General features: G+C 38.5%; 1 protein-coding gene and 1 long non-coding RNA gene across 4 annotated transcripts; one reads left to right on the top strand and one right to left on the bottom strand.

Annotated features, from left to right (window-relative positions):
• Nucleotides 1–60,876: 60,876 nt before the first annotated feature.
• Nucleotides 60,877–63,770, bottom strand: LOC127106458 (uncharacterized). 2 transcript variants are annotated; one of them, XR_007795396.1, is made up of 4 exons: nucleotides 63,168–63,770; nucleotides 62,791–63,045; nucleotides 61,734–62,214; nucleotides 60,877–61,511 (listed from the first exon to the last, which is right to left on the bottom strand). It is a non-coding gene; the product is annotated as an uncharacterized LOC127106458 (long non-coding RNA). The 2 variants fall into 2 exon arrangements; XR_007795395.1 differs by having other exon boundaries at nucleotides 62,860–63,045.
• Nucleotides 63,039–66,092, top strand: LOC127106457 (protein MAIN-LIKE 1). 2 transcript variants are annotated; one of them, XM_051043751.1, is made up of 4 exons: nucleotides 63,039–63,279; nucleotides 64,363–64,511; nucleotides 64,597–65,271; nucleotides 65,368–66,092. In XM_051043751.1, the coding sequence occupies exons 3-4, from the start codon at nucleotides 64,681–64,683 to the stop codon at nucleotides 66,028–66,030; spliced, it is 1,254 nt and encodes a 417-aa protein (XP_050899708.1). In that variant the 5' UTR covers nucleotides 63,039–63,279; nucleotides 64,363–64,511; nucleotides 64,597–64,680; the 3' UTR covers nucleotides 66,031–66,092. The 2 variants fall into 2 exon arrangements, with proteins under 2 accessions (XP_050899708.1, XP_050899707.1); XM_051043750.1 differs by having other exon boundaries at nucleotides 64,352–64,511.
• Nucleotides 66,093–72,089: the final 5,997 nt, after the last annotated feature.

The raw sequence follows: 72,089 nt of genomic DNA, 5'->3' as shown, positions 1-72,089 counted from the left end.
ATACTAATTATATATGTCATGTGTTCATTCAGTGAACATTTTCAATTGATCATCACGTTTCTTTGGACGAATATGGTAACTATATTGTGTTCCTTACACCATCTACTTGAACCTAAGATGAAACAAATTTTTAATAGGTAACTTTATGTTTATGAGACTTTTAGTAAAAAAAAATTACTTTGTAATTATTTTAGCGTGCAATATTTTTAAATAATTTTTAATACAGGATTGTGGAGCGACACTATTATATAAATAATTCTAGAAAAAAACTCCCATTTTGTGGATCCAAGGTAAGTGGATTACTTATATATATATATATATATATATATATATATATAATATATATATATATATATATATATATATATATATATATATATATATATATATATATATATATATATATATATATATATATATATAGTTATAGTTATAGTTATAGTTACATGCATGTGTGGTTATATATTCATGAAACGTGTAAATTTGTAGACGAAGAGACAAGCAGAAGGATACGAGTGTGGGTATTGCATGATGAAATACGTGTTAAACATTGTGCATATCGACATTGTTGATTATTGGGATCAGGTATATATTATGTCATGAAATATTTACACTAACATATTTTTAGCTTAAGTTCTCTATTATATTTCAAATAATGTGATATTAAGTTTTTTTCGCACTTTTTTTTGTTGACATTTAACGACTTAAAACCTTTCTCCCCGGATGACTTAAACGACATCCGTAAACTTTGAGCATTTATTTTCAATGCACTACTCGAAAAGAGTATTAATGTATGACTTTGACTTTAATGTTTGTAAATATATGATTTTGGCTTAATTTGATGTTTGTAATATATGACAATTATATATACATATTTGTTTGTAAATAATATTTAGGTAATATATATATATATATATATATATATATATATATATATATATATATATATATATATATATATATATATATATATATATATGAAACAATAAAATAAGATAAATAAATAAATAAAGTATTTCACCACGGTTATTTACAATAATCACTATAATATGTAGTGCATAAATTATATATATATATATAATAGTGATAATATGGTTTGATGAACAAAAAATCTTCAAGATGGAATGGTTGCCTTTATGTATGATTTCCAATTATGCTAATTTCTTAACTCGCGTGTAAATAGTGAGAAATGTTGAATTGTAATTCCTTGTGTCGAAGCAGGTTGCTCGATAGGAACAAGGAAATGTCGAACCACCTAATGTGTTTAGTTGTGTTAGTGTGTCGAAGTGCCGAAGCGTGTTGCTTCATGCAGGATTTTGACTTAGGCTTATTTTAGTAGTGTTAGCTATTTTGGGCTTTTATAGTTTTGAGTTTTGGCTTGAGGTCCAAGTTAACCTAAATCTATAAATAGAGGGAGTAACCCTTATTCTTGTAACATGAAGTGAATAAAGTGTTCATAACATTGTATTCACAGTATTTTGCAGTTGCAAAGTGAATAAGAAGATTTCCACAATTTGTGGTCAGAGAGAAACTCTGCAGGATTTTTAATTCTTCTTCTCCTTCATTGTTCTTTACTTTCTTTCTTTCTCCATTGTTATTCTCTTTTCATTGTTATCGTATGGGTGATAACAATCTTGTTCATCAAGATTGATTGAAATTCTCCATAGGTTATGGTGGATTTCCAATATCTGATATGAAGAGCTCCGGTTCAATCGATTCGTGGGAAGAAAATCACCATGGAAACGAATCATCCAAACAGGTATTTTCCAGTAAATCTTATGATTCTCAAGAACAATAATTATGAGAGTTGGTGCAAGCAGATAAAGGTTGTGTTCTGTTATCAAGATCTTTGGGATCTTGTGAAGGAAGGAGTAGCAACGCTTGCTGTAACACCCCGATAATAATATGGTAATTATTTAAATTAAGTTAATAATATATATTTATTAATTTAATTAGATAATTGGATTATTATTATTATTATTTTGGAATTATTGAATTATTATTATTATTGGGATAATAAAATAAAGTGGAAAATATATAAGTGTGAAATAAGGAAAAAGAGTCTCATTTGGAAAAAGAAAGTTTTCACGTGAAACAGAGAAGCGATTGAGAAAGTGGAGAAAGGGCAAAGAGGCAGAGCAAGAGGAAGAAGGTTGAAGAAGGATGAGCGGGAAGCTTAAAGATTCGCCGATTAACTCAGGTAAGGGGGGTTTATCGTCGTTTAATGGGTATTATGGGTTAGCATGTGATGGGTAGTGATAAACCGTTGAATTGACCCTAATTGGGATTGTTGAATGCTGAAAATTGTGATGGATATGTTGTGTAAAAAACTGGAATTGAACCTGTAATTGAGTGTGTTGTAATTTCCCTAACGTATAGCTTGTTACGAAATTGGAATCGGAGGTCCGGAAGTCCTTCAACGGCGGAAAATGCGGAGAATTCTGCATTCTGCTTTGTGTTAGCGCAGGAACTGCTGTTTTGTCTGCGTTAACCGGTTAACCCAGGGTGTTAACCGGTTAACACTGTTGCGAATTGTGAAATTAGTGTTGTTTTGCCTGCGTTAACCGGTTAACCCAGGGCGTTAACCGGTTAACACTGTTGCGTTTTGCCAGAAAGTGTGTTGTGCTGCGTTAACCGGTTAACCCAGGGCGTTAACCGGTTAACACTGTTGAAAAGTGGGAAAATTGACATTTTAATGTTGTGTACATAATTGATGTTTGGCCTATGGTAGCGTATGATGTGATAGGGATTAATTCCCGCTATTTTGAGCAGTATAGGTATTAGTAGAGGGTGCTAATACTGTAGTTAATTTTTTGACATAATATGATGTTTTGATACATGTGTTGATGATGTTTGATAGTATGCATAATGTTGTGAATGTACATGTTATGTATGCAATTGTGAATGGACTGTTGTATGGCTTAGAGTGTGAGCATATGTCCATCGTGGATTTTGTTGTTGATGTTGCACTGCTGGATGATTAGCATGTATATTGTGGCCTTTAGGGTGGTAGCTAATTCCCACGGTGAGGAATTAGTGAGTTAGTCATTTTGGACTGTTGTTGATGTTTGCATGCTAGGTGATTAGCTTGCATAGCATGGCCCAATTGGGGTGGTAGCTAATTCCCATGGTGAGGAATTAGTGAGTGAGTCACTAGGTCTCAAATGAGTGGGACTAGTGGGCTTGGTAGCCGTGCCTGGATTTGGACGGTGAGGTGAACTATATGTTCACAAAGAGTCGGTACCGCATGCATGGAGTCTCATTGCATAATTGATGTATGGTGTATAATATGAATGGATGTATTCCAGTATTATACGTGTGTTGTGTGTTGTGTGTTGTGTTGATGTTGAGTATGATTGAGTTGATATTGCTGTTACTGAACGTGTAATCTGATTTGGGTGATGAAATGTGTTAAATTACTTAGCATTACATGATATTTTATAATGCTTATTATATCGATTGAGGAACTCACCCTTACAACTATTTTTCAGGTAACGAGCAATGAGTTGAGTAGAAGTTAATGCTTGGAGTCTAGTGTAGTCTCCTTAGTGGGTCGTGCTCTGATAGATGTAACATCGGGATGGGATGTTTTAACTTGTTTTAAATGTTTTATTGTTGGTTGTGAACCATTTTACATGTAATGTCTTACATGATTGATGAGATTTATATCCGCTGCGTTTTATGCAAATGTTTATATTTTGAATTAATAAAGGAGCATGACCGTTATATTGTTGAATGATGTGGAATATTGTGTGACACCCTTAAATGGCATATTTACTCTGATTGATATATGTTGTTATTTTAATTAAATATTTGGGGTATTTTAGAAGGGTGTTACATTAGTGGTATCAGAGCATAGTCGGTCGAGTCGAGTCGTAATTATTTTGTTCCCCTGTACGGGATAGGTGTTGTGTAACCCTATCAGTACTTATCGTTTTAGCTTGTTGGGTTTTCATAATAGAGATGGCTGGAAGAGGTAGAGACGATGCTGCGATTGCTGAGGCTCTGGGTATGCTAGCTGGAGTACTTGGAGGAAATCCGAATGTTGTGGGAATGGGAGCTGCTCGTCAACTGAGTGAGTTCCAGAAGAACAATCCTCCAATGTTCAAGGGAGCATACGATCCAGATGGCGCTCAGAAGTGGTTGAAGGAGATAGAGAGGATCTTCCGAGTGACGGAGTGTGCCGATAACCAGAAGGTCAGGTTCGGTACGCATATGCTGTCAGAGGAAGCTGATGATTGGTGGGTTGCTACCCGCACTGAGTTGGAATCTGCTGGAAATGCTGAGATCACTTGGGCTGTGTTCAGAGAGAGATTCCTGAGGAAGTATTTTCCAGAGGATGTTAGAGGGAAGAAAGAGATAGAGTTCTTGGAATTGAAGCAGGGCAATCGGTCGGTTACTGAGTATGCTGCTAAGTTCACAGAGCTGTCGAAGTATTATACTCCCTATAATGAGGCTGCTGGAGAATTTTCAAAATGTGTGAAGTTTGAGAACGGGTTACGCCCCGAGATCAAGCAGGCTATTGGGTATCAGCGGATCAGAGTGTTTTCTGACTTGGTTGACTGTTGCAGGATTTTTGAACAGGATTCCAAAGCCAGAGCGGAGAGCTATCAGCAGAGGGTTGATAGAAGAGGCAAGAATCAGAATGATCGTGGGAAACCGTATGCAGCTGGCAGAGGATTCCAGAGTCAGAGTGGGATGAAGAGGCCTAGTGGGGGAGACTCTAGTGCTCCTGCTAAGTGTTACAGATGTGGTCAGGCTGGACATCGTGTCCATGAGTGTACCAGTGCTGAGAAGAAATGTTTCAAGTGTGGCAAAGGTGGTCATTTGGCTGCAGAGTGTCGGTCGAAGACTGTGACTTGTTTCAACTGTGGAGAGGTGGGTCATATCAGTCCACAGTGTCCTAAGCCGAAGAGAGAGAACCAGTCGGGAGGCAAGGTCTTTGCTTTATCGGGTTCTGAGACTTTTGCAGATGATCGTTTGATCCGAGGTACGTGTTATATTAATGGCTTTCCTCTTGTAGCTATTATTGACACCGGTGCTACTCATTCCTTTATATCTTTGGATTGTGCTGTGAAACTTAAGTTAGAGATATCTGAGATGCATGGTAGTATGGTGATTGATACTCCTGCAAAGGGTTCAGTGACTACTACTTCAGTTTGTTTGAATTGTCCTTTGAGTATTTTTGGTAGAGACTTTGGGATAGACCTTGTGTGTCTTCCACTAGTGCAGATTGATGTTATTCTGGGTATGAACTGGTTGGTGTCTAACCGAGTTTATATCAACTGTTTTGATAAGACTGTGAGTTTTCCTGAGATTGAGGAAGGAAAGAGTTTGTTTCTATCTGCAAGGCAGGTGAATGAGGCAGTAGTAGATGGGGCAGAGTTGTTTATGTTGTTAGCGACTTTGGAGGCTAAAGATAAACTGGTGATTTGCGATCTAGCTGTGGTGTGTGATTTTCCTGATGTGTTTCCTGAAGAAGTGAACGAATTACCGCCAGAGCGTGAAGTCGAGTTCTCGATTGATTTGGTACCTGGTACTAGACCGATATCGATGGCTCCGTACCGTATGTCTGCTGTTGAGTTAACTGAATTGAAGAGTCAGTTGGAAGATATGTTGGATAAGAAATTTATTCGTCCGAGTGTGTCACCGTGGGGTGCACCAGTGTTATTGGTTAAGAAGAAAGAAGGTACTATGAGGTTGTGTGTGGACTACAGGCAACTGAATAAAGTGACGATCAAGAATCGGTATCCTTTGCCGAGAATTGATGATTTGATGGACCAGTTGGTTGGTGCGAGTGTGTTCAGCAAGATAGATTTGAGATCTGGATATCATCAGATACGTGTGAAGACTGAGGATATTCAGAAGACTGCTTTCAGAACAAGGTATGGACATTATGAGTATTCTGTAATGCCTTTTGGTGTGACTAATGCGCCTGGAGTATTTATGGAGTATATGAATAGGATTTTCCATCCGTACCTAGATAAGTTTGTTGTGGTGTTTATTGATGACATTTTGGTGTATTCGAAATGTGAAGAAGAGCATGCTGAGCATTTGAGAGTGGTTTTAGAAGTTCTACGCGAAAAGAAGTTATTTGCTAAACTGTCTAAGTGTGAATTTTGGTTAGAGGAGGTTAGTTTTCTTGGTCATGTGATTTCAAGAGGTGGTGTTGCTGTTGATCCTTCTAAGATAGAAGCGGTGTCTAAGTGGGAAGCTCCGAAGTCTGTTGCTGAGATTCGAAGTTTCCTTGGTTTGGCTGGTTATTATAGGAAGTTCATTGAGGGATTTTCTAAGTTGGCGTTACCGTTGACGATGTTAACTAGAAAGGGGCAAGCGTTTGTTTGGGACTCAAAATGTGAAGAAGGTTTCCAAGAGTTAAAGAGAAGGTTGACTACTGCTCCTATTCTGATATTACCGAGTCCGTCGGAATCATTTGAAGTTTACTGTGATGCTTCGTTGTTGGGTTTGGGTGGTGTGTTGATGCAGAATAAGCAGGTTATAGCTTATGCTTCGAGACAACTGAGGGTTCATGAGAGGAACTATCCGACACACGATTTAGAGTTGGCAGCTGTGGTATTTGTTCTGAAGTTATGGAGGCATTACTTGTACGGGTCAAGATTTGAGGTTTTTAGTGACCATAAAAGTTTAAAGTATTTGTTTGATCAGAAAGAGCTGAATATGAGACAGAGGAGATGGTTAGAATTTCTGAAGGATTATGACTTTGGTTTGAATTACCATCCGGGTAAAGCAAACGTAGTGGCTGATGCATTGAGTAGGAAAGCATTACATATGTCTATGTTAATAGTTAAGGAATTGGATTTGATTGAGCAGTTTAGAGACTTGAGTTTGGTGTGTGAGAGTACTCACAATAGTGTTAAATTGGGAATGTTGAAGTTAACGAGTGGTATTCTGGATAAGATTAGAGAGGGTCAGAAATCCGATGTGTTTTTGGTTGATAAGTTGACTTTAGTGAATCAAGGTCAAGGTGGTGAATTCAGAGTTGATGAGAATGGTGTTTTGAAATTTGGTAATCGGGTGTGTATTCCGAATGTTATCGAACTTAAAAAGAGTATTCTTGAGGAAGGACATCGTAGTGGCTTGAGTATTCATCCTGGAGCTACGAAGATGTATCATGATTTGAAGAGATTATTTTGGTGGCCGGGAATGAAAAGAGAAATTGCAAGTTTTGTTTATTCCTGTTTGACTTGTCAGAAGTCAAAGATTGAGCATCAGAAGCCGTCTGGGCTAATGCAACCGTTGGCTATTCCAGAGTGGAAGTGGGATAGTATCAGTATGGATTTTGTTTCTGGTTTACCGAGGACAAGTAAGAATTTTGAAGCTATTTGGGTGATTGTGGATAGATTGACGAAGTCAGCTCATTTCATTCCGATCAGAATGGATTATCCGTTAGAGAGATTAGCTGAGTTGTATATTGAGAAGATTGTAAGTTTGCATGGTATTCCGTCTAGTATTGTTTCGGACAGAGATCCTAGATTTACATCGAAGTTCTGGGAAGGTTTGTAGAGGGCTTTGGGAACTAAGCTGAGATTGAGTTCTGCATATCATCCGCAGACTGATGGTCAGACTGAGAGGACGATTCAGTCATTGGAAGATCTTTTGAGAGCTTGTGTTTTGGAAAAGGGAGGTGCTTGGGATTGTTATTTACCTTTGATTGAGTTTACCTACAACAATAGTTTTCATTCGAGCATTGGTATGGCACCGTTTGAAGCTTTGTATGGTAGGAGATGTCGGACACCTTTATGTTGGTATGAGTCCGGTGAGAGTGCTGTGGTTGGACCGGAGATTGTTCAATAAACTACGGAAAAGATTAAGATGATTCAAGAGAAGATGAGAATTGCTCAGAGTCGTCAGAAGAGTTATCACGACAAGAGGAGAAAGTCACTTGAGTTTCAAGAGGGAGATCATGTGTTTCTTCATGTCACTCCGATAACTGGTGTTGGTCGAGCTTTGAAGTCGAAGAAGTTGACACCTCGATTTATTGGTCCTTATCAGATTTTGGAGAGGATAGGGGAGGTAGCCTATCGTATCGCTTTACCGCCGTCGCTTGCGAATTTGCATGAGGTTTTTCATGTGTCTCAGTTGAGGAGGTACATTCATGATCCGTCGCATGTAGTCCAAGTAGATGATGTACAGGTGAGAGATAACCTGACTGTTGAAATATCGCCTATGAGGATCGAGGATCGAGAGTTGAAGCAATTGCGGGGTAAAGAGATTGCCTTGGTGAAGGTAGCTTGGGGAGGACCAGCAGGTGGCAATGTGACTTGGGAACTGGAGAGTCAGATGAAGGAGTCTTATCCGGAGTTATTCGATTGAGGTATGTTTTCGAGGACGAAAACTCTTTTAGTGGGGGAGAGTTGTAACACCCCGATAATAATATGGTAATTATTTAAATTAAGTTAATAATATATATTTATTAATTTAATTAGATAATTGGATTATTATTATTATTATTTTAGAATTATTGAATTATTATTATTATTGGGATAATAAAATAAAGTGGAAAATATATAAGTGTGAAATAAGGAAAAAGAGTCTCATTTGGAAAAAGAAAGTTTTCACGTGAAACAGAGAAGCGATTGAGAAAGTGGAGAAAGGGCAAAGAGGCAGAGCAAGAGGAAGAAGGTTGAAGAAGGATGAGCGGGAAGCTTAAAGATTCGCCGATTAACTCAGGTAAGGGGGGTTTATCGTCGTTTAATGGGTATTATGGGTTAGCATGTGATGGGTAGTGATAAATCGTTGAATTGACCCTAATTGGGATTGTTGAATGCTGAAAATTGTGATGGATATGTTGTGTAAAAAACTGGAATTGAACCTGTAATTGAGTGTGTTGTAATTTCCCTAACGTATAGCTTGTTACGGAATTGGAATCGGAGGTCCGGAAGTCCTTCAACGGCGGAAAATGCGGAGAATTCTGCATTCTGCTTTGTGTTAGCGCAGGAACTGCTGTTTTGTCTGCGTTAACCGGTTAACCCAGGGTGTTAACCGGTTAACACTGTTGCGAATTGTGAAATTAGTGCTGTTTTGCCTGCGTTAACCGGTTAACCCAGGGTGTTAACCGGTTAACACTGTTGCGTTTTGCCAGAAAGTGTGTTGTGCTGCGTTAACCGGTTAACCCAGGGCGTTAACCGGTTAACACTGTTGAAAAGTGGGAAAATTGACATTTTAATGTTGTGTACATAATTGATGTTTGGCCTATGGTAGCGTATGATGTGATAGGGATTAATTCCCGCTATATTGAGCAGTATAGGTATTAGTAGAGGGTGCTAATACTGTAGTGAATTTTTTGACATAATATGATGTTTTGATACATGTGTTGATGATGTTTGATAGTATGCATAATGTTGTGAATGTACATGTTATGTATGCAATTGTGAATGGACTGTTGTATGGCTTAGAGTGTGAGCATATGTCCATCGTGGATTTTGTTGTTGATGTTGCACTGCTGGATGATTAGCATGTATATTGTGGCCTTTAGGGTGGTAGCTAATTCCCACGGTGAGGAATTAGTGAGTTAGTCATTTTGGACTGTTGTTGATGTTTGCATGCTAGGTGATTAGCTTGCATAGCATGGCCCAATTGGGGTGGTAGCTAATTCCCATGGTGAGGAATTAGTGAGTGAGTCACTAGGTCTCAAATGAGTGGGACTAGTGGGCTTGGTAGCTGTCGCATCGCGCGAAAAACCGGCGGGAAAACAAGAACAACAACAGAGCCGCCACCGTGCGTTATTTATCCCAAAAGAGGGAAAGGAAACGCTCAGAGTAAACCTGGGAAAAGACATGGTCTCGCGACCAAAGAGAATGGGTTCGGGAGTCGGTTATGCGAAGGGAAGGTATTAGCACCCCTACGCATCCGTAGTACTCTACGGGATCCACGCACAAAAGGAAGGAAAATGGTTGCTAAACACTGCTCACACTCACACACACTGGCTGAAAAGAGACAAAAGAAACTGACTGAAAACTGACCCGGCAGGATATCGCATCCTGGGCCTACTTAGTCTATCAGGCATAGACATCAGAGTCGAAGTAGTTCGGACTGGGGAAACGACACATGCTCGCTAGGATGTCGCATCCTATGCATACGTATCTTCTCGGACGAGAGAAGAATCAGAGCATTCGTAGCTCGGCTGACACGCACACAAACAAACACAGGCAAAGGCAAACGTGGAGCCCGACTGCCAATCACTGGACTTACATCAGCATCCGAACCAAAACGCGCTCAAGAAGGCAAACATGGAGCCTGAATGCCAATCACTGGGCTTACATCAGCATCCGAACCAAACACACGCACACTGGAACCCAAATGCCACTCGATGGACTTACATCAGCTTCCAAGCACACAACTACACAACAAGTTGATAGGGAGTCGGGGACTCGAGCCTATAACTGTCAAACACACACTCAAACAAACAGACAACAAATGCTAAGGAGTCACGGACTCGAGCCTAGCAAAGGTCAGACAACACACACAAAAGAAAGAAAAGGCGCCCGGAGAGATCAGCTCAATCTCCTGCCTACATACTTCATCTGGTATGAAGATCAGGGCGATGTAGTTCCCCTACAGAGGGATAAGGATCTAGCCTAACCAGATAACAGAGGGAGACACAACTAGGGAGACTACGACTCGAGCCTAGATGTTATCATGCAAGACCATCCCTAAGTTAAGGTTTCTAGCTAAACGGCACAAGGGCCAACCTATCCTAAGTATGGCTCACACAGGGAGCAAGCCACACACACTTAACTTGCACAGGAAGCAAGCCAAGCAAAACCTAACTTGCACAGGAAGCAAGTCTAAACTAATCCTAACTTGCACAGGAAGCAAGTCAAACAATCCTATCTTGCACAGGAAGCAAGTCAAACAATCCTATCTTGCACAGGAAGCAAGTCAAACAATCCTACAAGCACAGATAGCACACGCTATACACAAACAAGTGGCTCAAACAAGGGTTAGATTTTAGTCAAGGGGTCATATCAACCTCGACAAACAAACCTCTGGAACTGGGTGAATGTTGCTCTTAACCTTGCCATTGAGGGGCTAAGGTGAAGCAGATGAAAGGATGAAGTGAAGATGAGACTTCACAGCTCTTATCCCTGGCCTGGGAGAGCTCAAGACAAGAATGTGTGGGTTCAGAAAGTGGGAACCCTTCTACACATTTAAAACTGACTCAACTGTGCAATTGCACAAGATCTTGGGTTTGTATCTGCAATGCATCAACACAGTGGTGTGAGCAAAGCGGATGACACACTGAATAGTGGGGGATAGATTGCATATCCCTACCTTCCACCAATTGCCTCTTCACTTAGGAGGTCTTTGACTCTATGCAAGGACAAAGTTAAACATCCACAAACATTGCCTCTTAAGGAGGACTTCAGACAGTTGCCTGGCCAAGTAACAGGCCAGGTCTTCCAGACTACATGAAGTAAAGGAGACATACCTCAATGCAAATTGCTTATACAAGCAAAGCAAAGCAAAAAGTTCACAAGGAACTAAGCAACTAAAGCACCTGAAACAGTCAAGCAGATGTTAGTATGCAACTTCAAACAAAACAAACAGAAACAGACACCAATAGTCAATTAGAGGCATATGGATGTGCAAGGCACAAGGCTTAAGGCATGTAAGCCAAGCCACCTACAAAACAAAGAGGTTAGACAATGATACTTGAGTAAGCTCAATCAAAAGAATTGGTCTTAATGGTCATTTGATAGTCAACCTGAAATCACAAACTCAAAGGTGAGTGACAGGACCACTAGGACAAGCCTAGGGTCAAAAATGAATGAGGAAGTCCAAACAGCAAGGGGTAAGTATCCAAAATCATGTTCAAACAATTAGGAAACAAAACCAATTGGGTTCACATTCATATCAATCATCATCATCATTTCATGAACCATTTAGGTCAAAACATGGCAAACAGAAGCTCATAGAAGTCAACAGCAAGACTTGCATCAAAAGCAATCTAAACATTTTCCAAAAATCACCAAATAAATCATGATCATTCCTAACTCATGGCATGGTAAGCATGTCAAATTTCATCCCATTTGGACAAGTGGAAGGCAGTCAATAAAAATCAGAAAGTCAAAGCAAATTTGAACATGCTCAATGAAGTCAACCAATCATGCATCAACTTAGAAAAATCATAAGTCAAGAATGGTGTATGATAAATGAATGGGATCAAAACCATGGCAAAGATGAGGATGTCTAGTTATCTCATGCAAAATTTCATGTCCATCCAATAAAGTATGAGAATTTCACAAATGAAATGGGAACATGTGTCACACAAAGTCAACATTTGTCTAGGCAGGGAAGAAAAATCTCAAACAAATGGAAAATAGTTCAAATAAATCCAAGAAAATTCACAAGGCAACTAGACATTCAAGAGTAGGCTCATGCAAAATTTCAATCCATTTAGAGGTCAAGAAGCATAGCAATGAAAATCATGAAGTTGGTCATCAATGGTGTGACACAAATTGTCACACCCTAATTCAAAAAATCATATCTCACAAACCACAAATGATAAATTCACAAACTCTACACCAAAATCACCATGAGTGTGTCTAGTTTAAGCACAAAAAATTTGGGAACCATTGGATACATTCTCATCATTTCACAATTGATTTGGCAAAGTGTACAAAATTTGGTCACATGTCACAAACCCTAGCACCATTTAAAAACCACTCATCCAAAAATTCTGGAAAAATAGTGATAAAAAAGTAGAGATCATGATGAACACAACACAAAAAATCCCATTGAATTTGGATCAAAAATGAGCAAGTTATGAATTTTGGAAGATTGGTAATCAAAGTGAAGAAATTAATTGAATTAATATTGAGAAAATGGCATTTTGGTAATATTTGGATCCACTTAATGAAGTGATGTCGTTTTGGCCAATAAATGAAATAATCTGATTGGTTCTTGAAGCTAAGCCATGTACACACGAAAATGGGAAGAAAACTGGGAAATTCACAGGCTAGGGTTTTACCATTCCAAATCGTGTTTCTCAATTTTGCCCAGAAATCGAAATTGATTATACCATGGTGTTCATCAAACATCATACAACAACATCCTAAAATGGGTTTTCATTAATTCGAGCTAGGCAATAAGAAACAAGCAAAACAAGTTTGAATCATCCATCTTCATTTCAACACAACTCGACCATTACTCAACCATTTTTAAAAACACAAAGTGCAGTGTGATCAGGGTGAAAAGACCTATGAGATGTACATCACAATTTTTGAAAAGATTGAGGTCGAAAACTCACCTATTTTTGAAGTAGAAAGAGGAACAGTGGTTGTTTGGCCTTTTAATGGTGAAGCAGATGAAGCAAAGCCTTCCAAGTGTTGATTGGTTGAAGAGCTCTGGCTTGTGGATGCTTGGAATGACCTTAAACAAACCCTGCCATGGCTGTATGCTTCTTTAGAACAATGCTGGCAAATGAACTCCCAGTTGATGAATGGTGCTGCAAGTAACTTCCAAATGATGGCCAGATGATGGAACAACAAAGGGATCCTTGAGTTCTTTAGAAGTTTTTTGACAGACTGTTTGAAATGCCAACAATGAAGCCCTTTTTAGAATGAATGATTTCTGTCTTCTCATGTGTCATGGCTGCTGCTAGCTGGTTTCATTTGATGGAAAATGTTGAGGAAATGCTGTGTTGAGCAAGGCAGGTTTTTGTTCTTTTGAGGGTTTGACAGGTTTTTTTGGAGTTTGGCCAAAGCAAGGTGAATGGTTGATCTTGGTTGGTCTGTTTTGTTTTTGACAGCAAAATTTGCAAGATGTCTGGTGTGTTGGCTGCAGCTAGCAAGGGTTTTGATTGGAAAAATGAGTGAAGGTTCTTTGTGGTTTTTGAGCCTTGACAGTTTTCTTCAAATCTGTCAACAGCAAGGTGAATGAAAGATGAGTGGAATATGGTTGGCCATGTGTTGCAAGGCAGGGTTTGACAATGTTTGCAAGTGAAGGTTGCTAGGCTGCTGCAGGTTTTAAACAGGGTTTGCCAATGAAGGTTGCTAGGTTGCTGCTGTTAGAAGTTGGCAAGGTTTGGCCATGAGAAATTGAGATGAACAAGACTGGTATGGTTGGCAAGGCAGGATGGATTTTGAGTGAAAGAATGGTCTATGGTCTTGTGCTTGTTGGTTGCAGATTTTAAAGCAAGGCCAAATGGATGCAGTTAGGAGGAGTGACCTTTTTGCTGCAAAATGTGTTGGCTTTTGATGAATGCTAGTGGTTCAACATGATGAGGGGTTGTGGAAAATGCAATGGCTAGGTTTAGGTTTTGGAAGTTTTGGACAGCAAGGGTTAAATGCAAATAACAGGATCCTTTTTGAGAGGAGTGTGAATCAATGAAGTGCTTGTTATGTTGGTGCTATCTAGTGAGGTTTTTGCCATGGCAGGAAAAATGATGCAGTATGTTCAAGCCAGCCTTAGTTTGTTGGTTTAGGACTTGACAGGTTTTTGTAAGATGCAAGTAAGCAAGGGTTTTAGTTGGTCTTTGCTGCAGTTTTTTTTTTCATGACAGAGAAAGGGTGGTGAAGCTGTTGGTTTGTGGTTTTTTCAATGACAGAAAATGCAGCATAGAACCTGCTGTTGGTCGTTGTTCTATGGTATGGCAGGGTTTTGAGTTTTGTAACTTTGGTCTTTTGGATCAGGTTTTGACAGAAGAATGCAAGGCAAGGTTTGGTGCTGCTTGAGTTTGAATAGGCAAAGTTCAAATGCCAGTAGCAAGGTCAGTTGAGAGAGTGAGAGAACCAATGCCTCCTGCTGTCCTGTGTTTTATGCTGCTGCTGGTTTTGTTTAATGGGAGTTTTGACAGGTTTTTCTTGGCAAAATGCAAGTGAGGTGGTTGGTTCTATGTGGCTGCTACTTCTGTTTTGTTATGACAGAAAAACAATGCTTAAGTCCTCTGTTGGATGTTGCTGCCATTGATTCCTCATGACAGAAAAGGATTTGAAAGTCTTGTTTGGATGTGTTTCTGTGGGAGAGCCAGGGCCAAGGTTTTTGTCTTTTGGTCCTGTTTTAGCCAACAAATTGGAATCTGCAAGATGTGTGTTGTGTTGGTTGCAGCATTCTTGTTCAAAAGGACAGCAAAACTTGCATTTTCTGGACAGTACAAGGTAAGGTGGAAGCATGGGTGGATGGTTGCTTTGTACTTTTCTTCCAAAATTCAAGTATGCAAACATGGCCATATGTACCATTGGAGTATGGCTGCACTACAAGGCCTCAAAAGTGGCAGAAGAATGATCAAGAATGCTGCATAATGATGCTGGTACAAGGCATGGTTGTGGAACTTAGACAAGTATGGTGAAATTGTACCTTTCTTACAATTCAAGCAAACAAGCAATGGCCTTATGTACTGCATATTTTGACTTTGCAAACACATTCTAAATGACATTTATGAGCTGTTCCAATTGGCCAAATGTTGAAAAAATGTTTAAATCAAAAAGTCAACTCTTGGTCAAACTTGCATTTAAATGAAAAAGGTCAAAATATGCCATTTTGATTGGTGAAGTTTTGGCTCATGAAATTTATATTTTTGGAAAGAGGGGATCAAATGTGACTTGTAGGAAAAAACCCCACCAAAATTGGCCAAACGGTTTGGGAGATATGGCCCTTTGAAGTTCAAGATTTTCTGAAATCGATTCGATCATAACTTGCCAACCACACATGGGAATTGAGAGTTCTAGGACTTTTTGGAAATGGGAGAACAAGATCTTCAATTTTAATGTTGGGCAAAAATTCATTTGAGGCTTGTATCAAAATGTAAGTTTGAGGATCAAGACTTTCCATTTATGGCAGGTTTCAGTTACAGGCCCAGTTTCTATTTTGGGAAATTTTGACCTGGCTTCAAATTCTTCCATGATGGTGTTTGGCATGATGTATGATGACTATTTGGACATGAATGAACTCTCACAAACCAATTCCAATCATCCAATCACTGATTAAATGGACAGTTGACCAACAGTTGACTTTTAGGGTTTTTGACTGATTATGCATTGACTGATGACTTCCAAACCCTAATTCCTTGAGGACTTGACTTCAAATGATGTCCCAAGTTGTATGAACTCTTGATTATTGATCATGGTGCCCAAATTCCACAAGAATGACCATCATCCACTGCTTTGACTGACAGTTGACCTTTTTTAGGGTTTTTGACTGTCTGTGTATGAACTGATGACCTCTGAGTTTTCAACCCTTGACCAAAATACTTCAAATAGACCTCCAAGCCATGTGAACTTGTTGGACAAACCCCAAGGCCTTGGTTTAATGAGAAATTCCTTTGCTTGCTTGGTTGACTGATCAGGAGATTAATTTGACCTAATTCTTGATTGCTTGCTCTTGAGGCAACTGAGAACAATGCAAATGCTATGCAATGGATCATGATATGCTATGACCTAATATGAAAATGTATGTACAATGATAGGTGCAAATTTGAGGTGCTACAGCTGCCCCTATTCAATCAGCTGGGAACCCGAATGGATGAGAGCAACGGCTGTCAGACTTTCAGGGTAAACAGGGATTGAATACCAAGAACCGTAGAATTTGCACAGTACAGGGATCCACCAATGGAAACGTCCACTGGGATTTGATATTTATTGCTGGGTATTTTGTTTTGTTTTTAAAGGGTACGGCCACCTCCAGACATCGCAACGACGATGAATGGGAAAAGAAATCACAACTAGATGTCAACGGACAACTAGAAAAACTCGACGTTTATCTGAACCAACGGAGAGGTGACCAGACATTATTGAATAACTGGAAGGGATACAACCATACGCCAACGGACGAAATGGGAAAAACTCAACGTTTACCAAGACCAACGGAGAGGTAACCAACTGGGGACGCCCAGGAAAAACTTGACGTTTATCGAAACCAACGGAGAGGTAACCAGACATTAATGAATGACTGGGGAGACTCGACCAGACATCAACGGATGAATGGGAGAAAACTCGACGTTTACAGACATCGGAAGATGATGTTTACAGACACCAAAAGGATCGACCAGACATTTACAGATGAATGGGAATACTCGACGTTTACAGACATCGAAAGATGATGTTTACAGACACCAAAAAGATCGACCAGACATTTACTGATGAATGGGAAGACTCGACGTTTACAGACATCGAAAGATGATGTTTACAGACACCAAAAAGATCGACCAGACATTTACAGATGAATGGGAATAAGAGAAACACAACCAGACGTCGACGGACGACTGGGAAAAACTCGTCGTTTATCGAAACCAACGGAGAGGTAAGTCCACATGGGGAGGGTACAACTAGACATCACCGGATAACTAGGAAAAACTCGACGTTTATCGACACCAACGGAGAGGAGTAATGGAGATAATGAACACAACCAAATCATCAACGGATGATCGGGAAAAACTCAACGTTTATCGACACCAACGGAGAGGAGTAATCTCCACTAGGGAAGGAAAAACGATGTTACGAACATCGAAAGATGATGTTTACAGACATCAAAGAAAAACCAGACACTTACGCTTGACTGGGAATCACCGAAAGATGGTGTTTACCGACACCAAAGAATACCAGACACGGGTGCTGACAGGGTATACTGACATTCTCAAGATGACAGGGCTAGGCTGAACACTTGCAGGGGGTCTCACTGGGGAGAAACAAACTTTCTGTCACCAACAGGTGAGGAAATAAACCTCTGTGGGGATTATAAACACCAAATGTTGACTGGAGTAACTGTAGCCAATGCGTTTGTACAGGTTGAACAAAAATCCGTCTCTGCAGGGAATACGGTTTGATGGGGTTTCGAACACATGAATGCATATGTTTGAATTTTTCTATGGCGTAATGCTCCATTTAGGAATGGAAATGCTACGCGATTTTTGAAGATGCAATGATTACTACATGCAAATTGCAAATGAACCCTGGCTAGGGAGCCAAAATGACCAGATACTCTGACTCCGTGGGGAGACTCCTCCTGGGGAAATATTCTGCGGAGAACTCTGCTTGGGGAATGGTACAACGACTTCACTGGGAGAAAGACTCAACCAACCTTCAGATAGGATAAACCCTGCTTGGGAGAATGTCTGTTACTCCGCTAGGGATAACCTACGCGATCCATAGGTAGAATCAACTCAGCTGGGGATGCAGATATCAGTCTTCTACAGAAACTCGTCCAATCCACTGGTAGGATGACCTCTGCTGGAGAAATAAATGCTACTCCATTAGGGACGACCCAACCAATCCATATGTAGGAGAATCACTGCTGGAGATGTATTTCATGATACCCGCTCCACTCGGGGAACTTGCTGAGGAAAAACCACGCCATTCTGCTGAGGAGAACAAACCTAGTGGAGAGGACAACCATAGAGTAACAACTCTGTTGAGGATGATGGCACGTCATATCATACTGGAGATGAATTCCCACAAACCTGCTTGGGATAAGCACTCACGGCCACACTGGAGATGATAGCATCACAAAGCCATTTGTTGGGGAACATAACTGCCAGGCGCTCAGCGGGGATTCTCAACTGGGGAAATCTGCAAGCACATGCCTGCTGGGGAGAAGCAATCCTTAGATCTGTTGGGGAAGGAAGGTACTGTCCACAGGTATCTCTGCAGGGGAAATAACTCTGATAGCTTCAATACTGGCTTGGGTTGGGGAGACATCCTCCATCCTGAGAAACATTCTGCCCCTGCCCCTGCTGGGGGCGTGATAAACTTTCAGGCTTGCTGAGGAGACAACGATCTCGAATCTGCCAGGGAGATCACACTCTCAATCCTCCGGGGAGATACAGCTTGTTTGACAGGGATGTCGGTCGACTTGTTGAACACTGGTATCCATCATCCACCCATAGTGTCGACTTTCCACTTTTAAGAACTCCCAGACTTTTCTGGACTTTTCTGCTCCATCATCTTGTATTCCAAATCTCGTCCGTACTCCACGGGGATCGAACTCCTGGTATTCATACAAACTTTCCAATCATCAGACTTTGAAGAGTCTTCTTGATTAACTTTCCAGGATCGTTGTCGTAATCCTTCACCGTCTTTTCACGGTTCAACTATCCGTTGCCCCTAATCAGGCTCTGCACAAGAGATCGTCAGATAAAAACGTGCCCCAGGTATGCCCCAGGTGTTCTGATATTTCAACACTTAGGTCACTCAGACTTCCAAGTAAGATTTCCAGATTTCAATCTCACAAGCATGCATCAGAAGGGACCTCTATGTTTCAAAAGGCAAATATTCTTATCAAAACGAATAGATGTTTTCGTAATCAAAACAGTAATGACACAAAAACAAAATTTACTTGATCGAACACACGCTTTATTTGACTGGAATAAAAGATGGCTCACAATTGAGCAACACACAGGAAGCAAACCCTGGAAAGAGGTGATTGCACATAAAAGAAAAAAAATCTATCCTAGTGGCAACGTGAAACTGCGATCTCATCGGGTTCCAACTCAGTTACACCCCATATGTCCTTAAGACTTTCCGGACCTTCTGTCTTCTGAACAAGACGCTTCCAATCGGTCTCTGTCGGAGATTATCCAAGTCAACATGAGCACAAATGATCATGCTGGACGCAGTTGTTCGTTTCATTCCCTCTTTTGCCTGGACCGCCCTTTCGGGTTTCAGTCCACCGGGATACCCTTTTTTGCCCAAGACGCCCTTACGGGTTTTCAACTTGCCGGGTGTACAGTTCTTTTCTTTTATTTTTATCCCTAACTTTTGCCCGAACCTTTCTCTTTTTCTTGGTTCGCCGGGATGCCCATTTTTTGCCTGGACTCTTTATTCTCTTTTTTTTGTCCAGCGGGTTTCTTTCACGAAGTATTTTCTAACTGCGTCCGCATTCACAGTGGATGGAAAATCGTCGTCATCCGTGGCCGTAGACAACAAGGTTCTAGTCTGAGAAAACCTTCTTGATCACGGATGAGACACTCATAATTGTTTATCCTTTTGCCCCATAATTGTCTTGAGGAGGAAAGATCCTTTTCAACCAACTTTTCCAGGTGATACGCCCAAGGTCACACTTCTCGGTCAACAATAAGCTTCGCTTACTGAGCACAACTGCCCCCATGACAAGTAACTGCCAGCCCTTCCCTCGGTTGGACTCAACGTGTCATTCTGAGTCTTTATCCATTTAACCTTCTCTGGTTTCTCATACATCTGTGAGGAAGACACTGTCCCAGGTAGATGCACATCCCTAGGTTCAATATCCAGGATATAGACTTTATGTTCAGCCACCATTGTTGGTGCAACCAACTGGGATCCGGGAAGTACTAACTTATTCACCTCATCTCTTCCCCCTCAGACATCGGAATCCGTTCGGATTCAGGGTCAGGCCCCTCCTCCGGGATCGGTCACTCTCAATCTTTCGATTTGAGTACCTTGAGATGTCCTCATCAGGGACCTCAAACCTCCTTGGTTGATAACCTTCCATGGATTGTTACTAGCTTCTCAAACACTTATCTGATCAGATCCATTTTGGACATCCACAAAGTGGTATGAATCAACATACACTGTCTCAGTCGGCGAGCAGCCTATGCCGAAGTACATCAAGTTTTTTCGAACAGTGAGTGTATTGTTTCACAGTCGATGAACTTTTTGCTTAGGTAAATTGCATACTCTTTTCGACAAGACTAGTCATGCTGACTCAGTACGCACCTCATAGACCCCTCGAGGGCTGCCGGGTACCAGATTAACCATCATCCCCCTGGGAAGTATCGGAATCAGAAGTTCCTGCAATTTATCTCTTTTTTTTTTTTTTTTTTTTTTTTTTTCGCAGGATCGACCTCGATTCCTCTGATTCGCTCATAACAAGCCTCGGTAGCTTGATGGACAAACACTCCATAAGTGCACTGATTCAGACTCAAAAGTATGAGTTATCTCAAACGGTCAAACAACTTGCCCTAAGTCTACCGGATGCCCCTGTTCTGCTTGGGACTTTGCCATCATGTCATCAACATGGAATTTGCTTTCACGATGAATCATATCATGGAACAAAGTCACCGTAGATCTCTGATACGTGGCACCGGCCTCACGTGACGGAACGACATCAACTTAGAACAAGAAGGTGCCCCTTGTGCGATGGACCTGGTTTACTTCATATCATCTGGAAACAATTCAATCTGGTCTTGGCCAAGAAGCCATCCATGAAGATAAACACTGAGACCTGAGCCATATGATCAACCAATACCTCATTGTGATGTACCGGGAATCCATCTTTCTGATTAGCTCTGCTCGCATCTTGATAGTCTATTCACACCTTCTCTCCTTCTCATCCTTTGTCGGCCTCAGCTTTTGCTTTCTAACCTCGGCGGAGCTTGGAGTAACAATCTTGAATCGCTCCTCGTGCGGTTGAATCACCTTCTCCTCTTGTTTCAATGACCTGGCTAATTCCAGCAAATCACAATCTTCTGCGCCTTCTTCCTCGGCATGATAGCTTGGATCGTCGAAGTCATATAGAGGCGTAACCAAATCGTTATCGGTGAGATCAGGAGAGTAATCACTTTGGAACGAGACAAAATCAAAAGGAAAGAGAATAAAAAACGTTGCCATTTTTATTTGTTTTTTTTTTTTTAAAAAAAATTGCAAAATTAAAATGAAAAACAGGGAACACCGCTTTTAACTACAAAAACATCCATTCATTACTGATGCAAAATGTTGCATAATGAAACACATGAGATGGCCCTTACAATGGACCATTGCGTTTCGGGCAAAACGTATGGCTTTCATGCAAACAAGAATTGAAAAACAGAAATACTACTCTTCAGAACGAGTGACAGTGATGCTTTTGGAGGCCTTCCAGTTGCCTGGTACGCATGACTTTATCCACGCCTCAAGCTCGCGGTCGCTGTCAACATCTTCACCCACTGAACGGGCATGACCGGGATCCAACATTCCTGCACTGACGAAGGCGTACAGTGGACGACATCCTCTGTCTGGTCTAGACGACTCTAAATCCGGATGATAACCGACTCCAAACATGTCTGCTTTCGCCACGATGTCAATGATCCTTCCCCAGCCTTGGGCCTCTTGGTTCTTCACCACCTCCAGAGCTTGTTTATAAGAAGAAATGGACAGCTTCTTCTTTTTCTCAGCGACAAAGGCATTCTCCACCTGGACGGTTTCAACTGCCAGACTGGGTGCTTTACATCTTTCATTGTCCATTTCTACTTTCTTCATCTTCTGGGTCGGGTCCTTCATCAATACACACCCTTCTGTAATGACAGTCGCACAAGCATTATCAACAGCAGGGAAAGCTCCATCCTGTAGCAGAAGTTTTGGAAACATAGCCTTTGGACCTTTTAGCTGACCCTCTTCAATCATTTCTACTCCTTTCTTGGCCTTCTTCACCATCTTGACTTTTGCTGGTCTCTGCCTGAGTGCGGGGTCGACATCCTCATTCATTATCTGGGCCAAGCTAATAGCCTTGGAGTCCACCAGATCTTGGACGATATGCTTAAAAGCTCTGCAACCTTCAATGCTGTGTCCGGGTGCCCCAGAGTGAAACTCGCACTTGGCACTCTCATCATAGTTGGCAGGCCTCCGCTGCTGTTCTATAGGAATCAAAATCCTCGGCCGAACTAAAGCAAGATCCATCAACCTTTGGAACAGATGGGCGTAAGTCACGGGTGGTTCCTCAAACTGACGATCCTCATTCTTCTTCTTCACCTGGCTCTTAGCTCCTGGTGTCTTCTGTTGAGGTGGCAGTCGTTGCTGTTGAACAGGTGATTTGCTGACAGGAGTGGATACGGTGGCAGCGTAAGGATGATAACGATCTTTGCTACGTTCTTTCTTTGCGGGCACACCGACTGGCTCAACCTTCTTCTTGAATGGACCACTGTCGGAGGGTTTCTCTGCTACAGTACCAGAAGGTTTGTTCACTTCGGAGGACGGAGCCTTCCCCTGGACTTTCTCCACTATCAGCCATTTCTCGATTCTTTCCAATCTTTCAGACATGGCCTTCTGTCCCAAGGCAAGCCCTTGCACAACACTGAACAAGTCCCTCATCATCCCTTTCAGTTCAAAGATATCGGCGTTGAGAAGATCCATCAGCTTGGATTTGTTGACCCCAGCAGGTTATCTGAACAGACAAGCTATGCACACCGGTTGAATTACTGGAACCTACAAAACAGCAAATGGGTTAGTATGACTCACACATGCAATGTCTGTCCGTACTAGGAATATTCAGTTCTCTCTCTTTTTGTTTTTCTGGTTTCATTGAGACAGATAAAATTTAATCAACAACATTTTGCCATCTGGATGTCTCTCAACCTGAGTCTTAGTTAAAAAAATAATGGACCCTGAGTACGGACAGACATGAGTTGAATGTAGATGAATGCGAGATGATATGATGCAAATGCATGAATGCAGGCCCTTGTGCCACCAAGTCAACTGTAGACCCTCTGCTTCTCCGAACCAGTTATATCTGTGGGATCAAGTCACCATAAATCCAACTTGGGGGGTTCCGAAATGAACGGAACCGGAGATTATATCACTATCTTCACAGGAACAACCACTGAACGGGTGACAAACGGATCCTCTGAACAAGTACTCTCAACTCAGCCCGGGGATCCGAAATAAACGGAACCCGCTGATAAACCACGGACAGAACTCTGGCGTCCCAGAAATAAATGCCCCATAATTCATAGTCACCATCAGTACCAAGAGTCACCAACACATCACCAACCAATCAGCAACTGTACCTGTAATGATCAAACCCTCCCCACTCACGGGTGTCGTCTAGGCCAGGGTAAGGTCGAGAGAAACGCAGCATAAATAACCTTTCGCAGAATATCATCCTGTGCACACCCGATGTATGCACCGATAACATCCCACCAGGGTCTGAACTGCTCGTGATATCAATGTTCCGCTAAGTGGCGCCATACCACCCGCTTCCCATGAATCACTCTATTCCTAGGTTTCCTAGATTTCACTCATAGCCTGGGTATTGGGCCTTTTACCTCAAGTAACTCCCACCCCCAAACAGAGAAACACAGACAGCACAACAGATGAATATGAATGAAATGCAAACATTAATGCAAATAATAAATGCAAGCAATAAATGCACATATATACAATGAATGCAATAAAAAAAAAACAGCACAAAGCAACCGAAACCCTAACCTAGAGAGCGCTAGGAGAGACTCGCTCAGGGAAGATGGACCAGCATAGGTCAACTTCTCTATGTCCCCAGCAGAGTCGCCAGCTGTCGCATCACGCGAAAAACCGGCGGGAAAACAAGAACAACAACAGAGCCGCCACCGTGCGTTATTTATCCCAAAAGAGGGAAAGGAAACGCTCAGAGTAAACCTGGGAAAAGACATGGTCTCGCGACCAAAGAGAATGGGTTCGGGAGTCGGTTATGCGAAGGGAAGGTATTAGCACCCCTACGCATCCGTAGTACTCTACGGGATCCACGCACAAAAGGAAGGAAAATGGTTGCTAAACACTGCTCACACTCACACACACTGGCTGAAAAGAGACAAAAGAAACTGACTGAAAACTGACCCAGCAGGATATCGCATCCTGGGCCTACTTAGTCTATCAGGCATAGACATCAGAGTCGAAGTAGTTCGGACTGGGGAAACGACACATGCTCGCTAGGATGTCGCATCCTATGCATACGTATCTTCTCGGACGAGAGAAGAATCAGAGCATTCGTAGCTCGGCTGACACGCACACAAACAAACACAGGCAAAGGCAAACGTGGAGCCCGACTGCCAATCACTGGACTTACATCAGCATCCGAACCAAAACGCGCTCAAGAAGGCAAACATGGAGCCTGAATGCCAATCACTGGGCTTACATCAGCATCCGAACCAAACACACGCACACTGGAACCCAAATGCCACTCGATGGACTTACATCAGCTTCCAAGCACACAACTACACAACAAGTTGATAGGGAGTCGGGGACTCGAGCCTATAACTGTCAAACACACACTCAAACAAACAGACAACAAATGCTAAGGAGTCACGGACTCGAGCCTAGCAAAGGTCAGACAACACACACAAAAGAAAGAAAAGGCGCCCGGAGAGATCAGCTCAATCTCCTGCCTACATACTTCATCTGGTATGAAGATCAGGGCGATGTAGTTCCCCTACAGAGGGATAAGGATCTAGCCTAACCAGATAACAGAGGGAGACACAACTAGGGAGACTACGACTCGAGCCTAGATGTTATCATGCAAGACCATCCCTAAGTTAAGGTTTCTAGCTAAACGGCACAAGGGCCAACCTATCCTAAGTATGGCTCACACAGGGAGCAAGCCACACACACTTAACTTGCACAGGAAGCAAGCCAAGCAAAACCTAACTTGCACAGGAAGCAAGTCTAAACTAATCCTAACTTGCACAGGAAGCAAGTCAAACAATCCTATCTTGCACAGGAAGCAAGTCAAACAATCCTATCTTGCACAGGAAGCAAGTCAAACAATCCTACAAGCACAGATAGCACACGCTATACACAAACAAGTGGCTCAAACAAGGGTTAGATTTTAGTCAAGGGGTCATATCAACCTCGACAAACAAACCTCTGGAACTGGGTGAATGTTGCTCTTAACCTTGCCATTGAGGGGCTAAGGTGAAGCAGATGAAAGGATGAAGTGAAGATGAGACTTCACAGCTCTTATCCCTGGCCTGGGAGAGCTCAAGACAAGAATGTGTGGGTTCAGAAAGTGGGAACCCTTCTACACATTTAAAACTGACTCAACTGTGCAATTGCACAAGATCTTGGGTTTGTATCTGCAATGCATCAACACAGTGGTGTGAGCAAAGCGGATGACACACTGAATAGTGGGGGATAGATTGCATATCCCTACCTTCCACCAATTGCCTCTTCACTTAGGAGGTCTTTGACTCTATGCAAGGACAAAGTTAAACATCCACAAACATTGCCTCTTAAGGAGGACTTCAGACAGTTGCCTGGCCAAGTAACAGGCCAGGTCTTCCAGACTACATGAAGTAAAGGAGACATACCTCAATGCAAATTGCTTATACAAGCAAAGCAAAGCAAAAAGTTCACAAGGAACTAAGCAACTAAAGCACCTGAAACAGTCAAGCAGATGTTAGTATGCAACTTCAAACAAAACAAACAGAAACAGACACCAATAGTCAATTAGAGGCATATGGATGTGCAAGGCACAAGGCTTAAGGCATGTAAGCCAAGCCACCTACAAAACAAAGAGGTTAGACAATGATACTTGAGTAAGCTCAATCAAAAGAATTGGTCTTAATGGTCATTTGATAGTCAACCTGAAATCACAAACTCAAAGGTGAGTGACAGGACCACTAGGACAAGCCTAGGGTCAAAAATGAATGAGGAAGTCCAAACAGCAAGGGGTAAGTATCCAAAATCATGTTCAAACAATTAGGAAACAAAACCAATTGGGTTCACATTCATATCAATCATCATCATCATTTCATGAACCATTTAGGTCAAAACATGGCAAACAGAAGCTCATAGAAGTCAACAGCAAGACTTGCATCAAAAGCAATCTAAACATTTTCCAAAAATCACCAAATAAATCATGATCATTCCTAACTCATGGCATGGTAAGCATGTCAAATTTCATCCCATTTGGACAAGTGGAAGGCAGTCAATAAAAATCAGAAAGTCAAAGCAAATTTGAACATGCTCAATGAAGTCAACCAATCATGCATCAACTTAGAAAAATCATAAGTCAAGAATGGTGTATGATAAATGAATGGGATCAAAACCATGGCAAAGATGAGGATGTCTAGTTATCTCATGCAAAATTTCATGTCCATCCAATAAAGTATGAGAATTTCACAAATGAAATGGGAACATGTGTCACACAAAGTCAACATTTGTCTAGGCAGGGAAGAAAAATCTCAAACAAATGGAAAATAGTTCAAATAAATCCAAGAAAATTCACAAGGCAACTAGACATTCAAGAGTAGGCTCATGCAAAATTTCAATCCATTTAGAGGTCAAGAAGCATAGCAATGAAAATCATGAAGTTGGTCATCAATGGTGTGACACAAATTGTCACACCCTAATTCAAAAAATCATATCTCACAAACCACAAATGATAAATTCACAAACTCTACACCAAAATCACCATGAGTGTGTCTAGTTTAAGCACAAAAAATTTGGGAACCATTGGATACATTCTCATCATTTCACAATTGATTTGGCAAAGTGTACAAAATTTGGTCACATGTCACAAACCCTAGCACCATTTAAAAACCACTCATCCAAAAATTCTGGAAAAATAGTGATAAAAAAGTAGAGATCATGATGAACACAACACAAAAAATCCCATTGAATTTGGATCAAAAATGAGCAAGTTATGAATTTTGGAAGATTGGTAATCAAAGTGAAGAAATTAATTGAATTAATATTGAGAAAATGGCATTTTGGTAATATTTGGATCCACTTAATGAAGTGATGTCGTTTTGGCCAATAAATGAAATAATCTGATTGGTTCTTGAAGCTAAGCCATGTACACACGAAAATGGGAAGAAAACTGGGAAATTCACAGGCTAGGGTTTTACCATTCCAAATCGTGTTTCTCAATTTTGCCCAGAAATCGAAATTGATTATACCATGGTGTTCATCAAACATCATACAACAACATCCTAAAATGGGTTTTCATTAATTCGAGCTAGGCAATAAGAAACAAGCAAAACAAGTTTGAATCATCCATCTTCATTTCAACACAACTCGACCATTACTCAACCATTTTTAAAAACACAAAGTGCAGTGTGATCAGGGTGAAAAGACCTATGAGATGTACATCACAATTTTTGAAAAGATTGAGGTCGAAAACTCACCTATTTTTGAAGTAGAAAGAGGAACAGTGGTTGTTTGGCCTTTTAATGGTGAAGCAGATGAAGCAAAGCCTTCCAAGTGTTGATTGGTTGAAGAGCTCTGGCTTGTGGATGCTTGGAATGACCTTAAACAAACCCTGCCATGGCTGTATGCTTCTTTAGAACAATGCTGGCAAATGAACTCCCAGTTGATGAATGGTGCTGCAAGTAACTTCCAAATGATGGCCAGATGATGGAACAACAAAGGGATCCTTGAGTTCTTTAGAAGTTTTTTGACAGACTGTTTGAAATGCCAACAATGAAGCCCTTTTTAGAATGAATGATTTCTGTCTTCTCATGTGTCATGGCTGCTGCTAGCTGGTTTCATTTGATGGAAAATGTTGAGGAAATGCTGTGTTGAGCAAGGCAGGTTTTTGTTCTTTTGAGGGTTTGACAGGTTTTTTTGGAGTTTGGCCAAAGCAAGGTGAATGGTTGATCTTGGTTGGTCTGTTTTGTTTTTGACAGCAAAATTTGCAAGATGTCTGGTGTGTTGGCTGCAGCTAGCAAGGGTTTTGATTGGAAAAATGAGTGAAGGTTCTTTGTGGTTTTTGAGCCTTGACAGTTTTCTTCAAATCTGTCAACAGCAAGGTGAATGAAAGATGAGTGGAATATGGTTGGCCATGTGTTGCAAGGCAGGGTTTGACAATGTTTGCAAGTGAAGGTTGCTAGGCTGCTGCAGGTTTTAAACAGGGTTTGCCAATGAAGGTTGCTAGGTTGCTGCTGTTAGAAGTTGGCAAGGTTTGGCCATGAGAAATTGAGATGAACAAGACTGGTATGGTTGGCAAGGCAGGATGGATTTTGAGTGAAAGAATGGTCTATGGTCTTGTGCTTGTTGGTTGCAGATTTTAAAGCAAGGCCAAATGGATGCAGTTAGGAGGAGTGACCTTTTTGCTGCAAAATGTGTTGGCTTTTGATGAATGCTAGTGGTTCAACATGATGAGGGGTTGTGGAAAATGCAATGGCTAGGTTTAGGTTTTGGAAGTTTTGGACAGCAAGGGTTAAATGCAAATAACAGGATCCTTTTTGAGAGGAGTGTGAATCAATGAAGTGCTTGTTATGTTGGTGCTATCTAGTGAGGTTTTTGCCATGGCAGGAAAAATGATGCAGTATGTTCAAGCCAGCCTTAGTTTGTTGGTTTAGGACTTGACAGGTTTTTGTAAGATGCAAGTAAGCAAGGGTTTTAGTTGGTCTTTGCTGCAGTTTTTTTTTTCATGACAGAGAAAGGGTGGTGAAGCTGTTGGTTTGTGGTTTTTTCAATGACAGAAAATGCAGCATAGAACCTGCTGTTGGTCGTTGTTCTATGGTATGGCAGGGTTTTGAGTTTTGTAACTTTGGTCTTTTGGATCAGGTTTTGACAGAAGAATGCAAGGCAAGGTTTGGTGCTGCTTGAGTTTGAATAGGCAAAGTTCAAATGCCAGTAGCAAGGTCAGTTGAGAGAGTGAGAGAACCAATGCCTCCTGCTGTCCTGTGTTTTATGCTGCTGCTGGTTTTGTTTAATGGGAGTTTTGACAGGTTTTTCTTGGCAAAATGCAAGTGAGGTGGTTGGTTCTATGTGGCTGCTACTTCTGTTTTGTTATGACAGAAAAACAATGCTTAAGTCCTCTGTTGGATGTTGCTGCCATTGATCCCTCATGACAGAAAAGGATTTGAAAGTCTTGTTTGGATGTGTTTCTGTGGGAGAGCCAGGGCCAAGGTTTTTGTCTTTTGGTCCTGTTTTAGCCAACAAATTGGAATCTGCAAGATGTGTGTTGTGTTGGTTGCAGCATTCTTGTTCAAAAGGACAGCAAAACTTGCATTTTCTGGACAGTACAAGGTAAGGTGGAAGCATGGGTGGATGGTTGCTTTGTACTTTTCTTCCAAAATTCAAGTATGCAAACATGGCCATATGTACCATTGGAGTATGGCTGCACTACAAGGCCTCAAAAGTGGCAGAAGAATGATCAAGAATGCTGCATAATGATGCTGGTACAAGGCATGGTTGTGGAACTTAGACAAGTATGGTGAAATTGTACCTTTCTTACAATTCAAGCAAACAAGCAATGGCCTTATGTACTGCATATTTTGACTTTGCAAACACATTCTAAATGACATTTATGAGCTGTTCCAATTGGCCAAATGTTGAAAAAATGTTTAAATCAAAAAGTCAACTCTTGGTCAAACTTGCATTTAAATGAAAAAGGTCAAAATATGCCATTTTGATTGGTGAAGTTTTGGCTCATGAAATTTATATTTTTGGAAAGAGGGGATCAAATGTGACTTGTAGGAAAAAACCCCACCAAAATTGGCCAAACGGTTTGGGAGATATGGCCCTTTGAAGTTCAAGATTTTCTGAAATCGATTCGATCATAACTTGCCAACCACACATGGGAATTGAGAGTTCTAGGACTTTTTGGAAATGGGAGAACAAGATCTTCAATTTTAATGTTGGGCAAAAATTCATTTGAGGCTTGTATCAAAATGTAAGTTTGAGGATCAAGACTTTCCATTTATGGCAGGTTTCAGTTACAGGCCCAGTTTCTATTTTGGGAAATTTTGACCTGGCTTCAAATTCTTCCATGATGGTGTTTGGCATGATGTATGATGACTATTTGGACATGAATGAACTCTCACAAACCAATTCCAATCATCCAATCACTGATTAAATGGACAGTTGACCAACAGTTGACTTTTAGGGTTTCTGACTGATTATGCATTGACTGATGACTTCCAAACCCTAATTCCTTGAGGACTTGACTTCAAATGATGTCCCAAGTTGTATGAACTCTTGATTATTGATCATGGTGCCCAAATTCCACAAGAATGACCATCATCCACTGCTTTGACTGACAGTTGACCTTTTTTAGGGTTTTTGACTGTCTGTGTATGAACTGATGACCTCTGAGTTTTCAACCCTTGACCAAAATACTTCAAATAGACCTCCAAGCCATGTGAACTTGTTGGACAAACCCCAAGGCCTTGGTTTAATGAGAAATTCCTTTGCTTGCTTGGTTGACTGATCAGGAGATTAATTTGACCTAATTCTTGATTGCTTGCTCTTGAGGCAACTGAGAACAATGCAAATGCTATGCAATGGATCATGATATGCTATGACCTAATATGAAAATGTATGTACAATGATAGGTGCAAATTTGAGGTGCTACAGTAGCCGTGCCTGGATTTGGACGGTGAGGTGAACTATATGTTCACAAAGAGTCGGTACCGCATGCATGGAGTCTCATTGCATAATTGATGTATGGTGTATAATATGAATGGATGTATTCCAGTATTATACGTGTGTTGTGTGTTGTGTGTTGTGTTGATGTTGAGTATGATTGAGTTGATATTGCTGTTACTGAACGTGTAATCTGATTTGGGTGATGAAATGTGTTAAATTACTTAGCATTACATGATATTTTATAATGCTTATTATATCGATTGAGGAACTCACCCTTACAACTATTTTTCAGGTAACGAGCAATGAGTTGAGTAGAAGTTAATGCTTGGAGTCTAGTGTAGTCTCCTTAGTGGGTCGTGCTCTGATAGATGTAACATCGGGATGGGATGTTTTAACTTGTTTTAAATGTTTTATTGTTGGTTGTGAACCATTTTACATGTAATGTCTTACATGATTGATGAGATTTATATCCGCTGCGTTTTATGCAAATGTTTATGTTTTGAATTAATAAAGGAGCATGACCGTTATATTGTTGAATGGTGTGGAATATTGTGTGACACCCTTAAATGGCATATTTACTCTGATTGATATATGTTGTTATTTTAATTAAATATTTGGGGTATTTTAGAAGGGTGTTACACTTGCAGAAGACGCGGCAGATCAAGAAAAGGCTGCACATAAAGAATTTAAGAAGAAAGATTATAAAGCTCTCTTTATAATCCATCAATGTGTTGATGCATATAACTTTGAAAAGGTTAGTGATGTAGAGTATTCGAAAGAAGCATGGGAAATTCTGGAGAAATCATTTGGAGGCGCGGAGAAGGTGAAAGAGGTGAGGTTACAAACTCACAAAAGAACATATGAATTGGTTCAGATGGAAGACAATGAAAGAATAATTAATTTCTTCACCAAGGTTACGAAACTGGTGAATCAAATCAAGGTATATGGAGAAGTGTTGACATCAAGATCTTTTGTTGGAAAGATCTTGAGGTCGTTGGCTCCAAAGTTCGACCACGTGGTAGTAGCCATAGACGAGTTGAAATATTTGTCAAAACTGACAAAGGAAGAGCTTCAAGGGACGCTTGAATCTCATGAACAAATAATGACTGAAAGAGCTGCAGGAAAGTCGAAGAGTGATATGGCTTTGCAGGCGCAATCAACAAAATAAAGGAAAGGTAAAGGAAGTTAGAATGGAAACAAAGGCAGAGGCGGATAAAACAATTCGACTGGTCAAAATCAGCAAGAAGGAAACTGGTCGAATCAGAGAAAACCCTGGAACCAAGGCAACCAAAGAGGTGGTGTTGCAGGTAGAGGAAGAGGTGGTGGTCAAAAGCCAGACAAGAGTCACATTCAGTGTTACAATTTTCATAAGTATGGTCATTATTCTAGTGATTGTCCAGAAAAGCAGAAGAATCAAGAAGCGTATGCAAAGCTGGCAAAACATGAAGAAGAAGAGACGTTGTTGATGGTTACAACAAGAGATGAAGATAGATTCAAGGATCAGTGGTACTTGGACTCAGGATGCTCATCACAGATGTCTGGAAGGAAAGATTGGTTTGTCAACATAAAGACCTCAATGAAGAACATGGTGAAATTTGTAAATGACAATACTCTAGCAGCTGAAGGTGTTGGTGATGTTCTGATTATGAGGAAAAATGGTAAGAGGTCAGTAATTTCAAATGTGTTGTACATACTAGGCATGAAGAGTAATTTGCTCAGCATATGGTAGTTAGTCGAAAAGAACTACAAGGTGTCGATCAAAGACAATATGATGAGAGTTCTCGACTCAAATGGAATGTTGATCTTGAAGGGTCCAATGTCTCAAAATAGAACCTTCAAGATTGAACTAAATGTGATGGAGCATAAGTGCCTTGCAACAGCAGCCAGCAGAGATGAATGGATATGGAATTATAGACTTGGCCATCTCAATTTCAAAGACATCAGAGATTTGAACAGAAGAAATATGGTTTCAGGATTTACAAAAATCGACATTCCAAACAAAGTGTGTGAAGAATGTGTGCATGCGAAGCAACATAATAACAACTTCAGTAAGGATGCAAGATGCAGGTCGAAGGTGATTCTTGAAGTCATATACTCTGATGTATGTGGTTTTATCCAAGTGGATTTGGTTGGAGGTAACAAATACTTTGTTACATTCATAGATGATTTCAGTTGAAAACTATGGTCTTACCTAATCAAGAAGAAAAGTGAAGTGATCGAGGTATTTGCCAAGTTTAAATCTATGGTCAAAAGACAAAACGGTTGAAAGATCAAGATTTTGAGGATTGATGGTGGTGGAGAATATGTGTCAAAATAATTCAATGCATTATGTGTGAAAGAAGGGATTATGCATGAGGTGGTGCCACCATACACTCCAAAGCAGAATGGAGTCGCGGAAAGGAAGAATAGAACCATAATGAATATGGTTAGAAGTATGTTAAAAGGCAAGCATCTACCCAAAGAATTATGGGGATAAGCTATGTCGACTGCAACATATATCCTGAACAGATGTTCGAAAAAGAAGCTAGAAGGAACCACGCCAGAAGAATGTTGGTCTGGTGTCAAGCCTAGCTTGAGTCATATGAGGGTGTTTAGATCTATAGCACATAGACATGTGCCAGATCAGTTAAGAAAAAACTTGATGATAAGTAGAGTTAGATGATCCTGATAGGATATCATTCAACTGGAGGATACAAGTTCTTCGACCTAGTGAACAAGCAAGTGGTGATCAGTAGGGACATGATCATAGATGAGCTTAAGGAATGGGATTGGACTGAGAATGTTAAGAAGGATTTAATGAGAATCTTATGTGATGAACCAGCTAGTGAAGTCGAAAGATAAGTTCGACAAGAAGTGAGAGGTGAAGCAGGCCCAAGCAGACCTTAAAGAACAAGACACATGCCTGCAAGGTTGCAATAATATGTGATTACATCAGATGATATGGTCAATGAAGAAGGTGAGTTGGTACACTATGCTTTCTACATAGATGTCGAACCAGTCAATGCAGCTGAGGCATTGAAAGATTCAAAGTGGATGAAAGCAATAAACAAAGAGCTAAAGTCAATCGAAGTCAACAACAGTTTGTCACTTGTCGAGTTTCCCCAAGACAAGAAGGCAATCGATATGAAGTGGGTATACAAGGTGAAGTTGAATCCCAAATGAGAGGTGACTTGACACAAGGAGAGACTTATGGAAAAAGGATTTTTCAGAAAGAAGGAATCGACTTCGATGAAGTTTTTGCACTTGTTGCTAGGATCGAAGCAATCAGGTTGGTTGTTGGTCTAGCAAACATGAACAACTGGAAGATGTGTCAGATGGATGTCAAATGTGCATTCCTGAATGGCCCCTTAGAAGAAGAAGTTTATGTTGCACAACTAGCTAGGTTTATGAAACAAGACGAAGAAAGAAATGTGTATGGGCTGCATAAAGCCTTGCACAAACTTAAACAAGCTCCAAGAGCTTGGAACAAGAAGATAGATGGCTTTCTAAGGGAGAAGGAATTTGTGAAGTGCACAACTGAAGATGGAGTATATGTAAGAAGACGCAAGAGTGAATTGCTTATACTATGTCTCCATGTCGATGACTTGCTGATAACAGGTAGCTGTAAAAAGGAGATCGAAGACTTCAAAGGTGATCTCAACAAGGAATTCGAAATGTCAGATCTAGGTGGCATCTCATACTTCCTTGGCATCGAATTCTACAAGAGTGATAGAGGTTTGATGATGCATCAAAGAAGGTATGCAAATGAAATACTCAAGATATTTGAGATGCAAGATTGCAATCCAACTTTGACTCCAGCTGAGCCTAGATTACAACTGTTGAAAGATTCAGATGAAGATGATGTCGACCCTACCCAATATACAAGACTTATTGGTTCACTTAGATACCTTTGCCATACAAGGCCTGACTTAGCATACAATGTAGGTATGGTGAGTAGGTTCGTGCAGAAGCCAAAGGTATCACATCTAGTACCGGCGAAGAGGATACTAAGGTATCTGAAAGGAACTCTCGACTATGGCATTCTATTTCCTGTAGTTGATGAAGCAAAAGAATGAAAACGAGTGGGATACACCGACTCAAGTTGGTGTAGTGATGTTGAGGATCGAAAATCCACAGTTGGCTATGTGTTTATGCTAGGTGGTGCACTAGTTGCTTGAAGTTCGAGAAAGGAGCCAGTAGTGGCATTATCCTCGTGTAAAGAAAAACACATAGTTTCTTACCTTTGTGTATGTCAAGCAACATGGATGATGAATTTGGTCGAAGAGATAACAGCGAAGAGTCATGGAGCAATTACCATGAAGATCGATATCATGTTAGTTATCAATCTGGCGAAGAATCCGATAGCACATGGTCGAAGCAAGCACATCAAGATGAGGTTCCATTATCTTCAAGAACAGGTAGCAGATGGGAAGATAAATGTGGAACACTGCAGAACTGAGAATCAGATTGCAGACATCATGATAAAAGGAGTGCAGGTCGAGGTGTTTAGAAGACTAAGAGCTATGATGAATGTAGATAGCTTAGACATAATGAATTAGGTGGTGTATTAAATTTTAATTCCTTATGTCGAAGCAGGTTGCTCGATAAAAGCAAGGAAGTGTCGAATCACCTAGTGTGTTGAGTTGTATTAGTGTGTCGAAGTGTCGAAGCATGTTGCTTCATACAGGATTTTGACTTAGGCATATTTTAGTAGTATTAGTTATTTTAGGCTTTTATAGTTTTGGGTTTTGGCTTGGGGTGCAAGCTAACCTAAATCTATAAATAGAGGGAGTAACCCTTATTCTTGAAATGAAGTGAATGTTGTATTCATAACATTATATTCACAGAATTTTACAGTTGCAAAGTGAATAAGAAATTTTTCACAGGCTGTGGGCAGAGAGAAACTCTGCAGGAAATTTTCTTCTTCTCCAACGTTCTTTCTTTCTTTTCTTTCTCCATTGTTCTTTTCTTTTATTGTCATTGTGTGGGTGATAACAATCTTGTTCATCAAGATTGATTGAAATTCTCCATAGATTGTGGTGAATTCTTCAACATATTTTTGTTAAAAAAATACTAATGTTAGGACTTGAATCCTCATATAAGGGACGGTATCAAAATAAAATTAATCCCTAAAATAATTTAAGTTAATGTAAAATATTTGAAATAGTTTAATTATATTATAATTTTTTGAGTTCCAATTAAATTCTTCAACATCCATCATTAGAGATTGATCGAGTTAAGTAGTATTAAGTTTAAGCCTCATATGTAATCTTTTATGGATTTATTTTTAAGTTTAAGTCTAATATTTTGGAAGGTTTGATTATCTGTAAACCTACTTAAAAGTCTATTTTCATTTAAACAAATGCAAATAAACAATTCAAATATGTTCAAATAAATTAACAAATTAAAAGACCAATAAAACTAACATTTTATTTGCATTGATATTTGTTTATATTTACTTATTTGAGCATATCTATTAGTATAAGATGTTTTTTGAATTGCTTATAAGAAATTTTTAAGTTATTTTTATAAGTTCTTCAAAATAGCTAAGTTTTATTTTTTATATTTTAATTTAAAATAAAAGAATATAATAATAATAATAATAATAATAATAATAATAAATCATGCATGTTTATTTAAATAATTTAAATAAATCAATTTGATAGATTTGAAAAAGCTTTTTATTATGGTTTAAAGTTTAATCTTTTAACTAGACATGTGTAGGCTAAAACGTAGATCCGTATTAGTTTGTCTATCATATTCGCACCTCTGCCTCCGAGCTTATACAAGTAAATGACTCTGAAACTTTAAAATTCAATTGAAAAATAAGTAAAATCTATCAAGTATTATTCAATCAGATATAAAACTTGGATACTCGTTGATAATTAATTTTGAAATTAATCTAAATTTGAGAAGTTTACTATTAATTTAGACATTTAAGAGTTATCAAATATTAATTAAAGAAATGATAAAATACAATTTATATATTATTATGTTTAAATTATAAATAAATTTTGAATACAAACTCCCTCAAAATCCTTGATAGCTTAGAGAATCATGCAAGATAATCTCCTTACCGATGAAAGTTTGAAAATGAGAGGTTGCTACTTTCCATCCATTTGCAATCTCTATCTTTAACATAAAGAAATAATTTATCACTTATTCTTTGAACGCCCTTTTGATACTAACATCTATACATGTTTTTCATAGACAATCAATGTCAAGATGCATTTTAACTCAGGACATGACATTTGAAGGCTTTATGACAGGCATTGATCTCCTCATTGCATGGTGGTAATTCATGCATTTCTTGTTAACATTCTTTTCACCATTTAACGTTATAGGAACATATCTAGGTTTCAGGAAAAATTAATCAACTGTAAGAGTGCCTTAACATTTGTCAAGATTGCAGTTTTTCTTTCAAGAAAAAAACCAACCATGTTTATTTCAACTCAATGTCCGACTTTAGGATTCCCAACCTTTTTTATGTTGATATTCATGCTCCACGTGCCCCTAGAATCATTAAAGTCATATGAATTCCTCTTTTACAAATTGGATTAAGGATAACACTAATGGAGCTTCAACCTATATTACCTAAGCTTTTGAAGGCCTTTTCTGAAACCACATTTTATATTTAGTTAGCTAGTGCAATCAAAGCTATTTAAATTGCTCATTCCAATCATTGCAACCAACTCTGGTTAGGGCATTCCATTCTCGATTCCTTGGACTTTAAGGCAAAGATGGGATAATTGTAAAGAGGTAATTAGAAACATGTAATTCATGGTCAGTCATGTCTATAGGAAAGGGACACATGTGTGCTTATATTATTGCTATTGAAGGCATGAAAAATGTTGGATACATCTACTTAAGTGAGATGTCTAGGATCCTTTCTAATAACTTCATTAAAAATAAGTTAAGGTTGTCTAACTTTAATTTTGGTGTTTCTTGTTGCCGCATGAAAAATACCCGCATGTTCGCACGCTCAAAATAATAGCAGAGCCGCCACCGATGTTTTATTTATTCCAAAAGGAAAGGGAAAATATCGATAAAACCCTTAAAGAAGAATAAAATGGTTGTCGCAACCATATTCAGGTTCGGGAGTAAGTTATGCGAGAGGAATGCATTAGCACCCCTCGCATCCATTGTACTCAACGGGAACTATTTAGTTAGCTTTGCGAATATGAGTGTTAGATTTCGTTTATTTCTTCTAATTATTAAAAGTTTGAAAAAAGAAAATGACTAAAAATAAGTTTTTTATTAGGGAATTTGACAAAATTGTGAGTCTTGCTCCTACGTATCCTCATGTGCGATGAGGAAATCAAAGCTACATAGTTCTTGCAAGAAAAAATTATTTTTGGATTTTTTATTATAGTGCTTGACAAGAGGGTGAGTCTTTCTCCTACGTATCCTCAAGTGCGGTGAGGAACTCAAAGCTACGTAGTTCTGGGTAGCAAATGTTTGTTGGTTGGTTGATTTTAGAGAATGGTACTTAGTTGCATTCGAAAGGAAAACATTGTTTGCTATCCAAAATATGGAGAAGTGAACAATTGTATCATGTCAGAATAGACAACATAATCTGGATTCTCATAGATTCATGTTCTCATCGCATTCGAGTGAAAAAACATTCTTACTTCTTGCGCATGGTAGGAGCAAGCGTTGTTTGCATCGTCTCGAAATAGATTAAGCATATTTCGTTTATGAAAAGTTTTGAACCGTGCTAGGGCGAAAAATTAGTTTGATTGGTCGAGATTGTTTTTTAGGAGGACGATGAATTCTCGAGTAATGAAGGGTACGTCAACCATTCGTTTATTTGATGATTAAAAAGATATGCACCCCCCATTCTCTTTCCATCCGAGTTTGAGATTTTTGAAAATTATTTGCGGAAGACAAATGTTTGAAGCAACGAGGTGTGTGTATCCCACTTGCTTATTCGAGGAGCAGAATGATGTGCATCCCCTATTCCCTTTTCATCCAAGTTAGATTAACGATTTTTATTCAGAAGACAAAAGTTCGAACAATATCGTGTGCGACAACCACTCATTTATTCGAGGAGCTGAAGGATGTGCATCCCTCATTTCCTTTTCAACTGTATTTATTGAGAAAATAATTTAAAGTGCTTTTGATTAAGTTCGCAAAAGAATTGGTGTCGATCAAGTGTTTGATTCGCATTGTATGAAATGGTTTGATTTGATGGTGAAATGGTTTTGAAATTGAGTGAAAGAATGTTGAAATATTTTTGTTTTGAAAATTAACTTGATGATTGAATTTAAGAGTTATAATTTTTTTAATACAATTAATAATCAAAATTATATCTACATCAAAAAGTGAAAATGTTAAACCAAAAGGATATGTTATGGTGCAAAAAAACTAAAATCAGAATGTATGCATATTCTAGTCATTGGGATTGAACCACATATTAATACTCAGACCCGACATAGAACAAACATCCAACTTTGATTACTAAATGTGAAAAATAGAAGAAAAAATGGAGAGAATAAATAAATAATAAAATAAATATATTAAACTGTTGACTTTTCAAACATTGAAAATCAAAACACCCTACTCGATTTCCCCCAAAATGTGAATGCATCAGACCAATTTTTCTCATTCAAAACCAAAACGACTTCTTCGTCGCTCCCACTCGAAAATTCTCAGTTTTTGTTCAAAACCACATAATGTAACCACAAAGTAAAAAAAAAGAAAAAAAAAGAACAAAGGATGAAAGAGCACATGAAACTACCTATCATAAATGAAGTGAAGCCTTGGTTGGATTTCGTCGACGGCGGAGGATTGGAAATACAAATCAGTGGCGATGTTTTACACGGTGAAGTGAACAAGTTGAGATTTGTGATGCAAGAAGGATGTGTGGCAGTCCTGAAGCCGTCGAATTCACACGGTTGTTGATGGATCTGTGTCGGCTCAAGTAGTTTTAGTTTTTCGGTGACAAAAATGGTGCAGCTTTCGGCAGTTGAGGGAGGTTCGGTTGGATACATGGCGGAAACTTATGACGGAATTTTCCTTCTCCTTTTATTTTTTGGTTCTTTATTTACTGAATTATTGTTATTTGGATGGTTGATTTTAATGGTTCTTGGTGCAGTTTGCAATTGTGGTTGTATGGTTGAAAGAGGTTGTTATTTGGTTGTTGATGTATGTTGGAAGGTGGAAGGAATAAGATGATGATTCATAGAGTTGTTTTATGATGGTGAAATGAGGTTTGTGTTTAAGGTTATGGTGGTGGAGAATGGTTTTAAATAAGATTGAATGTCATAGAGTGGTTGATGGTTAATGAAGGTTGAAGAAAGGTTGTTGTTGAATTCTATTTTTTTATTTTGGTTGTTATGGTTGTGATTTGAAGGAAATAGTGGTATGAGATGAAGGTGTTGTATGGTCATGAATATGGTGTTAAGTTGTGATGCTTGAGGAAGATGGTGATGGTTGGTATGAAGTTTTGTATTATGGAAGGTTTTTATTGTTGTTAATGGAGAGTGTAGAAGATATGTTTGTTATGGCGCGAAAAATACCCGAGCATAAGGATCACTCAAAATATAAACGAAGTAGAGTCGGTACTAAACTTTGTTTATTCCCAGATAGGTAAAGGGAAAATATTGATAAAACCCACGAAAAACAAAAAGAAATGGTCATCGCAACCAGATTGGGTTCGGGAGTCGGTTATACAAGGGGAAGGTATTAGCATTCCTCACATTTGTTGTACTCAACGGGATCCATTTAGTTAGTTTTATGAAAGACTGTTATCGTGATATTGTTTGTGATCTTCTACTTATCGAGTGTGAAAAGAGAAATGAAGAACATTTTTTATGAAAGGGGTGCCTGACAAGATTTTAAAATCCTGCTCCTACGTATCTCTAGGTGCTATGGAGAACTCAAGGCTACGTATTTCTTGGTAACAAATAAATATTGGGTTGATTTCTTTTAAGGAGTGATCATTTAGATATATCGAGTGACTAAATTGTTGCTTGTTGCTCGCTCTTGGAGGCGGAAGCCTTTATTTGTTTCACGTCGATATGGATAAAGCATACTCATTTTTTAAAAGGATTTCGAAGTCGCGCAAGGGAGGAAAACAAGTTTGATTAGTTGAATTTCTTTAAGGTGGAGACGGGCATTCAAACAGGGAGTTCTATAACAGTATTCAAGTACCCAGAAAGAAGAGGCCTAATCCCAATCACTCTCTTTTCATCCAAAAGTTATTATGAAAATGTGTGATGAATTAGGTCAAAGTTCATTAACGGAAGACAATTATTCATATAGTGAGCTCTACAGTAGTGACAAAATAATCAGGAAGAAGAAGGTCGATACCCAATCAATCATTTTTCTTCTATATGAGAATCGACTTAATTCAGATAACTATTGTATTTTAATATGTAAGACGAATGTTCGAACATTGAGCTCTACAGGAGTATCTGAACATTCGAGAAAGAGAATGTCTAAACCTAATAAAATATTTTTCTTCCATTTTTGTTGTAAAAAGCTTGAAAAAGGAACGACATGGCATTGGATCAAGTGTTTGAAGTTTAAAATATTTTGAATGAAGCCGAAGAGGTACTTAACATTGGATCAAGCACTCGCGTTGCATTCAACTTTGAATTTGATTTGGGAAAAGAGCTTGATGTTGGATCTAAAGTTATTTTTGTTCTTTTCTGAAAGTGGTTTATTTTAATCTTTGAGTTAACGATTAACTAACGCAATAATAACAAAATAAAGGAAAGCAGTAAAATCATTACATATCACGGGAATGGGGGTACATTTGATCAAATGGAGATATACAAAGTGGTCAAAATAAAGGCTCATTAAAAAAATGTAATAAAAAAGGAGTTCATTGTAAGAAGGCCCAAGAGAAAGCCAACGGACCATAAATAAATTGGAGTCTCGAGTATTGGATTTAGTTCTAAACTAACTTAAGGTGGATTCATGTAGGAATGACTTTATAAGAAACTGAGCAAAAGAATGATGTTTACAAAGTCAAAAGTGCAACACAAAAAGAAATCCAGTAATTCGATAAACTATATACAACACTTACAACGGTAAAATAAACTGGACTCAACATAATGAATTAAGGTCTATGTTAAGATAAATTAAAGTTGATTCACGTAGGAATCACCCTATATGAACCCGGGAAACAAAATATATGCTTTTAAGCGGTTTTCGAAAGCTAAATTTGAATTAAGCTTCGAAATAGCAACGCAATGAACCGCACAGCAACAATTCGATGAATTATGTACAACACTTATAAAGGTATAATAAACCGAATTTAAAATAATGAAATTAGCGTTGTGCTAAGATAACTTAAAGTTAATTCATGTAGGAATCACCCTATAAGAAGTCGGGCAACAAAACCTACGCGTCTAAGCGTGTTTGAAAATAAAACCAAATTTATGCTCCGAATTCGCAACACAATAGAATCGATGGGATAATTAATCAAATAATCCATTTACCAATTAAAAAATAATTAATATTTAAATTAAACAATAAAAAACGATTAAATTAAATAATAAAATAAACAAAAATGAGTTTGGACAAGGGGTATAAACAATGGATATGGGAGTATGAGCAATCAAAACAACAAAACATAAGCCCAAGACCCATAAAATAAAACTCAAATATAATAATAATGATAATAATAATAAACAATAATAAATAATAATATAATAAAAAATAAAATAAAAGAAGAGAGAGGAAGTTGGCACGGACAGAGAGAGGTTATGGATTTTTTTTCAAAATTCTAAGCCTTCAATCTGGTTCGGACATGTGTGTAACACCCTTATAAAATACCCCAGAATATTTAATTAAAATTAATAAACATATAACAATCAGAGTAATTATGCCCTTCAAGGGTGTCACACATAATATTCCACACCACGCAACAATATAACAGTCATGCTCTTTTATTAATTCAAAACATTAAACATTTTTGCATAAATCGCAGCGGATATAAATCAAGTCAATCAAAACATGTAACATACTACATGTAAACTGGTTCAACAATCTTTAACACATAATTAAAAAGGTTCCCTCCCGATGTTACATCTATCAGAGCATGACCCACTAAGGAGACTACACTAGACTCCAAGCATTCACTTCTACTCAACTCATTTCTCGTTACCTGAAAAATAGTTGTAAGGGTGAGTTCCTCAATCGATATAATAAGCATTATAGCATATAATGTCATGTTAAGTAATTTAACACATTAATCACCCTAATCACAACATACTATCAGTAACAGCACATCAGTTTAACATCATCCTCAACACCAACATAAAACACAAGTATAATCTCAATTCATACTTCATAACAACACAAACACACGTATAATATTGGAATACATCCATTCATATTATACGCCATACATACATTATGCAATGAGACTCCACACATGCGGTACCGACTATTCGTGAACATATAGTTCAACTTCACCGACCAATCCATGTACGGCTACCAAGCTCAGTAGTCCCACTCATTTGAGACCTAGTGACTCACATCACTAATTCCTCACTATGGGAATTAGCTACCACCCCAAGGGCCATGCTATGCACGCTAACTCACCTAGCATGCAAACATCAACAACAGTCCAAAATGACTAACATCACTAATTCCTCACCACGGGAATTAGCTACCACCATAAAGGCCACAATATGCATGCTAATCACCTAGCAATGCAACATCCACAACAATTCAAGAATAGACATATGCTCACACTCTAAGCCATAAAACAGTCTATTCACAAATGCATACACAACTGATACATTCACAGCATTATGCATACAATCATACATTCCTCAACACATGTATCAAAATATTATATCATGTCAAATAATTAATCACAGTATTAGCACACTCTACTAATACCTATACTGCTCAAAACAGCGGGATATAATCCCTATTACATCATACGCCAACATAGGCTAACTCTCAGTTATGTACACAACATTAAAAAGCTAATTTTTCCACTCTGCAACAGTGTTAACCGGTTAACGCCCTGGGTTAACCGGTTAACGCAGGCAAAAACATATTTTCTGGCAAAACGTAACAGTGTTAACCGGTTAACGCCCTGGGTTAACCGGTTAACGCAGGCAAAACAGCACATTTTCACAAATCATAACAGTGTTAACCGGTTAACACCCTGGGTTAACCGGTTAACGCAGACAAAACAGCAGTTCCTGCGCTAACACAAGGCAGAACGCAGAATTCTCCGCATTTTCCGCCGTTGGAGGACTTCCGGACCTCCGATTCCGATTCCGTAAAAAGCTATACGATCGGAATTTCACAACTAACCCAAACACAGATTCAATTACAGTCTAAATACAATTTATCCAACTCAATCCTTCAGCATCAACAATCCCAATTAGGGTCAAATTAACGGCTTATCACTACCCATCACATATTATCCCATAATACCCATTAATCGACGATAAACCCCCCTTACCTGATTAATCCGGCAATTCTTTGAGCTCCAAGCTTTTCTCTCTTCAACCTTCAGCCCTTGCTCTGTCTCTGTGCCCTTTTCCTCTTTCACGATCGTTTCTCTGTTTTCACGTAAAACCTTATTTTTACCAAATGGGATTCTTTCTCTCATTTCCAACATATATGTATTTTCCAAATAATAATAATAATCCAATAATAATAATAATAAAATTTCCAATTATTTAATTAAATTAATAAATAAATTATTAACTCAATTCAAATAATTATTTTATTATTATCGGGGTGTTACAACTCTCCCCCACTAAAAGAGTTTTCGTCCTCGAAAACATACCTCAAACGAACAACTCTGGGTAAGATTCCTTCATCTTACTCTCCAGTTCCCAAGTCACATTGCCACCTGCTGGTCCTCCCCAAGCTACCTTCACTAAGGCAATCTCTTTACCCCGCAACTGCTTCAACTCTCGATCCTCGATCCTCATAGGTGATGTTTCAACAGTCAGGTTATCTCTCACCTGTACATCATCTACTTGGACTACATGCGACGGATCATGAATGTACCTCCTCAACTGAGACACATGAAAAACCTCATGCAAATTCGCAAGCGACGGCGGTAAAGCGATACGATAGGCTACCTCCCATATCCTCTCCAAAATCTGATAAGGACCAATAAATCGAGGTGTCAACTTCTTCGACTTCAAAGCTCGCCCAACACCAGTTATCGGAGTAACACGAAGAAACACATGATCTCCCTCTTGGAACTCAAGTGACTTCCTCCTCTTATCATGATAACTCTTCTGACGACTCTGAGCAATTCTCATCTTCTCCTGAATCATCTTAATCTTTTCCGTAGTTTGTTGAACAATCTCTGGTCCAACCACAGCACTCTCACCGGACTCATACCAACACAAAGGTGTCCGACATCTCCTACCATACAAAGCTTCAAACGGTGCCATACCAATGCTCGAATGAAAACTATTGTTGTAGGTAAACTCAATCAAAGGCAAATAACAATCCCAAGCGCCTCCTTTTTCCAAAACACAAGCCCTCAAAAGGTCCTCCAGTGACTGAATCGTCCTCTCAGTCTGACCATCAGTCTGCGGATGATATGCAGAACTCAACCTCAGCTTAGTTCCCAAAGCTCTCTGCAAACCTTCCCAGAACTTCGATGTAAATCTGGGATCTCGGTCCGAAACAATACTAGACGGAATACCATGCAAACTTACAATCTTCTCAATATACAACTCGGCTAGTCTCTCTAACGGATAATCCATTCTGATCGGAATGAAATGAGCCGACTTCGTCAATCTATCCACAATCACCCAAATAGCTTCGAAATTCTTACTTGTCCTCGGTAAACCAGAAACAAAATCCATACTGATACTATCCCACTTCCACTCTGGAATAGCCAACGGTTGCATTAGCCCAGACGGCTTCTGATGCTCAATCTTTGACTTCTGACAAGTCAAACAGGAATAAACAAAACTCGCAATTTCTTTCTTCATTCCCGGCCACCAAAATAACTTTTTCAAATCATGATACATCTTCGTAGCTCCAGGATGAATACTCAAGCCACTACGATGTCCTTCCTCAAGAATACTCTTCTTAAGCTCAGTAACATCCGGAATACACACCCGACTACCAAATTTCAAAATACCATTCTCATCAACTCTGAATTCACCACCTTGACCTTGATTCACTAAAGTCAACTTATCAACCAAAAGCATATCGGATTTCTGACCCTCTCTGATCTCATCCAGAATACCACTCGTTAACTTCAACATTCCCAATTTAACACTATTGTGAGTACTCTCACACACCAAACTCAAATCTCTAAACTGCTCAATTAAATCCAATTCCCTAACCATTAACATAGACATATGTAATGATTTCCGACTCAATGCATCAGCCACTACGTTTGCTTTACCCGGATGGTAATTCAAACCAAAGTCATAATCCTTCAGAAATTCTAACCATCTCCTCTGTCTCATATTCAGCTCTTTCTGATCAAACAAATACTTTAAACTTTTATGGTCACTGAAAACCTCAAATCTTGATCCATACAAATAATGTCTCCACAACTTCAGAACAAACACCACAGCTGCCAACTCTAAATCGTGTGTCGGATAGTTCCTCTCATGAACCCTCAGCTGTCTCGAAGCATAAGCTATAACCTGCTTATTCTGCATCAACACACCACCCAAGCCCAACAATGAAGCATCACAGTAAACTTCAAATAGTTCCGACGAACTCGGTAATATCAAAATAGGAGCAGTAGTTAACCTTCTCTTTAACTCTTGGAAACCTTCTTCACATTTTGAGTCCCAAAGAAACGCTTGTCCCTTTCTAGTCAACATCGTCAACGGTAACGCCAACTTAGAAAATCCCTCAATGAACTTCCTATAATAACCAGCAAGTCCAAGAAAACTTCGAATCTCAGCAACAGACTTAGGAGCTTCCCACTTAGATACCGCTTCTATCTTAGAAGGATCAACAGCAACACCACCTCGTGAAATCACATGACCAAGAAAACTAACTTCTTCTAACCAAAATTCACACTTCGACAGTTTAGCAAATAACTTCTTCTCTCGCAGAACTCCTAAAACCACTCTCAAATGCTCCGCATGCTCTTCTTCAGATTTCGAATATACCAAAATGTCGTCAATAAACACCACAACAAACTTGTCTAGGTACGGGTGGAAAATCCTATTCATATACTCCATAAATACTCCAGGCGCATTAGTCACACCAAAAGGCATCACAGAATACTCATAATGTCCATACCTTGTTCTGAAAGCAGTCTTCTGAATATCCTCAGTTTTCACACGTATCTGATGATACCCAGATCTCAAATCTATCTTGCTGAACACACTCGCACCGACCAATTGATCCATCAAATCATCAATCCTCGGCAAAGGATACCGATTCTTGATCGTCACTTTATTCAGTTGTCTGTAATCCACACACAACCTCATAGTACCTTCTTTCTTCTTAACCAACAACACTGGTGCACCCCACGGTGACACACTCGGACGAATAAATTTCTTATCCAACAGATCTTCCAACTGACCCTTCAATTCAGCTAACTCAACAGCAGACATACGGTACGGAGCCATCGATATCGGTCTAGTACCAGGTACCAAATCAATCGAGAACTCAACTTCACGCTCTGGCGGCAATTCATTCACTTCTTCCGGAAACACATCAGGAAAATCACACACCACCGCTAGATCGCAATTCACCAGTTTATCTTTAGCTTCCAAGGTCGCTAACAGCATAAACAACTCTGCCCCATCTGCTACTTCCTCATTCACCTGCCTCGCTGATAGAAACAAATTCTTTCCTTCCTCAATCTCAGGAAAAATCACAGTCTTATCAAAACAGTTGATAGAAACTCGGTTAAACACCAACCAGTTCATTCCCAAGATAACATCAATCTGCACTAGTGGAAGACACACAAGGTCTATCCCAAAGTCTCTACCAAAAATACTCAAAGGACAATTCAAACAAACTGAAGTAGTAGTCACTGAACCCTTCGCAGGAGTATCAATCACCATACTTCCAAGCATCTCAGATATCTCTAACTTAAGTTTCACAGCACAATCCAAAGATATAAAAGAATGAGTAGCACCGGTGTCAATAATAGCTACAAGAGGAAAGCCATTAATATAACACGTACCTCGGATCAAACGATCATCTGCAGAAGTCTCAGAACCCGATAAAGCAAAGACTTTTCCTCCCGACTGATTCTCTTTCTTCGGCTTAGGACACTGTGGACTGATATGGCCCACCTCTCCACAGTTGAATCAAGTCAGAGTCTTCAACCGGCACTCTGCAGCCAAATGACCACCTTTACCACACTTGAAACACTTCTTCTCAACACTAGCACACTCATGGAAACGATGTCCCGCCTGACCACATCTGTAACACTTAGCAGGAGCACTAGAGTCTCCCCCACTAGGCCTCTTCATCCCACTCTGACTCTGAAAACCTTTGCCAGCTGCATACGGTTTTCCACGATCATTCTGATTCTTGCCTTTCCTATCAACCCTCTGCGGATAGCTCTCTGCTCTGGCTTTGGAATCCTGTTCAAAAATCCTGCAACAGTCAACCAAGTCAGAAAACACTCTGATCCGCTGATACCCAATAGCCTGTTTGATCTCGGGACGCAACCCGTTCTCAAACTTCACACATTTCGAAAATTCTCCAGCAGCCTCATTATAGGGAGTGTAATACTTTGACAGCTCTGTGAACTTAGCAGCATACTCAGTAACAGACTTGTTACCCTGTTTCAACTCTAAGAACTCTATCTCTTTCTTTCCTCTGACATCCTCTGGAAAATACTTCCTCAGGAATCTCTCTCTGAACACAGCCCAAGTGATCTCAGCATTTCCAGCAGATTCCAACTCAGTGCGGGTAGCAACCCACCAATCATCGGCTTCCTCTGACAGCATATGCGTACCGAACCTGACCTTCTGGTTATCGGCACACTCAGTTACTCGGAAGATTCTCTCGATCTCCTTCAACCACTTCTGAGCGCCATCTGGATCGTATGCTCCCTTGAACATTGGAGGATTGTTCTTCTGGAACTCACTCAGTTGACGAGCAGCTCCCATTCCCACAACATTCGGATTCCCTCCAAGTACTCCAGCTAGCATACCCAGAGCCTCAGCAATCGCAGCATCATCTCTACCTCTTCCAGCCATCTCTATTCTGAAAACCCAAACAAACTAAAACAATGAGTACTGATAGGTTACTCAACACCTATACCGTACAGGGGAGACAGAATAATTACGACTCGACTCGACCGACTATGCTCTGATACCACTAATGTAACACCCTTATAAAATACCCCAGAATATTTAATTAAAATTAATAAACATATAACAATCAGAGTAATTATGCCCTTCAAGGGTGTCACACATAATATTCCACACCACGCAACAATATAACAGTCATGCTCTTTTATTAATTCAAAACATTAAACATTTTTGCATAAATCGCAGCGGATATAAATCAAGTCAATCAAAACATGTAACATACTACATGTAAACTGGTTCAACAATCTTTAACACATAATTAAAAAGGTTCCCTCCCGATGTTACATCTATCAGAGCATGACCCACTAAGGAGACTACACTAGACTCCAAGCATTCACTTCTACTCAACTCATTTCTCGTTACCTGAAAAATAGTTGTAAGGGTGAGTTCCTCAATCGATATAATAAGCATTATAGCATATAATGTCATGTTAAGTAATTTAACACATTAATCACCCTAATCACAACATACTATCAGTAACAGCACATCAGTTTAACATCATCCTCAACACCAACATAAAACACAAGTATAATCTCAATTCATACTTCATAACAACACAAACACACGTATAATATTGGAATACATCCATTCATATTATACGCCATACATACATTATGCAATGAGACTCCACACATGCGGTACCGACTATTCGTGAACATATAGTTCAACTTCACCGACCAATCCAGGTACGGCTACCAAGCTCACTAGTCCCACTCATTTGAGACCTAGTGACTCACATCACTAATTCCTCACTATGGGAATTAGCTACCACCCCAAGGGCCATGCTATGCACGCTAACTCACCTAGCATGCAAACATCAACAACAGTCCAAAATGACTAACATCACTAATTCCTCACCACGGGAATTAGCTACCACCATAAAGGCCACAATATGCATGCTAATCACCTAGCAATGCAACATCCACAACAATTCAAGAATAGACATATGCTCACACTCTAAGCCATAAAACAGTCTATTCACAAATGCATACACAACTGATACATTCACAGCATTATGCATACAATCATACATTCCTCAACACATGTATCAAAACATTATATCATGTCAAATAATTAATCACAGTATTAGCACACTCTACTAATACCTATACTGCTCAAAACAGCGGGATATAATCCCTATTACATCATACGCCAACATAGGCTAACTCTCAGTTATGTACACAACATTAAAAAGCTAATTTTTCCACTCTGCAACAGTGTTAACCGGTTAACGCCCTGGGTTAACCGGTTAACGCAGGCAAAAACATATTTTCTGGCAAAACGTAACAGTGTTAACCGGTTAACGCCCTGGGTTAACCGGTTAACGCAGGCAAAACAGCACATTTTCACAAATCATAACAGTGTTAACCGGTTAACACCCTGGGTTAACCGGTTAACGCAGACAAAACAGCAGTTCCTGCGCTAACACAAGGCAGAACGCAGAATTCTCCGCATTTTCCGCCGTTGGAGGACTTCCGGACCTCCGATTCCGATTCCGTAAAAAGCTATACGTTCGGAATTTCACAACTAACCCAAACACAGATTCAATTACAGTCTAAATACAATTTATCCAACTCAATCCTTCAGCATCAACAATCCCAATTAGGGTCAAATTAACGGCTTATCACTACCCATCACATATTATCCCATAATACCCATTAATCGACGATAAACCCCCCTTACCTGATTAATCCGGCAATTCTTTGAGCTCCAAGCTTTTCTCTCTTCAACCTTCAGCCCTTGCTCTGTCTCTGTGCCCTTTTCCTCTTTCACGATCGTTTCTCTGTTTTCACGTAAAACCTTATTTTTACCAAATGGGATTCTTTCTCTCATTTCCAACATATATGTATTTTCCAAATAATAATAATAATCCAATAATAATAATAATAAAATTTCCAATTATTTAATTAAATTAATAAATAAATTATTAACTCAATTCAAATAATTATTTTATTATTATCGGGGTGTTACATAGTGAATATTGAAGAACAAAACAACCCAAAGTCTTCTCTTTTCTCCTTCGTGTACAACAAACATAAATCAAGTTACAGAAAAAACAAAAAAAAAGAGACCTTCCCCCTCACTCTGGTCCTGCATCGCTATAGGGGGCGACTGGGCGACGACGCCGCTTCATACTCATTCGTCCCTCTCATTTTTAACCCATTATCTCTGCTCTCTCACTCGTTCTCCATTGTTACAAAAAAACCAACAAATAAAAACATAAATAAGGCAACAATAAAATCTGACAAAAATAGAACACAATAACAACCTTGGCGGCAATTTGGAGCTTGAGGTGATGCAACAGGGATAAAACTGAGAGAGTTATAGGTTATGTTAGAAAAGTGAGTGAAGGAGAAGAGGTTCGATGGTGGTGGTAGTGAAAATTTTGTGTTGTTGTTTAACATTCTGTTGTTGTAGTTTGATGTTGTGTTGTTATTTGGTTGTTGTGATGGTGTGAGAATGAAGAGGTGGTGTGTTGTAGAAGGTTGGAGAAAAAAAGTGTATTATGGTGTTGTTGATGCTTGTGTTGTGATGTTGAGTGTGGAATACAAGTTGATAAAGAAGAGATGGGTGTTATGGGAGGAAGAAGAGATTCAAGTTGTTGTTGAAGAGGGAGTATTAATGTGTTGAAGGCAAGTTGATGGATGGAGATTTCGAGGTGTTTACATGGTGGTGGATGTCGGTACTTTGTGGTTGTGATAGAGATGGTTTTTATTTGTGATGAATGGAGTTAATGGGATGAAAAGAAGAAGATGTAGTCTTCTGGAAAGTGATTTTTGATGAAGAAGAAAAAGGGCAAGGTTGTGTTTTTTTTATTATTGTGTATGTAGTATGTAAAATGAAGAAAACAAGTATTCGTGTTTTCCACTTTTCTATTTCACTCTTTCCTCTTTTATCATTTTTAACAAATTATCTTCTTTTTTTAAGGTGGGAGCTGAGTGAGGAGGTGTCACGTGTTCTTCTCTTATTGGTGAGGGAGGGAGATATTTTATTTTTTTGTTATTTCCTTCATTCTCTTAATTTATTTTTAATGCAAAAAATAAAAATAATTAAAGCAAACAAAATAAATTAAATATTATTACCCAAATAATCCTAATTAAATACACTGATCATTTTGACAAAAAATAAAAATAAAAGGATTAAACTTGAATAAAAATCGGGCGTAAAAATGCTCGAAAAATTAAAATGAATGCATTAAAGTGATTAATGTGAAATAAACTTCTGGAAAAAAAAACAGGTTTTGATAGAATTTTGATGTAAAAATTTACCAGTTAAAATGGCTCAGGCTAATCAAAATGCGACTGAAAAAGTAGTCAAAAAAATAAAACAAGCACGCCAAGTTAAATGTGGATCGTAGATTAATAATACTGACGTTTGCAAGCTCGATTTTGAAATTTTTTGCCCGCTAATTCTACGTACATTTAAAAATTGATTCAACTGGTCTGTTTGTATATCCAAAATTTTATTCTAATTGACATTTCAAACATTATATAGGACGAAATGCATGTTGTGATGAGTAAATAATGCAGGATGTCTGGTGAATGCACTAATTTACTTATTGAGAAATTGTAACTAGCTAATCAGATGCAAAGTAATCAACTCTTGGACTCTTTTTTTCTAATTTTTAGTCATAATCAAAACCCTATAAAGATTCAGAAGACAACATTACTCTCGACCATCACCCTTTGGACCTCTGAAACATGATGCAATGGAATAGACGGTGCATTGAGACTGAGAAGAAAAGTCTTTTGACTTCTAAATCAACAGATAATTGAATGAATGTCATCAAGACCATATAAAAATGTCAGAACTCCCGACTTTTCATTTAAACCCCGATGAATGATTTTAACTGATAAAATGCATGATCAAATGAAATGTTCGTGATATATTGATGCAGATTAAAAAAAAACTCAGGGTAAAATTTAGGGTATGACAATGTTGTTAAATGATGACTGAAGATGAAGGTGATGATTATGCGTTTGATTCAATATTTTCATCCCATCACTCTATGCTTTTTCTTTCCTTACTATGATATGGTGTTGTTTCAAGATGATGGTATGGTGTTGAAGAAAATGGTTGATGATGTGAAGATGGGAGAAGAGTTTTTTCTTTCTTTTGTGTGAATTCTCCCCCTTGTTCTATGTTATGATGCCTTTTTATAAATATCACATTTAGTCTTTTTCAAGATCCACACTTTGTGGGTGGTGAAGATAAGTGTGTATTGTAATGGAGTGAGAGTGAGGTAAGGATGAGGTGAAAAGTTTGTTGTGATTTTTGTTTCTTTCCTCTATTGATATTTTTTCATTTACAACGCAAAGTGCTCTTTTTAGTTTGTTACATTTTGTCTTTTTGTTAGTGTCTAAATGAGTGGGTGAGTGGTGAGTGATGTGTGAATGAGTCAAGGTGAGGAGAGTAAGTTACTTTTTATGCTTATACATGTGAACCAAAAGGTGGAAATGGTGTGAATTGAAAACGAATGAAAAAGAATAAGAAAATGTGAAGTTATTTTGGAAACTAACTAATTATAGATTAAAAGTAAAAATAAAATAAAATTAATTAACCAATCAAAATAAAACTAGTTGATTTTTACATGAATATTTATATTTTGGTTTTAATTATTTTGGATAAAAAAAACTGAATAAAAAAAAGACTAAATCAGATAAAAAGGAAAAGATTCTGGAAATACATCAGAACAAACGGACACATCCAGAAATTCATTGGATACAAAGAAGAACATTTTGGAGATACATCAAAACAAAATAAATATTTGGAAATGCATCGGATAAAAAAAACATCCATAAATACATCAGATAAGTTCTAGAAATACATCGGAACAAAAGACATATTTGAAAATGCATTGGATAAAAAAAGAAACATCTGGAAATACATCACATAAGCTCTGGAAATACATCAGAACAAAAGACACATCTAAAAATGCATCAGATAGAAAAGGTAGGTTCTGGAAATCAATTAGAATGAAAGTAAGCATCTGGCAATCCATCGGATAAAAGAGGTAAGTGGTTACGAAAATTCTCATAACAAAAAGTGAGTTTCAAAAATCCATCGGAACGAACAAACATTGTATTTTCTTGGGACAAAGGCTGGTCATTTGTGGATGCCAAACAACGTTGGACTTTGATGATAGTGACAGTTGATATATGGGAATGCAGATGAATGCCAGGAAGAGTTCATGATATGCATGAGATTTGCATGAAAATGTAGAATTATCAATGCATGCAGTGAGACGCTTTTGGAGATACGCCAAGGAAAATTAGGCTTTTGCTAAGATGTTGGGTATGGTTGAGCTTTTAGTGAGGTTCCAAGAAAGTTTGGACTTTTTGACCAAGGGGTAAATTTTTTACTACACTGGAACTTTGGGAAATACAGATGAGCACGAAACACATTTTGAGCTATGCATGATATTAAATTTTGCTTCTATGCATGATATATGAATTATCAATGCATGCAATGCTGGTGTTTATAGATATTGGACTTTCAGGGTAAGTAGGGCTTGGTTTTATTTTGTTAAAAGGGTCGATCAAAGCTAGGTTCTGAAGTACCAATTAAAATTGGTGTTCAAAGGTTAGACCTTCGTAAGGCACCAATAAAAATTGGACTTTGTATTTTTTTTCATTTTCTTTTTACAATGAATTATGTGATGATTTGAATGTTTCCAAAAGTGTCGTTGTGGCGGTTCATGGATGGAAGAATTCTTTTGCATCAAAACATCTTGTCAAAAGGAAAAGGTTACAGGATGTGGTGCTAGCATGATCTTCTGGAACTTGTTTCAAACTCAGCGGTTGCTAATGTATGGTCGGGTCTACTTGAGCAGTTTGAAAGTATGGAGATGACTTGCCCTTCTATAGCTTATCTTGCCTCAGTATGTTGGGTCTTTGAAAATTTAGCCTTAAAAGGAGTTTTTAAGTAGTCTTGCCATAAGATGACCCCGAGACGACTTACCCCGGTATTATTGAATCTTGAAGCAGTTTTCCCTTGATTAACAGACTCTTAGAGTGGTTTACCTCTGATTGACCGACCTTTTGAGGGTTGGCTTCATTATGCTCTTAGAGGTGGCTTGCCCCAATATGGGATTTGAAGATATTTTTCCTAGAGTAATCGACTTTTGGGGCGGTTTACTTCATTGGGCTCTTGAGGTGGTTTTCCCTAGTGTGATCCTTGAATAGATTTGTCCTTGAATGACCAAATCTTGGAGTGGTTGTCTTCACTATGCTCTTGAGGTGGCTTACCCCTGTGTGAGCATTGAAGAGATGGTAATTCTAATGCAATGCTCATGCAAATTTTGAAATCAAAGTTATTATTGAGATCATGTTGTGAAATACAGTGAATGGGCCAATGATAAAAACATGATGTTGATCTTGAAGTTCAAAGTGTGAAAAATAATGCGAGTGCATGATACCAATACAGATGATTAACAAACATCTTTAGAGTCAGGTTAAAGCAACCTTGTTGTAGTATGCTTTCAAAATGAACCTTGATTAAATTAGGTCTTTTGAGAGTTGTAACGTGGCATGGTTCATGGTTTTTGAAACAAAAAGATATAAGACTCAAAATTTATTTTTAACACACCTCATTCTCCTTGATGATCTCCAGTCCTACATTCAGTTAATTTGACACACGTGTTCAACTTCCAAGAGGGTTTTGAAGGTGAAGATGTGATGGTTTGGGAACCAATGAGGTTTTTTTGTTTGAGAATCACCCACTTTTGTTTGGTAGTCACAAAATTTTGTTTTTTTCAAGAATTTTAGTGACTCTTTAATTCTTGATATGGTGGTCATCTAATCTTGTTTTTTTGTTGAAGGTTTTGATTACCTCTTTTTTTCTTGCTTTTTATCCCTAATTTTTTCTCTGACTGTTTCTTTGAAGGTTTCAGTCCACCGAGATACCCTGATTTTTGCCTAAGTCGCCTTTTTTGGTGTTCGACTTAGCGGGGTTTTTTATTTTCTTTTTCATAATAATTTTTACATAATTTTTTCTCTCGGTTTGAAAAGCGTTGTGACTTCCGTGTTATTGGTTGTTGAGGAACAATCACTATAATATTTTGGTTTTTCATGACTTCTTTGATACTTCATGATATGCGCGAAGAAGAGCATGTGGTTGAACCTCTTATTGGAAGGTGTATATATGAACCGATTATCTTGCAATTTGAATGCATGGTCAAACTAACTGAACAAAACTACCATGTCCCTGGTTAAGATGAAAGGGTTTTTTCATACATAAAGAAACACCAACTTCTATGCTCAAAAGGGGTTGATTAAGGATTAACTCCTTATATCTTCAGGGTTTGGAAGTTGAAACAATGCCTTACATCATCAACATGTTTTTGTTCAAAAGCATACCATATAATTTTTGGGTATTTCTTTTCATCATTCCCCCCCCCCCCCCCCCAAAAAAAAATAAATCTTTTCTTAAATAAAAAGTTTGATAAAGAAAGAAATATAGCAAGAGTGAACACAAAAGAATTAATTCAAAAGATGCATGACCATTTTATTAATATTACCATTTAAAACAAACAAGTTTTAAGAGCAAATAAGTGCACAACATGCAAGGAGATTACAAATGAAAAATGCCAAATGATCGATAGCGTCGAGGATAAACTCTCATGCTTAATCCATTGTTTGGTCAGCCTTGTATATGCTCGAAGATCGAGGTCGGTAGGTTTGTTGATGTTGATACAGTGCTTTAGGTTTCATTGACATCATCTAAGTCTTCTTCCTCAGGTTCATCTAATTTTAGATTCTCAACTTCTACTTCCTTTGGAGGACCGTCAATGATCATTCTTGTCTTAATACCCATTTCGACCCTTTCCCCAATAATGACTAGGTCAGAGAAAAATAGTGAAGAGGCTCTGACCATTTTCTCATAAAAGGGGTATTGGAGTGTATCCACAAACATGGTGGTCAATTCCTTCTCAAAAAGTGGAGGTTGAACTTGGGAAGTGGTTTCTCTCCAATGTTGACCATATTCTCTGAAGGCCTCACCATCCACCTTTGGCATGTCTTACAATTGCATTCATATAGGAGCCACACCAATGTTGTACTTGTATTTCTTCATAAACAATTAAGCTAAGTCTTCCCAAGAGTTTATTTAGTCCTTCTTGAGGTGCATGTAGCAACTTAAAGTTGCCCCAGTTAGACTGTCTTGAAAAAGATAAATCAAGAGCTTATCATTTTGGGCATGAGGATACATCTATCTAAAGTACATGATAAAATGGTTCTTTGGACAATTGGTCCCATTTTACTTTTCGAAGTTTAGTACTTTGACTTTTTGAGGAACCATCACATCATCGACGAAACCTAAATTGAAGGAATTTAGATTGTAATTATCACACCCTTTAATTATCCTCATACGTTCTTTGAGATTCTGCAATCTCTCCCTGGATCGAGTAACATGGGGTTTGCAGATTGGCAATGATGCACAGTTCGTTGGGTACCTGATTTTGGGTACCATTTCCCTTTGAGGATGATGAAGAGAAGGATCATTAAAATCTAAGGGTCGAGGAATGATATTATGGTGTCCCACATTTGTGGTCAACCTCTATTGATTTTATCTTATGTTCATCAAAGATTGCAAGGCTATATAAAACTCATCTATTTCATCTTTCAATTCGCTGATTTTGTGCTTCAACACTTTTTATTTTAACACAAATTTGTCCATAATTCTTATGGAACTGTTTTAAGTTTCGAGCGAGTGCCGAGAGATCAACTTGCTCGTTATGGGCAGAAGATGGGGTGAGTTTTTTTTTGTTTTTATGGAAAAATATGCATGCACGTTGATGAATGAGGATGCATAAATTTTTCTTATATGCCATGAGATGCAATGTTATGTCATGTGTTGGCTCCGGATGAAATGGGTAATATAACGACATAACAACCTAGTTAGGAAGGCTTCTTACAATAGGATAGTTCTAAGTTTTTCTACCCAACCCCTCACAAGGGATAACTCTAGGGTTGTGTTTTTAAGTAGAAAAGCCTAGACTCACTGATCTTATTCAAAATTTCACCGCAATAATGGGCAGCCACACCATGATGAAAATTTCAAATGGATCTACTCTATGTGGAGTCTTCGCATTGCCTTAGTAAGTTGTGCACTCCCAGGTCAATACTACACAATCTCCAATCCTAAAAATGTATTATTTGCTCTAGACATGGTTCCTAGATTCATGTATTGGGGGGGGGGGTGTTTACTATCCACAAGTATACGGAACATGTCAAAGTAATACAAAAGATTATCGTTCCCACAGAGACCAAACTGTCAATCTATCGATTTCTATTATTACAGTGTTTATCTAAGGCAAATCAAATAAGTAGATTCATGTACCCAGAAAAAGAAATAATGAAGTAAACAAATGGAGCATCATACAAAAAAACATAACATAATTCAGGATCCAAAGTCATCCGTATGTATCCCGGTTTTTCCTCTTAAAGTCAATAGAGTGATTACTCTATGTGCGCTCCTGTAATTATTTCCCAGCAATTCTTTCTGTAAATTTTGCGATTAAATAATGATATCCCCTAGCATATTTTCTATCATTGCTCCCCAAGAAGAGGTTAACCTAAAAGGTCTCTTATGAGCTCTTTCCCCCTACAGAGCATTTCTAGTAAAATTTCCTCCAGATGGAGTCTTTTCAAAATTATTACCCCCCAACAGACGAACATTTGAGATACTGCTTCATTTATCTGAAGAATCTCATTTGTTTTAGAGATACTGATCTAGTATTCTCGAAGAGTCTTAGATTCAATTAAGGTATCATTTCCCATGGTTGAAACATCTTAACTCTATCCTATAAGATGCTGCTTCATTGATTCAGAGAATCTTATTTATCGGTTTGAGATACTGCATCATTAATATGAAGAGTCTCATTCGTTTTTAGAGATACTGCTCTAGTATCCTCGAAGAGTCTTACATTCGATTAAGGTATCATTTCCCATGGTTGAAACATCTTAATTCTATCCTATAAGATGCTGCTTCATTGATTCAGAGAATCTCATTTATCTGTTTGAGATGCTGCTTCATTAATATGAAGAGTCTCATTCATTTTTAGAGATACTACTCTAGTATCCTCGAAGAGTCTTACATTCTATTAAGGTATCATTCCCTTGTTGGAATATCTTGATCATATCATATAAGGTGTTGCTTCGTTGATTCATAGAATCTCATTTATTTGTTTGAGATGCTGCTTCATTAATATGAAGAGTCTCATTCGTTTTTAGAGATACTGCTCTAGTCTCCTCGAAGAGTCTTAGATTCAATTAAGGTATCATTCTCTTATTGGAATATCTTGATCATATCATATAAGATGTTGCTTCGTTGATTCAGAGAATCTCATTTATCTGTTTGATATGTTGCTTCATTAATATGAAGAGTCTCATTCGTTGTTTGAGATATTGCTTCATTTAGTTGAAGAATATCATTTATCTATTTGAGATACTGCTTCATTTATCTGATGAATCTCGTTTTCTCTGTTTGAGATGTTGCTTCATTGATATGAAGAATCTCATTTGTTTTTAGGTACCGCTCTAGTATCCTCGGAGAATCTTAGATACGATTGAGGTATCATTCCCTCGATGGAATATCTCGATTATATCATATAAGATATTGCTTCGTTGATCCTCAGAGAATCTTGTGCGTCAGTTCAAGACATTGTTCTGCTAATTTTCAGAAAGTTTCAGATACAGTTGAGGTATCATTCCATTGTTGGAATATCTCGATTATGACATCCAAGATATTGTTCTGACAATTCCTAGAGAGTCTTGATTGTTTCATTTATCTTATGATTAACTTTTCTTACTGTACTTCACTACGCTTTCTCTCTGCATTTCTTCCTGGTATTCTGAAGGACAAAATTCGGGTCTTTTTTTATTTAATTATCTTTCACCACGAACGTATGAAGACTGCTGTCGTTTTTACTTTCTAGTTCAAGGTAATTGAATAGGGGCAGATGTCACACCTCAATTTTGTCCGGTTTGGTTTAAAGAAGAGAAATTGGCATTCACAATCAAAGGTTACAATGCATAAACTCCAGTAAGGGGATCCACGCTCCATCAAAATGTCCATAAACCCTAATCATGTTCCATGCCCTCATAAAGGCCCATAACCCTAATTCCATCCTTCATGACATTGTGATTTAGTGTTATAACTTGGCCAAATTTCACCCAACCCCTTGTGCATAGTTTATGCTGGTAGGCCCTCTTGCTGTTGATTTCATAGGCTTCATACTCCCACATGTGCATCCTATGATTGTGTCCTTTGGTTTGGGCCTAAGTACATGGTGAGTTAGTTCATTTGGTTTCTTCAAAGTACATGGTTCATACTTTGCCTAGTTTCATTTGGTCAATGTTATTCAAAACTACTCCATGCCATTGTTACTACCATTGGTTCTTGACCCATGAATGTCCAGTTAGATCCTAGTTCGTTATTCCACTTGGTCGTCACCAAAATCTTTACCTCAAGATTATTCAAGTTATGTTTGTGTCCCTTGAGTTATGTTAATGATTCACCCAAACGTTAATACACCTCAAATCTTAAATGTTGCCCAAGTTGGAAAATACATTCATTCACCAAGATCATCAATATATCCATTCACCATTTAGTTCATATTAAATCTGTACCATTTCAAATGTCAAGTTCATACAAGACTCACAAAAGGATAAATCCATCAATTCATTCAAAATCAAGGCCATTCAACCATAGAAAATTCCATGCGTAGCTTACTTCAGTCAAGATACCAATGCCAATTATTTACAAATGTCCGTACATGAGAAAGATACAAAAAATGAGTATAAACCAAAGGTTGACTTTGGTCAATGGTTGACTTTTTAGTCAACTTTGACCAAAGTCAACTTAATCATGTTACAATCCAAGAAACCTAATTCCTCTTGTTATTCCTCCATAATCCACCCTTGGCTCATTGTGATTCATGATTGAAACTATAGGTACAATTCATTTTCAAAATATGTTTACATACAAAATTACAAATTACATTCGCAAACCAACAGTGCATCATACAGCCATTTGCTTCAATTTTAACCGACCCATATACATTTCAAATTGTGATACATGGTTAACATGGCCAAATGGTTTGACAACATAAGCTAAGTCATTACACCTTACAAACAAGACATGGCAGGGGGAGGAATAGGCCGAACATGGCAAATGAACATCAAAGGTGAGGTCTGCAGCATCATGAATAAACCTTCAACCTCTAACATCCAGCAACAACGCATGAGGAACCTATTGCAGAACTATCTAGTTTGCATCAGAATCATGCGACTAATACCTGTATACCACAAGCACGCCAAAGGCAATCGGAAGTCATGATTCATGGCGTGATTAAAACAATGTCGGAAGTGAGCAAAGCCAATAAACAGCCAATGCACATGGCTCATCATGATGAAAAGGGCATAAGGCAATGCTATTGCAGGACTATACCACTACAGGCCTGCAACAGTAATTAACCATACACACGTGCTTAAGCCAAAACCAAGGCAACATCACAAACCTGAAGTCCAAACTATGACATAAAACAATTCACAATCTCCCAGCACAAGCCCTGCATTGGTGCACGTCTGCACCATGATTCACAAACGCAATACCCACATTATGCAGTCCATTGGATCCATGCTGCAGAAAGCAAGGCAATCTGCATCTGCAAGACTGTAAAGCCATAAGCTTGTAATCTACCAAGTCGTTCCACAAAATACAATACCCCAAAACCAAAACCAAACACAACATCATATTACAAATGTAACTTAAATCAACTATAGTTTCATTTAAATACTATAGTATCCCAAGCCAAATGACTTTTACAAAATGTTGCCATAACCATATTTGAGACCTAGTCTAAAATGAAAACCAGTTAAAAATACGTTGGTTTATTGCATTTAGAGGGAAAGCCTCAGAACTTGCAGATACACTCTACTCAACCATGATAATTTCCTAGCCTGCTTCCCGTTTTCATTCCTGCAAGTTACGCCAAGAACCTGCAACCAGTCAAACGAACAATAATAAGCCAAGCCATCAACAGAACATGAGAAGAGTATAAACAAATGAGGAGCAAGTCATTTTTCCATGGATTTTGTGCACAAACTCATATGGTTTGAGTTATTTTGAATTTGCATTAACTAAACCATGAGGTTTGAATCCAAACATAATTGTTTCAAATACCGTTAATAAAAGAACCTCACACAGTAGGTTATAATAATCTTGACACCTAAATTATGGCACAATTTAAACAAAATGGAAGGAAGTAAGCCTAGAGCATGCATCTCCGAGTCACCCTGAAGTGATGCCTCGTTTGGATGTCATCTATGTTTATTTCTCAGGATATGCCAAAGTGTTTCAAACATGCAAGTTGAAACCAGAGAAAAATCAACAGTTCCTGGTGGATTTCGTAAAACAACACTATTGGCACAAACCAAATCAAATCACTTACGTTTCAAAACCCCACATCAGTGAAAAAACCAGAAAGCCACAAAGCTAGTCTTCGAGTCAAGGAAAATACAAACTACATACCATTTAAAGCTCAATTTTCATGATAGTAAAATTCAAATTCTTACCATGAGGAGTACAAGTCTTACTGATGTAAAGAGATATTGAAAACGGTCACGCATTTTTTGGGATCTTACCAACAAAATAAACTCGCCTTGCCACCTTCACTGTTTGGGACCACACCAAAATCTAAAGGAGATTTTATTCTAATGGATTGATTGGGATTTTCGCCAGCTCATAAGGATGAGAAACCTTGTACTCCAAAACTCTATATAAGGACACCTCTAATCATCATACAAGGGCTGAAAATAGATACCGTTACTCTGCAGAAACAAAATCCAAACATTTTTAAAAGCTTGATTTTTCTTTTGGAGTTTGTTGAAGTTTCACACTGAAACTCAACAAACTTGAGCTAAGCCACGAATTACCAAGAAAAAACCATTACCATAGCGATAACAGTGACGATGGAGGATTCACAAGGAAAAGAGGAGAGAAAGCGTTTACCAAGATACATTCCCGTTCTTCACGCTCACCAGAAACACGCATTTTCCGTTAAGGTTCAGTTTTCTCTTTTCCTCTTCACTCTTTATTCATGCGCTTCATATTAGCTTGATAACCATGATAGTTTATATCTGTGATTTCTCCTTTACTCGCTTTGATTTGATGTTCATATTGGTTATTCTTTCTGCTCACAATCGGTTAAGGTCTTGAACAAAGCATGATTTAGATTTGGGTGTGCGATTTTGGATGGTTGAGAAGTTGTTCTCAGATTTGGTTCATTTTTTTTTATGTTGAGTTTTGGATTGTTTTTCTTCTGGGTATATAGGTGTTAAGAACAGGAAAAGAGAGAATTCCCGTGGGCTTGAGGTTTGGGAGAAGGAAGCTTGAAAGAGATCCGCGTGTGGTCTCTTCAAGTGGTTGAGGAATTTAGGATTAGTGGTTTTTTGAAGCCCCAAGGTCTTTAATGCATACACGTGCTTTCAATTCCTGAAGTGTGGCTATTCGGTTTCCAATGAATCACCTGTCATCATTGCTTTGGGGAAGCCAAAAGTGCATTGACCAAGATTGGAATCTGAAAAGTTTCTTTTTTTAGTTAGGCTTCACTTTCATGTTTCGGATTAGGCCCGGGTCAAAGTTGGAAAATTTTATCCTATACCCCTACAATTGTATCCATACCTCTATATTAAAAAAAATTTTGACCAAAATACCCTCATATAAATAGGGTATATTTTCCCTTTCAAAATTTTTTTACCATTTTCGTTGAAGACTTCCGGAGAAGACAAATTTTTGGCGTTTTTGCACTGTATACCGGAACACTTAAGAGTAAGTCTTCCGGTTTGGATATTTGTACATCGGAACACTTCTCTAAAGAGTTCCGGTTTGTTGTCTTTAATGGACTCTGAACCGGAAGTCTTTTAGAGAGTCTTCCGGTTTGTATATTTGTATACCAGAACACTTTCTTCAAGACTTCTGGTTTGGTTGATGTATACCGGAACTCTTTAAGAAAGTGTTCCAGAAGGTTTTTTGTTTTTTTTCTAACCGGAACTCTTCTTAGAAGTGTTCCGGTACGTTTTTTTTTTTTTTTTTTTTAATTATTTTTTTTAACATTATTTTTGCGGTGGTTCGAAGAAGAGGTGCAGATGGCCGGATTCCAGTCCGCACGTTAGACCGGGGTGCATCTTCATCTGCAGCTGCAGCTGAGCCGACTGGATATCCAGGAGGGCCGTACGATACGTCTCTTTTGGTGAAGTACGAGCATCATGTTGCTCGACATATATGGTTCGGTGAGGTAAGTAAACGGGCTATATTTGAAAATGAATAATAGTTGAATATTTTATAATTTGTTTTCTAATATGTGTTTTAATTGTTTTTAGGAAAGAGGACCAAAGAAAGAGTTGAAGGTTGCCGAACATGGACTGAAGTTGACTTCTAGGGTTCCATTGGCTCTTCCACCACAGATGGAGAGTTGGGTATCTAGATCCGATTTAGCTTCACTGCAGAGAACGAGTCTGAACAAGATAGACACAAATCTTGTCTCTGCATTTGTGGAAAGATGGCATCTAAAGACATCTTCATTTCACATGCCGTTTGGTGAAATGAGCATTACTTTAGATGATGTCGCATGTCTACTTCACTTGCCCATTAGGGGAATCTTTTGGAGTCCTCAGGATGTGACTGAAGAGCTAGCTGTTGAACTTGCTGTTGACTACCTAGGAGTGTCACAGGGTCAGGCACAGTCACATGTTCGGAGCTGCAGGGGGTCGTATTACAAGTTGGAGTGGTTATATGATATATTCGTACATCATAGGGCTGCTTCCAGCTGGGCATATGCGACTAGAGCATATCTATTGATGTTGGTGGGTTCCACCATATTTGCTTATAAGACCTTTACACTTGTAGAGGCACGATACCTCCTCCTGTTTAGGGACTTGGATGGATGTTCAGGATATAGTTGGGGAGCAGCTGCACTAGTTACCCTCTACCGATATCTTGGAGATGCGTCCATGTACAGTTGCAAACAGCTAGGTGGATATCCTACTCTCCTACAGGTATATAATTTAATTTTGTTAATTAAGTGTTGGATTCATTTTATAAAATATTGTAACTTAATTTGTTTTATTTATTATGTTTTTATTTTGTAACAGTGTTGGATTCACGAGTATTTTCCAACTGTTGGAAAAAGAGGGGAGAATTGGAATCCTGCTAGAAACTGTGGTCTTCCCCGAGCGATGAGATGGTCGTATAGACAGGGAGTCCTGAAGGTCGATGATTTACGACCTATTTTGGACGAGCTAACACCTACCGACGTCATCTGGCGACCATTTGAGGATCATAGAGCATGGCGTGTATTTGATGAGATATGTCTTTACAGGGGCTGTTTGAAGTGGGGTGAAACAGTTGTTCCATACTTGCCTGATAGATGTTTGCGTCAGTTCGGGTATAGGCAATATGTTCCATCCCCACCTCTGGATTGTATGATGGCGACGGATATTGATGTTGATTGGATCAGTTACCATCAGAGTGTTGTCGATGTGATCGGTTCATCTTCCGTGGCCACCACTCCATCTGAGGTAGTAGACGGTTATCTGGAGTGGTATTATCGTGTTTCCCATCCACGGTTGGTCCCTCCCCATCGTGACGCTCCTAGAGAGGTACCCGTTCCTGTATATGACGCCGGGCCATCTGATCCTGATTGGGCTCGTGTATCTACATTGATTCGTCGTTATCTGAGACAGGTTAATGCTGAAGAGGAAGATCCACAGTTTTCTGATTTATTTGAAGCTTTGCATATTTCTCGTTCACATTGATTATATGTATTAAGCTTTGAATATAATAGACATAATAATATAGATTTCATGTTTTGATTACATATTTATGTTTTGATTACATAATCATGCTAATACAGGTGTAAGTAATTGTCAATGTTGCATACGTCCTGCAAATCCTAGCATCCAAGTAGTTGCTATATGAGAACGAAATTTCTTCCAATCTAATGTGACCGGTGGCAATGGAAACCCCTCTTTCATGTTAACCTGATAAAGTAAAATAATTAAAAGATTAAGTCATATAACATAAAATATTAACTGAAATAATTAAAATATTTAGACATATAAATACGTACCTGAACCCAATGATTCTGGTTAACAAAACCAATGCAATAAATAGAGACATTTGGTGAATGTGAACTTGTCATCGGAAAGAAAGTGATGCACGGATTGCCTAAACAGACAAGTACAACATTATAACGATTCGCTATCAAGTAACCCATATCTGGTAGACTCATCCATTTTTCAGGTGGCTGTGAACCAAACGATTCTATCATCAAAGATTCTCTCACAGCTGACAACCGATTAGAAAATAACTTGTCATACAAAGTTGACCTATCCTTGTCTGTTAAATCCAACCCAAACTCCCTGCGAACCATTGACCAACCATCCTCACCATATCCATGCAATGATGCAATGACTCTAAATCCATAATTACCATCTGATTCAACATTAACTACATCTTCAATGTATGACCTAATATGATTAGGAAATTGAACAATGAATTGTGGTTGCTTCTTTGATAATTTGATCTTCTTCGAAGTCTGTGATGGTTGAGATTGCCTTTGTGAAGATTGAGATGCCTTATCAACATACTCATGATACGAAGGGTCCCTATAAACATCATAATCTGCTGGTTTTTTCCCTTTCTTCTTCACTCCTCCTTTGGTTTTTATTTTCTCAGGTGGTGGACACAATGTTGTCTTTAGGGGCCCTTGCATGGGGCCTTGGTGATCATTCGGATCACACCCCACATTCGCTTTGCACGCCCCAGGCTAGTCCTTGGGATTTTTGAAAGGCCCATTTGCATTTTTTATATTATTTCTACCCCCATTTCACTTTTTATCAGATCTAGATTTATTCATTTATCAGGTAAAAATAATATTGATTAAGTTAAGTTATTTGTGTAATTAGATGTTCGTGCGTTTACTCCTTTTTAGATTCTTTTGTTTAAGTTATTGTCTTATGATTTCTTTTGTTTCAATTTTCGTCGCGCCTAAACTATGCATGGTGTTTCATCTTATAACATCTAACCTTTAATTCCTTTTAAATATTATAATTAAACCCATCACACGAAAAAATCAAATATTTCTCGATTTATTATCGAGCCCATTTTTCAAACACCCTTGTAAGTCGATTGTTTTTAGCATCGCCATAAACCTCACATAGCTTACTCTTGGACTTTCTTATAATAAGATCTATTCGGTTATTAAATAATCGATTAGATGATTGATCCACTAAATATACTCTTAATTCATTCGCAAACACAATTCAAACCTCGATCCAACATCGAGTATTTTTATTCAAATTAAATTAAAATACCTAATCACAATTAAATACCATTTCATTTAGAAATGAAAAGGGGAATAGTTTTGAGCCTTCGACTCCTCTCCTCAATTGCTTGAATACGAGTTCTCTTACTCGGTTAGTCAAATAATTGTCATTTCTATCCGCCTAAACCTAATTAACTTGAATCATTTTCGTAATAAGAAATGAAAAGGGGGATGGTTTTAAGCCTTCAACTCCTCTTCTCAATTGCTTGAATACGAATTTTCTTACTCGGTTAGTCAAACAATTATCATTTCTATCCACCTAAACCTAATTAAATCAAATCATTTTCGTAATAAGAAATGAAAAGGGGATGGTTTTGAGCCTTCAACTCCTTTCCTCAATTATTTGAATACGAGTCCTCTCCTCAGTTAGTCAAATAATTGTCATTTCTCTAAAAACTTCTAAACCCGATTAAATCAAATCATTTTCATAATAAACTACACGAAAAGGAAGATGGTTTTGAGCCTTCGATTCCTCTCCTCAAATACTTAGATATGAGTTGCCTTACTCAGTCATTTAGGTATTTGTCGTTTATCTTAAAACACACCAACCATACACAAATATTTTCATAATCAATTAAGGATGAAAATGGAGATGGTCTAGAGCCTTCGGTTCCTCTCTTCGACTATCAGGAAACGAGTTGCCTTACTCGACTATCCGAGTATTCGTCATCCATTCAAAACACCTTAACAATTATCAATTCCTTTACAATTAAGGATGAAATGGGATATGGTCTAGAGCCTTCGATTCCTCTCCTCGACTATTGGGATACAAGTTGCCTTACTCGACTATCTGAGTAATCGTCATCCAACAAAATATCTTAATACATCAAATCTATCTTTTTTCTCGCCCACGTGCGATCGAAACCAATCAAACAAAACATCAAACATATTAATCCAACTTGTCACCCTCGTGTAACCAAAACTCTTTTCAGAAAGAACATTATTTAATCCTTTCCAATGTGCACAACAAACTAGTGTTTAAGCCTCCTCCAAGAGTAAACAAGCTAACTTTTAGCCTTTAGAACGCGATCTAAACAGTTGTTCACTAAAAGACACCAACCAACCGTAGTTCCCCGAACTACGAATGCTCTGATTTCCTTATTGCACCATGAGGATACGTAGGCACGATATTGCAAGATCTTGGCGAGCACACTAATAAAAAACCTTCATTTTCCTGCTTTTGAGGTGTCCATCCATCTCTTTTCAATATTTTTATCACTCGAAGAAAACAAACAACATAAGTTAACATTCAAATCGCAAATTAAACTAAAAGGTTCCCGTTGAGTACAACAGACGTGAGGGTGCTAATAATTTCCCCTTGCGTAATCGACTCCCGAACCCGAATATGGTTGCGACGACCATTATTCTATTTTTTAAAGGTTTTATCGATATTTTCCTATTCCTTCATTGGGATAAATAAAGTTCAGTGGCGACTCTGTTCGAACTACTTTTTCCACGACCATCACGAGGAATAGTATTTTTCGAGATGCGACAATTGTCACTTATGAAGGGTGTTTGTTGCGTTAAAGTAGTAGACCTATGTTTAAGAAATTTAATTCTTGACTTAGTTAAAAAGTGATTTTGACTTGTAAAGTTTAACTTAAAAGATATCCATGGCTTTCTCTCAAGGATTCAGATTTTAAACCTACAAACAAGTCCGAAAATAGTTTCAAAATTGTTTTCTAATAGTGTTAAAAATTCCTAATTAACCAGACAGGGTGCTTTCGCTACATTTGACCAGTTAAAACTAACCAAGTTTGTCTTTAAGAGTTGGACGGCTTTCGATCTTACCCAACTATATCTCGGCTCTACTTTCGTATTTACCGATCAAAATAAGTACTAAAAACTTGTGTTAAAATCAAAATAGCCCCTAAAGCATTTGTATAGATACAATTTATAGAGTATCATCTTAACGGCGATCCTTACATCCTAACCTTTAAAGATTTAGCCAGACATGGAAATAGAAATCAACATAGCAGAATTAGTCATGTTTAAAAAAATAGGTAAATAAAATGTGCAAGTTAATAAACAAGTAGGTAAAAGCAAGACAAACAAGTAAATAAAGTAAAGCATGCAAGATAACTAAAACGTAAATGCAAATAAACTTGAATAAGAAACCTACTCCAAATCGGAGACTTTAATCTGGTACACTGGAAAGTAAACTTGACTGAAAAATAAAATTTGACTGGAAAGTAAAATGGCGGCAAGATTGTTTATACAGTGCTCCAACCTAACTACAACTCAAGTGCGATAACCCCCCGATGTGACGGATTATCGCTTTTACAATGGTAAACTTTAGTCTTAGTGTTGTAAACTAAGTTGGATGCCCTTGCAATTGAAACAAAGATGCCTATTTATAGAGATTTTGAAAAGCTAGGAAAAGACAAAGCTGCCCTCCAACTACCCTTAATGGGAACGAGCCAACAAAGATGGCGCCCGCCGTCCCCACCATGGCACTCGCCATGTGAACAAAATGAAAGGATCATGGGAACATGGCAGTTACCATCGGTTGACAGCTTACACGTCATGTCACCCCCCTTGGCGGCCGCCATGTTGGACGCCATGTGTGCAATTTTCCACAATAACTTATATTTCTTACTCGTTTGGGTTTGTTTCTTCATAAAAGGCTCTTGTAGGGCAAAGTACCTGAAAATAGGACAAAAAGCAAACATAACACAAGAAAATGACAATAAAAACCTAATAAGCATGTGCAATCCGAGTCAAATACGCAGTGTGTTTCAGTGTTATCAAATTCTCTCATACTTGAACTTTTGCTTGTCCTCAAACAAAACTTTTATGGATCATGAAAGAAAAGAAACAGCAACATACAAGTATTCAATTTAGGCTAAAAGATTCTAAGCTCAATCAAGGATGTGTTGATAGGTACTAACTGATGAACCAAAAATATCGGGCCTACACTTCCCGCAAATGCGGTCATAAACTTCTTTCCTATACAAACCAATCCATATCATGTTACTATACTTAAGCCTACCTTTTTCATCCCTTTTTTTTTAAATCCCTTTTCATTCAGACGCAATCACATTAAGCATGTTATTCGTACATACTCAGAGTAAGATGGCCGGTTAGTGATTCTGATCCTTTTATATAGGGTTCTGGTACATAAGTTTGGTAACCCTTTTTATTTTACCCAATTGCAGTTGCGGGGGATTGGACCGTAATCTGCCCTACCAAGTTCGGCACCAGATACCTCTGAACCAACTAACAACGGGTATTTTATTTTATCATTTTTTTCTTTTTGCATGGGGCTCTGGTACATAATTGGTGTAACCCATTTGTTTTCCCTATTGTAGCTATGGGGGATCAGATTGTAATCCTCCCTACCAAGTCCAGTACTAGATACCTCTGAACCAACTAACAACGAGTATTTTTATTATTATTTTTTTTTTGGCATCATACAAGAATTTTAGAATCATTCACTTATTTTCATCGGCTTCCTTACGTAGAGTATGCTTAACCCGGAGTTGATGCTAAAATAAACTACTTAAGGGCTTTATTATTTAGGATTAAAATTAAGACATATATTAAGTATCGGGATCAGTTTTCAAAGTCAAGAAGCTTACGGTGTTGAGACGATGTCTATATTTTTTAAAAGGTTTTCCCAAGTCTTTAACATCCTATCCTAAACTTGTCTAAAAGCCCAAATTTTAAAAATAAAAGTCGTTTTCTTTGTCCAAAAAAAAATTGTAAGGCTCAAGAAATGGGGAAGTAAGGATACACTACACAAATGACTCGTCTAGCACATGCAATTTATTGAAAAGAAACTAACAAACTAAAATAAACTAAAAAGCGATAAATTCAAAAAATTAAAAGAAAAGGAAAGCATAGAAATCTCCTCCCACACTTAAAACCGAATATTGTCCACAATGTTTCGATAAAAGATGAGGAAAGAGTAACCTGGAAGACACTACTGCTGACCACTAGTACCCTCGCCTCCTGGCTCTGAATGCCTGGGACGACGACTCCTGATGCGACGACGCTCCTCTCTTGACAACTCTAGTCGATAAAATCTAGATGATAATGTGGCATCAGATTCCTGCAGTTGTCGAAGGTTACCCAGTACGGAGCCTTGAGCGGCCTCCATCGGGGTAAAGCGTCTCTGAAAGTTTGATTGCTGACGCTGCTGCTTAGAGAGGAGCACTTGTTGGGATTGCATGATGCTGCAAAGAGAACTATTAGTCTGCCGCTGTGATTCACGCATGAAGTCCATGTTGTCCTTCAGCTGTTGATTCATGGCAGATAATAAGACATCTCGCCTTTCTTCTCAAGCTTGTAGCTCTCGCCATATTTCTTCAGTAATGTGAAATCCAAAGTGTAGTGGGGTATTCGTTACCTTTAGATTTATTGACTAAATCAAAAGTAAATCATACAATTCGAGTCGCCACCGCACTTCTATTTATCCAAAGGAAAGGTTAGAAAGCAAACAAAAACCGAGAAGTTTTATCAAATCAAAAACTAATAAAAATGTCA

This window comes from Lathyrus oleraceus, chromosome 7 (genome assembly GCF_024323335.1).
Source record: "Lathyrus oleraceus cultivar Zhongwan6 chromosome 7, CAAS_Psat_ZW6_1.0, whole genome shotgun sequence".
In the NCBI taxonomy this organism is placed as follows: domain Eukaryota; kingdom Viridiplantae; phylum Streptophyta; class Magnoliopsida; order Fabales; family Fabaceae; genus Lathyrus; species Lathyrus oleraceus.
Note: the sequence above shows the minus strand (reverse complement) of the source record. Positions and strands in the feature narration are given on the sequence as shown.

Coding starts and splice junctions, on each gene's coding strand:
- LOC127106457 (XM_051043751.1), top strand. CDS start 64,681: ATGGAGAGTTGGGTATCTAGATCCGATTTAGCTTCACTGCAGAGAACG. Junction 65,272..65,367: donor GATATCCTACTCTCCTACAG/GTATATAATTTA, acceptor ATTTTGTAACAG/TGTTGGATTCACGAGTATTT.